The 72,089-nt window shown below is 36.1% G+C and overlaps 1 pseudogene across 1 annotated transcript; it reads left to right on the top strand.

Annotated features, from left to right (window-relative positions):
• Positions 1 to 3,855: 3,855 nt before the first annotated feature.
• Positions 3,856 to 53,499, top strand: LOC308562053 (developmentally-regulated GTP-binding protein 1 pseudogene; annotated as a pseudogene). Its single transcript has 2 exons — positions 3,856 to 3,994; positions 52,559 to 53,499. The product of its transcript is annotated as a developmentally-regulated GTP-binding protein 1 pseudogene (transcript).
• Positions 53,500 to 72,089: the final 18,590 nt, after the last annotated feature.

Below are 72,089 nucleotides of genomic sequence, written 5' to 3' on the forward strand. Positions count from 1 at the left end.
GAGCCAGGAGCAACACAGAAGGAAAGAGGTTTATTAAGGTTCATTTTTTATGCTGAACAAAAGTTCAGTTATTAGCACACATTGAGGCATCCCAGTTTATACTAAATTAGCTGCCTTTTAAAAGACACCTGTATGCAATATCATTACATGAAAATAGTGTTTGAAGGGATTCTTGATCTGTCACAGAACTTCTGATGAATGACTATGTCTTGCTGTAAATAAAATGCAATGTAAACATGTCCCCAAGTGAATTTTAGTGGATGATTGTTAAATGTAAATAATTATAAATACAGAAGCTACTATTTTGTGGTTAGTCCCATGGGATCATCACAATTTTCAGCTTTGGCTTTGGTTTCTTTTATTCCATTTTTTCAATCTCAGCACAGAAGTAGTTGTATTTGAGTGTGTACATACGTGTGTATGTTGTGTAAACAAACAATTTTCAAATGATTCCAAATGTAACTTTAGATTTTAAAACTCACTAATTGGCAACCTTTTTATACCCAAGTTGTTCCTATAACTTGAAAAGGAAGAAGAGTAAAAATATGAGAAAAAAATTATACTGAGTAAAATATTTTAAACCCTTCCCCTCCAAATGAATAGCAAACTTTTAATTTTAAATTATAGCCAGTAAAGACAAAGGTAAGTATATCATTAGAGAGTGATTTGCCAAGCCTTGGGAATTGTTTTTATTTTAATCCTTTGATAATATTCATCTGCAATCTCTAAAATATAGAGATCTTAGTTTATTATTATATCGCCATCTTCTGGCAAATAGTAAGAAAAGCAGTTGGTTTTGTATCCAAAAAGTATTGAAATCATTTGAAGAATTTAATGAAAAATTGATCCATTGTAACAAATGTCCAGAATTGCATTCTGCAGGGCTCTCTTAACTGTTCAGTGTTATATTAATTTGCTACTTAATAATTTTGACTTCTAAAGTTCTCCAAGAAGTTTAAAGTTGTCAAGTTGCTACAACATGGCATAAATTCAATTAAGCCAAATTGTAAGATAAAGTTATATATATGTCTTTTATATATAATATATAATTTAATATATAAATATATATGTAATATAAAGTACATGCATATGTAAAAAAAACTAAAGCTAAAAACAAAATGCCAGTTTTGAACTGCAATTTGAGGAAAAAATAAGACTATTAATTTATTACTTTAGGAATATAAATTTGTACCATATTTCTGAAGAATTATTTGGCAATATGCACCAAAAGTCTTTTAAATGTATATATCATCAGAAAATACTCTAGCATATAAGGAACATATAAAAAGAAAACAACATTTTTAGTTTAGTTTTTCTTGTTTGTGTTATACACACACATAGGGACTATGTTTAGAAATGAATGGAGAATCTTTGGAAAAAATCCAGATATCTTTTAAAAAGTCATTTATGTAAATTGCAGTGCCTTTATGTGATAGAATGATTCTATTAATTGATAGAATAATGTTCACAATATATTGTTCAGAGAAAAATAAACAAAGTGATATATATATTACAATCTCATGAAAATGGGGGATGGAAGTACATCAATTACTCACAGGTCATCTCCAGGTGTTGAAATTATAGATGAATTTATCTTTGTATTAATCCATATTTTCTATGTTCTAAATAATGACTTATTTAGAAAAATAGAACTAAAAATAACAAATAAATTTTCAAGCGCAAAGAAATTAATTTAATTTTCAAGCACACAGAAAATGAGATAAATCAGTAAATAGTTAAGAGCCTACTTTTTGTGGAGTCGCACGAATTATAATTATACCCGGTATAACTGAGGAATGAGAATTACAAATCTACAGCATAGCAGGGCAGATGAAAATTACTATACAGTAAATGTATCAATCAGGCCATCTTGGTTTTAAAAAACCGAAACATGGTTGAATGTGCTTAAGCAAAAAAAGAAAAAGGCAGATTATTTGCTTAAACAAATGGAAAGGGCAAAAGTAGAGCTGACCTTACATACGACTGTAAAGAACTTCAAAGCAGACAGGCCTGGGTTCTGTTTCTGTCCGTGTGACATCTTCATTGTCTAACGTCAGCTTCTCCATGTGGTGGTAGCAGGAAACATTCCTGAGCAGCTTAGGGCCATATAACTCCATCAAGAGAGGTGAAGTTAAAAATATTCTAACTGGTTAAACTTGTATTACATCCGTGCCCTATAGCCCAGGGCGTGGGTTAACATGATTGGCACTCTCCATTGTTAAAAATACATATTCTGACACTTGTTAAAATAGTAAGAAAGACTTTATTCAGGACTGTTGTAATAGGTGTCAAGACTATCACAGCAGGAGAGAGAGATCAGGCACAACTCCAAATACAGTAAAGACAGCTGGGGATTTATAGTCAAGGAGCAGAGTGAGGGGTCCCTTGAAAATTACAAAGAGGAGACATCAAGGGTGAGGGAATTCTTGCTAAACCCACTTAACAGGACTCCTGCTGAAGGCAGGACGGGGTGACTAGGCACCAAGGGTAGAGGATTCTTAATAAAATAACAGCAGGATCCTTGCTACGGCTGGACTATGCAGGCTGAAGACAGGGCCCAAGGACAAGGTCTAGTCAAAAAGTGGGCTCAAAGGAACATGACTAAAGTTTGGTCAAGGAGAGAGTCTTTGTCGTCACTAAAATCAAGTCTTTGAAAGGAGCAGGGTATGCGGACAGAGTTCTGTTCAAAACAAGTAATTAATATTTAAGCACCACAGTAACACTCAATAGACACTTGTAAGAAATCTGTCCTGGGATAGTCTGCTTCTAGCTTAAAGGTTTTTAAAGAAAAGATAAATACGAAATTGAAAATTAATCAGCACTTTATAGGCAGAGATAAGAGCAGGGAGGAAGCTATTGCTAAGGAAGTAAGTTGTGAACAAAGACAGGAGAGCAAGAAAAGAGGGGTGAGTCTGTGTGAGGCCAAGTCAAACGGTTTGGCTGAATAATATTCCATTCTCTGTATGTTTATGCATATATCAAATCATATCATATCATCATATCTTCTTTATCTATTCACTTATTGATGGACACTTGGGTTGCTTCCATATCTTATTATAAATAATGCTGCAATGCAAATAGGGTAAATTTATCCTTTCAAATTAGTGTTTTCATTGCCTGCAGACAGATGCCCAGAAGTGGAACTGCTGGGTCATATGGTACGGAAGGACAAACACCATATGATTTCACTTATACATGGAATCTGAAAACAATAAACAAACAAACAAACAAACAAAATGAAAAACTCATAGATACAAAGAACAAACTGAAGGCTGCCAGAGGGGAGGGGGATCTGGGAGGAAGGGCAAAAAAGGTAAAGGGGAATCAGAGGTACAGATTTCTAGAAATAAAATAAATAAGTCACGGGGGCTATAATGTACAGCATAAGGACGACAGCAAGCAATACTGTAACAACTTTGTACAGTGACAATGGTTACTAGACTTATGGTGACACTTCGTTAGGTATACAAATGTTGAACAACTACGTTGTACACCTGAAATGAATGTAACATTATATGTTAATTATATTTTAATTTAAAAAATAAAGTGGGGATAATAGCTCCCCCCAAAAAGAATACAGTAGTCCCCCTCTTATCTGCAGGGAATGTGTTCAAAGACCCCGAGTGGATATCTGACCACAGGCAGTGCCAAAGCCTATATATACTATGATTTTTCCTGTGCGTACATACCTGTGATAAACTTTAATTCATAAGTGAGGCACCGTAAGGGGTTAACAACAACTAATAATAAAATAGAACAATTACAACAATATACTGTAATAAATGTTATGAGAATGTGGTCTCTACCAGAATATCTTATTGCACTGAATATACAGCATAAATAAGCTGGGCGAAGATGATTCGCGTCGCAAGTGAGACAGAGCAGAACAGTGCAATATTTCACCATGCTGTCAGAGTGGTGGCATGCAATTTAAAACTTGTGAATTACTTCTGGAATTCTCCACTTAATATTTTTGGACCACAACTGACCATAGGTAACTGAAACCACAGTGAGCAAAACTGTGGATAAGGGGGGACTACTGTATGTAGAAATTTTCATATAAGAAAATGGGATACATCAATCTCAGGGAAGTAAATTTGAAAGGGGACATAACTGAATTCTGTAAAAGAATGAAAACAAGATAGAGGTAATAATAGGTTATGGAACAATAGCACCCACTAAGTGCTGGGAAATTGTATTTACTATAATCTATTCTATTTTTTATTTTCTTTATTCATTTATTTTACTCTTTAGAGTTTACATATAAGTGAAATCATATGGTATTTGTCCTTCTCTGATTGATTTATTTCACTGAGCATAATACCATTTATGTCCACCCAACCTGTAGCAAATGGTAAGATTTCATTCTTTTTTATGGCTGAGTAATATTCCATTGTGTATATGTAGCACATCTTCTTTATGCACTCATCTATTGATGGGTACTTGGGTTGCTTCCATATCTTGGCTATTGTAAATAATGCTGCAGTGAACACAGGGTGCATATATTCTTTGGAATTAGTGTTGTGGGTTTCTTTGGATATATTCCCAGAAGTAAAATCACTGGGCCATAAGGCAGTTTCCTCAAAAAATTAAAAACTGACCTGCCATTTGACCCAGTGATCCCACTTCTTGGAATACATCCTAAGAATCCTGAAACACCAATCACAAAGAACTTATGTCCCCCTATGTTCATAGCAGTGTAATTTACAATAGCCAAGCTCTAGAAACAGCCCGAGTGCCCATCAGTAGATGAGTGGATAAAAAGCTGTGGGGCATTCACACCATGGAATACTATGCAGCTGTAAAAAAGAAGGAGCTCTTACCCTTTCAGACAGCATGGTGCAGCCTGGAGAGTATTATGCTAAGGGAAATATACCAGTCAGAAAAAGACAAGTACCACATGATCTCACTCTTATGTGGAATCTAATGAACAAAATTAACTGATGAACAAAATAGATCCAGAGACAAAGAAGCTTGGAACAAACTGAGGAATCTCAGAGGGAAGGCAGGGGTGGGTGGGTGGGAAGAGATTAACTAAAGAACTTACGTGCATATATGCATAACCCATGGACACAGACCTGGGTAAGGGTGGGGGGCAGGGAAGGGGTAGAAAGGGTCAATGGGGGGAAAAGGGGGATATCTGTAATACTTTCAACAATAAAGATAAATTTTAAAAAATATTCACACAAAAATTAAAAATGTATTCTATTTTGAGAATAAAACTGATCATTATTATTATTATTCTAACATTTTAAATGAAGAAACTCAGGCTCAAAGAATTTGGGGATTGTCCCATAATGAGTGAATGAAATAATGTCAGGTAATACAAAAGAAAGCAATACTTTACCCCCAGTGCATGAAGACAAGAGGTGTTAGAGGCTGAAAATAAAATTACATATAAGTGAATAAAAATTCAAGGAAAAGTCAGCATAAGTGCTAGCTTCATCGTGAATAGTGAGTACATGTTATGAGTTACGAAGTAGAAGGCTAGCCTTTGAGATTGCAGCATGGAAAATAATTGGGAAGCCTTATAACCACCCTCTGGGCTCTCTCAGGAGCAGCATGTTGAGTGTGCTACAGCCTGGTAAACGTCGAAGCTGTTCATGTGTAACAAATATTTATCAAGCACAGTACTCAGTGAACATCCCTAATAGGACATCACTATGCATAACCAATACCTGCATTAAAAATACTGTTTTCTTTTTTATCAATTGCCTTTCTTGGTCCTAGAGACCTAGAACTAGACCGTAAGGCTACCCACAGGATCCATGCCATGGGACTCTATTACAAATGAAGCTTTGGTAGAATGAAATGCTTTTAGTATTTTTAGTAATAAATCCCCTTGGATAGGATCAGAAACACATCCACACTATCCTAAATTCTGCACTCTCCACAGTAGTGCTGTGAGGCTCCCACCTTACATCATAAATGTAAACCCTCAAAATTTTTTATTTGGATGGAAAACCTAAGAATTGTCTTTAATATGACCGTATAATGCTACACAGAATTCCAAGTAGCTGTTGTATAACTGCACTCTCCTGTCTCGGGAGATCTATGTACCAAATAATAACTGCCAACCAAGTTGAATTCAAAGGCAATTTCTAATTCATTACTTGAGAGGGAGCTTTGAAATATGCTTATTTAAAACTTTGCTACATAGCAGCAAGTTCCGTGCCACCCTTCTGCAATGTCAGTATAATATCGCCAAGTACGAGAGTGAAGCACAAATGTTGACAGTTAATTATGGATATTAAATTCAATCTCCCATTTTAGATATATGCCAAATGTCACCATGTTCAAGAGTTCATAAATGATCAGTTCGCTTCCGCTAGTCAATGTAATATGAATTATAGGGTGAGATATATTATGTTAAACCACTCCTCTTTGGTTACACATCTATAAAGTATTCTTTTGCATCCTAGAAGTTCTGGATCCCAGAAACTTCCCAAATACTTTATCCATGACTATAATATAGTTACCCCTAGGGTGTGATTTCAACAGTCAAGGGTGAAATGGAGCATAACAGATCATCACTTCTTACTAATTAATGATTTAAATTGTTATGCCTGGAAAGCTTGAGCATTTTTCAAAATGAGAATTGCAGTAGCCTATTTTTAGAAGCAGGACAGTCTAAATTACAGCTACATATCTATATATGTGTGACTTTGCAAAATAAAAAATATGAAAGAATGTGCTGGTAGTAACAGGGATATTTAGGGTCATCTTTTCATTGTTACCCGGATGTTCATTTGCAGGAACTAAAAAATAAGGCCTTATATTTAGCATTCTTTGACAACTTCAGTTGTGCGCTGAAAGGTTAGAAGTTATATCAAAAGTTAAAGTTTTACAATCAATTGTGTCTTAAACTCTAACCTTAGAGCTCAGCAGCCATAAACATTTTTACAGCTTCTCTGGTGACTTTCTGTGCATTGCATTCACGCTGTGAAATCATATCATACCTGAGGCATTTGTACAACTTTCTGTGATAAAGGCCTTCAGACGATGGCCCCAGATCTAGAACAGATTTCCTTATGGAGAATTCTATAGTAGTTTGTGGTACAGTGAGGGCCAAAATAACCAAACAAACCAGGTCCACTTTCAAGTGAGAGTTAAACAAACATTTCACAGTCCCTAAATCAAATTCCATCTGCTTCCACCAGTCATGATTACTTTTGATAGCCAGTAGCCTATAAAACATTTTAAGATGTGTATGTATCACACACTGATGACTTATATTGCCAATTCATTATTCCTAACTCTCTTATTGCCATTTTATCATTCCTGACTAATTGCATGTTCTGACAGTTTCTATGAAATGTATGATACCCAATAATAATTATTGACTATTCACCCAGCAGTAGTAGGAAGCATAGCCAGGGGAAAATGAGCTCCCAATGACACATCAGCAGATGCTATTTAGACTTTAATAATTTCGTGTTAATTTGGGCTTTGGCAGTAATTAGGGAATTTATGCCTTAAATATTTTCACTTTCATTGACATCCTTAAATAATTTCAGTGGTTAATAAAAGAAGTTTCTTACTGATTAGTTTAACATAGTTAGCTTATCAGTATAGTCAATTTAAAAGCTTTTTTTAAAGGGAAATTTTCTACCAATAAAGAATGGCTTGAGATTTATTTCATCATAGGTAGAAGTTTTGTTTTATTAGCAGTTAGTTTCCTTCTTCAAAAAAATTCAATCTTATTTCCTAGATTAATTTTCCATTTTAGTGTGGTATATATAAAGGGAGAGTCTTTATGTGGACAAACATCAGAACCAAACTGTAACCCACAAATGCCGTAGAGCTACTTGTCGAACTTCAGTGATGCATTTCAAGAGCTGCAATTCAATCACAAATAACCCTGCAGCAGCTACACCTGAAACCCCAACAAAGTCTGGTTTTAACTATGGCTGTTCAGTGATATTGCAAACACAATTCACTAAGCTTTTATATACATTCTAGCTCTTTAACTCAGTCATGCAAAGAACCCAAAGGCATCTGACCTGCTAAGTTGCCTGAAAATATGGAACTGTCTTTCTGAATAGTTTTCTTTGAAGTAACTCAAGTATGGCTTTGGTCTTATTATAGATTTCACTTGGAGACAGTGAAGAAAATAACATGCTTCACAGGCTGTCCTTGCTAATCTAGTGACACCCAGTCTGGGGCTAAGCATAGAGAGGATACTTAGGAAATACTTGTTAAATGAACAGCTCTTGCACAGTAAAACAGCGTCAGTGATAGAGAGCTAGCTCAGTAACTTCAAACTCTACAATGTCTATATAAATTCATATTTTCTTACCTTAGACCATCACAAAATTAAGAGAAAAATGTATGTCATCAAATAATCAACTTGTTCATAATCAGCTGACTTATTTAGCAAATAACTAATAAGAATCCATGGTGTGTTAAGTAGTAGAGATACAAAAGAGGTAAAACTAGCCCCTGATATCAATGGCTGTCCAGGTTTATATAAAGATTACTAATATTTTAAATGTTACCTGGAAGGTAATTTCACATAATATGTTGTAATAGCACTTCAATTTCTGCTGTCAGATATTTAGACTGAATCTGAAGGGTGACCTATGTGACTCTTAGTGCACCAGAAAGACATAAATAACAGCAATAAGATTTAAATCGGAGATGGGGAGAGAAATGTAACCAAACCACTCTATTTTCTTACAGATACAGCTCTCCCTGGTTAGGCACATTTGTACATAATGTAGACAGAAAATGTCAGACTCTGACATAAACAGCAATGAAATAGGAATTAGAGCATGAAAGATGTCTGAGCCTCAATTTCCTCACCTGTAAAGTTTAAGTAGTGTTTCTATATTATTACTCAGATACACATGTGTATTGAAAACTGTTAAAGCAGGGTAAAGTGATTTTGTACCCCCGAATATCTAGAGCTACAGAGATACAACCACAAAGTAAAGAGAGAAAAGTCTCTGAAAACCAGATAATAAAATCTGTCTCATTGATTTATTGCCACATCCCATCATAAGTAAGACTGTATTAGTTATGCAAACTATATGCAACACATTTACACTATTTACGATAAAATCATTTCATCGTATGCCATTTCTCAAGAACCGTAAACTTGGCTTTAATGTTTCTGCTTATCTGAATGAGCCAGAAATCATCCACTAATCATGGCCCAGAGTCTTCTGCAACATTTAGATAATGAAGAAATATCATTATCTTAGCATATATTATGCACGACACCTATGGAGAACCTTCCTGAAGCTGTGTAAATGTGGAAGAATCATTTGAGCAGTATGGAGAGGGAAACAAGCAGTGTTATTTCTGAACCAACTGGAATTGTTCTCTTTAAAGCATTCTCAGCTCAGAATGATGTATTTGTAAGCAGAAAGGAGTTGTGGATGAGGCATCTGTAATAGTAAAAAAATAGCAAACACACATTCTCATGTGCAGACCTTCCTTCTTCTGTCCACCCCCAGGAGGGTCATCACAATCACCAGGAATTTTTGCAAAACTCTCAAATTGCCTAGTAATTCTGATACACACTTAATCCACACACTACCTTCCACTTATTCAGATACTTTCATTTAAGGGTATCCGAATAAAATCAGTAACAAAACCATTTACTAATCATGCATGAACTCAGCTTCCACAAATACTATTTTTGAACTTTGGGATTCAGAGAAGCCCTGGGCCAAATGTGGTTCACATATATATCTTGGATGTTTGTTATCTTTGAATAATGAACTTAGAATAGTGAGGTAAAAGTCCTCACTAGATCAGGCAAAACCGTACTACTACTCACTGGTTTGTTAAATGGATGTGCTCGATCACTTTTGTCTCTGTCTCTGTCTCTCTCTCCGCAGTGGAAAACACTAAGTCTCCTCTGTAATTGAAGAAATCTGAACTAACCACCACCAGAACTGACATAATTTCCCTAAAGGAATGAGAATATGGGGCCCCAAATTTCCCAAAACAAAATATTAGTATTGAAATCACTGTAGAAATATCAAAGTTACACTGTCCCTACCTCAATTTTTCATTTACATCTAAAAAAAAAAAAGTAAGGAATTGAAAAAAGGTTGGTACAGAGTACAATGTAAGGGAGATGAATGTTAGATTTTCAATGTCCATATATGTCTACAATGTTTATAACCTGCTACAGGTATTCTATTGTAAATGTATTCATTCAACAAATATATATTGATCACTAACTTTGTGCTTGACACTGTTGTAGACACTAGAGTTATCCTTTCCATTTTTGCCTTTTAAAAAAATCAAAACCCAGAACTGTACATAAATTTGTATTCTCAATAAGTAAGATAAGTATTATAAGTACAATACATTTTTCCATAATATATTTTGCAATGTCAGTCATAACCCAGATATTCTGTAAGAAGTTGATGTCTAATGCCCTAATTCTCTACATATGTTTCTTCACAGGTCAAGGATCATCTATTATAATGTTGGTAATACCTTTGTTACAACAATGACCATCTTAGGTCCTTGAAGCAATTAATAATTGAGTCATTTTCTTCCTTAAACAAAACTCAACTTATTAGTTTATAGATAATAATGTTGCTCTTACCACTTAATTTGTTCTGAATTTTGTAGAATAGATAAGAGTGGTGGGTAAAGATGGGTTCTAGTTAATATTCTAAAGAAATAAATGTTATTGACTTCACAAAAAGGGTCATTGTTCTCTGATAATTTGAAAAACATTGTTTCTTAACCGTGCAACATTTTTCTTCCTGTATTAACAACTTGGAGGTGGAAAGAAGTCTATGAGAGTTTATTTATTTTTACTTTTTAAAAAATATATCGGTATTGATTTCAGAGAGAGGAAGGGAGAGGGAGAGAGAGAGAGAGAAACATCAATGATGAGAGAGTCATTGATCGGCTGCCTCCTGCACGCCCCTGACTGGGATCGAGCCCACAACCCAGGCATGTGTCCCGGCCAGAAATCAAACCTCGATCACCTGGATCCTAGGTCGATGCTCAACCACTGAGCCACACCCAGCCAGGCTATTTTTTATTTTTTAATTACAGTTTACACTCACTATTATTCTACATTAGTTTCAGATGTACAGCATACTGATTAGACAATCATGTACTTTACAGAGTGGCCCCCTCAATATTCCAAGTACTCACCTGGCCCCATACCTAGTTATTACAATATTATTGACTATATTCCCTATGCTATACTTTACATCTCTGTGACTCCTGTAATTACCAATCTGTGTTTCTTAATCCCTTCACCTTTTTCACCCAGTCCCTACTCTTCCCACCTCCGTCAACCCTCAAATCTGTTCTCGGTATCTATGAGTCTATTTTTAACGAAGAGGATATAATTAGGTTAAAGGAAAGTTTCTTAACCCAGATTTCCCAGTTAGACCTTTATCAATTTACACTGGTTTCTACATTTTGAAACTCTTCTCACTATTTCTTCCCTTAAATGCATTGGATTCATTTCAAATGAATTTGGAAACCAGATAATGGTAAGAGAAGCAATCTCCTTCAGAAAGGTTCAGCAACAATTAACATAGAGTTAATTGACATTTTTAAAGATTTTTGCATCACAAAGAAATGTTAGTAAATATTAAGAGACTGTGAATTCTCCCCTGGCGTGAGAATGGAAAGGATGGGTTAAATCAAGGTGGGCGGTATGGGGGTAAATGTGTGAAGCACGGGGTATGTTTCCCAGGTGTCAATTAGCCCCACCAAGATAGGATTCATAGTCTGGAAATGGGGGGGAAATAAGGTGTCAGTTCAAAGCTGCAACCACCTACTATATTCCAATTTCCCTCTCTCTCACCCTCCCCACTACGAAACTAAATCAGAATCTTCAGGAAGAGACTAGAGCACATACTTTGAGAAAACTCTATAGACTTACTTTTACCACTGTTTTAATCTCATTTTTCACTTTCATCTACATAAAAAATTGGCATCTCCTAGGCAGAATTATATTTTTAAATACGCAGATGCTGCTAATAAAGTATCTCATGTCTTTTCAACAGAAACATAAGGCCACCGATATATATTAGTTTGTTGGTACACATGTAAATGTGGCTAAGAAAAATTTACAGAAGAACAAACATTCTCACAAAGAAAATACAACACAGTAAAACACAATTAATAAATACAATTAAATGAATCAAATTATAACTCATCAATAGATGAGAGAGGCATGCCAATGGCTCTGTCTGCATGGTTACTATACAGCCAATTTTCTGGGCTATTAGACAAACTCTGCACAAAGCTTTTTGATGATTAACTGCGTATATTAGAATCCAATTAATTTAGCCAACATTTATTGAATACCTATCATATTCAATGTTCTATGACAAACAATGAGTTATAATGATGAAAAGGCATTTCTTTATTGCACAGGCTTAGGTGTTTTATATGTCACCTTACATTTCTTGAAAATCAACAAAAGCCTGATACAACATGATTTTTCTATGTTCTGCAATGCCCTTGCCTTGCATGAGCACATAAAAATGCAGTTCAGTTTACACTCTATAATATTTTAGCAGTATATAGACAGTAAAAATATATTTCATTTATAAATGTCTCATTCATTCAAAAAATATTTATCAAGGGCCTATTCTGTTCCACTAACTGAAGACAGAGCAATGAAATATCAGCATAGTTCTTGTTTTTCAGAACCACAATTTTATCTTTATTCTTTTCCCGATAACAAAGCTCCTGGAGCCTTCCATCTGGGCAGATTATTCGCTTTGTCTGCTGCTGGAGTTTGCCTTCCTCCCGAGGCTGTCTAAACTTCTCTCATCTCCATCAGACTTATTCGGCTTGATTTCTATTTCCTTCCCTATCCAATCTGAATACTAATATATGCTAATGAATCAATAAAATATCTCCCTTTCTGTGTGATAGTTGTGCATTTGTGCAATGTCCTTCTAGAGACCATGTATTTATTTTTTTAAATATATTTTTATGATTTCAGAGAGAGGAAGGGAAAGGGAGAGAGAGAGAGAAACATCAATGATGAGAGTCATTGACCGGCTGCCTCCTGCACGCCCCCTACTGGGGATCGAGCCCAAAACCCAGGCATGTGCCCTGATGGGAATAGAACCGAGATCTCCTGGAGCCCAGGTTGATGCTCAACCACCGAGCCATGCCAGCTGGGCTAAAAGCCATGTATTTAAACCAAAGTGACTCTGATGGTAGGGATTTCAAACTCTGAGATAGGCAATTTGAGAAAATAATTAGACTGAATTCATGAGTAGTTACTTACATATCTTTGCAGAGATTATGCCTGTAGCCACCTGGTATAAAAAGCTGTGGAAAGTATTTTGGTATTTAATTGCACTGTCCATCTCACAGTGAGGTCCCAGTAGGACGCTCACACCTTTTGTTTTAGAGACTTAGACACAGACCTTTGATTGATGAATACAATCACTACATTACAGGAGTTTTTCATCCTATTGTGTCCTACTAATCATGCACTAAAATAAGCAGAGAACATTCATTCTCAAGACTCTGTTTTAACAGTGTCTAGTTCAAACACACCATCAATATAGTCTGCAATCTAGCCTGCAATCAGGCTAAACCATCACTGGGAATACTTTCTACTTCTTGTGACAAATTTCACTTTTCAAAATGCAGTTTATTTCAAGGATACTCTTTAAAGAAAAATTAACATTTATGTGCTAGAAACTGTGCTACTTCTCTATATCTGCCATCTCTCGCAGTTCTCTTTACGGTTCTATGAAGTAGACGCATGTGCATCTCCATTTTACAGATGAGGAAGCTGAGATTAAAAAAGGCTAAATCTTTGGCTACTGTCACATAACTAGTAAGTGTAACAGCTCTGACTGAAGCAAGCAGAACAAATTTCAATGGTGCCAGAAAAGGACCCTGACCAAAATATATCAGCCACCACTTATCACCATGATTGAAAGTCTACCTTTAGTAAATAATTCTTTGGAGTGCTAAAATTATTTTATTTGTTTTTTTTTCCATTTTAGAAGCTTATTAAATATATATGTATCACTAAGAGAAGTGACACCTAAAGATTTTCACCTAAATATTATTGGACACCTCTACCAGGAGATATTACTTTATGAATGCTACAACTTATATATAATTTCACTAAAACTAAGATGCCACTAATTGTAAAATGCACCATTTTTTGGTATACCACTAAGAAAAATGCCAATTAACCCTGATAATGGTAATGATTTTTTATCACATCAACTTAAAGTCACATTTCAATTTCAGGGATGTTAATATGGAAAAAAATGAGTTTCTTATCATTGACAAAACAGTGTAGACCCTTTGAACATGAACTAAAATAAGATGGAATTTAGAGTATCACTAAAGACTAATTTACCTGTTTCGCCATTTTAATAAAGATTACTGAAATTGCTGGATTACTTAAACTGGTTTGGGAGATTAAAATTTAAGAAGTTGTATTACTGCAGAACTAGACTATGCATAATTATTATATTCAGGGGAATGTAGTTGCTGTAGTTGAGCTCAAAATTGGTTACTTAGTGGAGAAATTTATTTCTTGATTTTAAATATTATCCATTTATCTTTAACAACTAAGCAAACATCAGAGTAGATACTAATGAAAATATCATAAGCCTTAGAGTTGGAGTTGAATTTAAATCATCTTGATTTCTTCAGTTGTAAAATAAAAAACTTAAAAGGGATAACACATAAATGTATAGTATTTAATGTGTAGTATTTAATGGGTGCTCAATATTCATTAGTTTCCCACATATACATGCCTTGTAAAGAGGACATTTTATTCCCTTCTTTAAGGAGTTCCTACAGTGTGACACTTTGTAGCACTCACAGTAAAAAAGAGAGGACACCATCATGGTGGCTGAGGCTGGAGAGAAAATAAACACACAAATTCTGTGGGATGCCTAAGCTATATTTTACATTTCTAAAAGGTGTAAAAGCTGCCCATTCACATATACAATCTACTTCAAAAGGCTCCCACTTAATGCTTTTTTTATTTTATTTGTTCCTTTCCCTCCCATTTTTCTCCCCCTGCCACTTTTCTTACTGTCATTTTTCTTCCTGACTCTGCCCCAAACCTATTACTGAATAGCTGGGGCTTTGCTGGCCAATGCTAGGAGCCTTTCCAATTATTTTGTCCCTTCACCTCAAGCATATTGGATGAAAATCAAATATGCAGACAATAAACTCCAACGGCCTTTTAGTTCTAATCCTCACAGTGGGAAAAACTATTGTATTTCTCTCAAATTGCCACTCACCTAGTTTTTCTATCCATATTTAACACGGCTGCCTTTGATCAAATCAACGAGTTGCAAAATTCTACAGACATTTCAGTGCCTGTTTAAAATTAGTTTAAATGAGCAAAAATTCTTATTTGTTACTTACTGGTCCTTGAATTAATTTTTCAAAGAGTTACCACTTCAGGTCTTCTACTGTAATCAGGATGGTAGATACAAGTCAGTTACCATATTGTGAAAATCTTCAAGCAGCAATTTGGTAAGATCCTCCCACTCCCCATTCCCATCATATTGAAAATGCATCTGCAAATATTTAATCTCAATTTCACATTCAATTATTGTCTGACTTCTTATTTTGGTTTTTGACTACTTCTTGTAGTTTGGTAAATAAATATCCACATTTTCTATTTCCATATTTTAACTATTTTATGCACATCGCTACTTTGTATTAAGAATGTAGAAAAGATCAGTATTAGTTAGTGAAAACATAGCTATGGAAAATATTTAAAGAATCAAAATATTCATTTTTTATTTTACTTCTAGTATTTCAAAAGAGGCAAAACTTTGTCTAATAATTAGTTTTAGGAGACAAGGTTTAATAAGTGGGAAAATTTTTTAAATACTTCAAATTTCTTTTTCTGATGTGCGTGATTATTACCATAGTCCCTATAATTATTTTTGTCTGTTTAATTTCTCAGCACAATATACCTACTTTTAGAAAGAATAGCAAAGGTATTCTTTATATTATTTCTTTACAGGACTTTCCAATATTCTCTCATAATGAGGTTTTATCATATAATCACCTAGCCCCATGGTTCCTGCTCTACTTTCTTCATATTTGTATTATTGGCAGGGAGCTGCTAATATTTCCTAAAATACATAATAAACTGTTGTCAGCTAGTAGTCAAATTAGTTATATACCTGAAGCTATTATACTTGAAGCAACTTTGCCATTAATACTAAATTACACTGTCAGGTTTTATTAAACATATTTATTCAACATAAACCCTTCTGAAGCAATTCACTGTTATACAACAGAACTTTTAATTTTAAGGAAGTCCCACACTGAGAAGCCAATAATATTTTGTAAGAAAAGCATTTTTTCTTTCAAACAAGAAATAGAACATTTCCCATGGCCAAGTATACAATGCACAACTCTTAGGTAAAGAAATGCTTCCTTTACCTAAATTCTAATCTTAGCCGAGATCCCCCACACTAACTGGCAGAATGGGCGGTTGGTGGGGACTTCATCTCTACAACCCAGTTCCTGAGCATTGTACCTAAAACACTGTAATTGGGAGAGTTGATATCATAGAAGTATTTTCAAAACAAAACAAAACACTTTAGAAGCCCTGACTCTTGTCCAGTTACCTATTTTACAAACAAGGAAACAGAAGACCAATGCCTGCCTTGTCCACAGTGACTTCTGTCCTGTAGCCTTTTCCTCACTCAAGGAAAAAAATTTATTGAAATCAGATCTTTTTCTGCACAATATTTCTTTTCTCAGAGAAAAAAACCATTTCTAATCTTTCACATATGGGAACTTGCATACCTTGAAAAAGTTTGAGGATTTTTGACTCAGTTTAAGATGAAAATTAATATATTTTACTAATTAAGAAATTGACCATTTTCAGCCAATAATAAAGAAATTCTTTATATATGCTATGCATTTCATTAGATACTGAGGAGCCGGCGATGAATAAATATGGTTCTCTAATCTGAATGATCTTAGAGTCTAGTGGGGGAGGCCAAATGACAATAACAAATTCACTTACTGATATCATAATAAAGTTGCATGCAATGTGCCAGGAAGCACACAGAAGGTAGGGAAACTATTTTCCAGACAAACTTAGAGTAACTTTTTATATCTGACCACTTTTCCCTCTGACCCTGTCTGCCATTTAAATAAAGACCATTTAAATCCTGGCATTTTTAAAATTGATGTTCTTAGTACTGTGCTATCTGGCATTTCATCAGACTACTTCTTAAATCTATAATATAGAGCACATTGATTCCCAGTATTCCCTTATCTAATAAATCCATCATCACTTAAGGAAGAAGAAAAGAATAATCTTCTATAACCTTGCTTTAATAAATGTGTCTTATTGATCACTTTTTAGACATTTTGTTCTCAAGTGTTCACATATCAATAGTATTTCTTGGGTCATAAATTTAAATCCATCTATAAGTCATGTGACTCAACTTTGTGAAAACTTTCTAGACTTTTGTGCTACTGTTTGCATCCCAGAGTGGAAAAGCTTCAGTCTAAGCTACGCAAAGCAGCGATTTTCAACCAGTGTGCTGCATGAATTTTTAAAACATGCAATTCCTGACTATTTAGTCAGGGCACTGATCCCTTTTCCCTTAGATTGTCATATTCAAAAAATGAAAACAGCCGACACAATAGCCACCCATGTGAATGAGTCAGAATTATAACTATTTTTTTGTCAGATCAGCAAAAAGATATACTGTTTGGTGTGCTGCAGAATTTTAGTAATGAGTTTATGTGCACCCTGAGATGAAAAATGTTGAAAATCGCTGATGTAGGGCATTGAACCTAAAAGGAAGTTGAATAGGCTTTCCTAATGCTGTTACAAGGGTGATTGGGCAACTCTTAGGTAAGCTCTTAACTTAGTAGATACCCCCCAACACACTCACTGGCTATTTGATTTTTAAAAGTATAATAATAAAAATCATTAAGATAAAAATATATATGAAATTGGGAGAGAAACAAGAAGGCGGCGTAGGTAACAGCTGCACCAGCAGCCTCCCACAACCACATCAAAATTACAGCTAAGATACAAAACCACCATCACTCAGGGCCTCCTGAGATCTGGCTGCACAGAAGCCCCGCAACCAGGGAGCTGAAGCAGCACCGAGATCGGGAGGAGGGGCGGAGACGCGGGCGGATGGGGCTGAATCCCGGAGAAACAGCTGCGGGCCCACACCCGGTGCCGCGGTTGAAACCCGGGAGGGAATCTCAGGGTGGGGGTATCCCGGAGGAGGGAGGGGTCCCAGCCCCACAGCAGCCCCCAGCCCAGGGCTCCAGGCCAGGAAGAGACGTCCCCACAACTCCGCGCTGTGAAACCAGCGGGGACTGTCCCTGAGGGTCACGGAGGCTGCGGGAGCCCCGGCAGCTCCTCTAAAGGGCCCGGCACGGACTCACTCGGACGCTCCCTCTAAGCCCAGCGCCGGGAGCAGCCGGAAAGGACCCGGGACACTCGGGGGGGAACTAACCTGCCTGAGATCCGGGCGAGAGGCGGAGGGCGGCTTCCTCCCAGGCAGAAGGGCTGGCGGAGGCCATGGCTCCTGTGGTGAGTCCTCCCCGCACACAGCCGGCGGGCAGGCGCCATGTTTGAGTCGCCAGCACCTGACTCTCACCTTTGGCCCCGCCCCGTGATTCCCGGAGGCCCCGCCCCTCCCCACCTGCAGCTCATCCAGGCCCTTTCCAGGGGCTTTTCTCTGCAAGTGGCCTCTCGAGCCTCATGTTTACTGCGGGCCCCATACGGCTTGATAAGCGGCCCCAGGCCTGGCACTAGCGGCAGCTGCATTGGCTCATAGCTTGGCCTCTCCTGCACACCTCCAAGCCCAACACAAGTAGCAGCCAACTACGGTTTGCTGTGTAGCTCATGCTGGGTGGCCCTGGGCAAGGCACTGGCACAGGCTGACTTTGCACCTTCCAGGAGGCCCCAGAGACAGTGCACCTGGTGGTCAGACTCGACCACGCTGGATTACAACCCTACCACATCCACGAGTGACACACTCAAGGGGCGCACTTGGTGAACACCAAAGCTCCCCTGAAGTAAGTCCTGCTCCATAGGGGTGTCTCCAGCACAGCAGCTCTTTGGCCGTATTTGCAGCGGGTCCTCACAGCCGATTGGCCTGGGGATCAGTTCCTCCCAGTGACGCCAACAGCAACCACAGCTCAACTACAACAGGACAGTGCACACAGCCCACACAGGGGAGCACCCAGAAGGCCCAGCTCAGGTGACCGAGGAGGCTGAACCACTGAACCCTACAGGACACCGACTACACAAAGCCACTCTACAAGTTCCAGAAGACATAGCAGCTCTACCTACTACATAGAAACAAACACCTGGAAGCAGCCAAAATGTGGAGGCAAAGAAACATGTCACAAAGGAAAGAACAGAAGAAATCTCTAGAAGAGGAACTAAATGAAATAGATCCAAGCAAGCTAACAGAAACAGAGTTCAGAATTTTGTTTATAAGGATGTTTAAGCAGACTATTAGGGAAATAACTGAGAAAATCGATAACATAATAAAGTGCCAATTTGAAATGAAAGCTACAGGAACTGAAATGAAGAATAATTTACAGGGAATCAACAGTAGAGTAGAGGACGCTGAGAATCAAATCAGCAATTTGGAACATGAGGAAACAAAAAACACCCAACCAGAAGAGAAAAAAGAAAAAAGAGTCCCGAAATATGAAGGAGCCTCTGGGACAACTTCAAGAGGCCCAACATTTGTATTATTGGGGTGCCAGAAAGGGAAGAAAGAGACCAAGAAATTGAAAATCTATTTGAAAAAATAATTACAGAAAACTTCCCCTACCTGGGGAAAGAAATCAACTTACAAGTCCAGGAAGCACAGAGGGTCCCAAACAAGAGGAACCCAAAGAGGCATGGCCACAGCAAGACACATAATTAAAATGCCAAAGGTTAAAGACAAAGAGAGAATCTTAAAAGCAGCAGGAGAAAAGCAATTAGTTACCTACAAGGGAGCACCCATACGGCTGTCAGCTGATTTCTCAACAGGAACTTTGCAGGCCAGAAGGGAGTGGCAAGAAATATTCAAAGTGATGAAAAACATGGAACTACAACCAACATTGCTCTACCCAGCAAAGCTATCATTTAGAACGGAAGGTCAAATAAAGAGCTTCACAGATAAGAAAAGCTAAAGGAGGTCATCACCACCAGACCAGCACTACAGGAAAAGCTGAAGAGTCTTCTTTAAGAAGAAGCTAATGAACAAAAGAATCTGATGAACTAAATAGATCCAGAGACACTGACGCATGCAACAGACAAATCTCAGAGGGAAGAGGGAAGGGGGTGGAGGGTGGGAAGAGATTAACCAAAGGAGTTTTATGCATATATGCATAACCCATGGACACAATTAATAATGGGGTGAAGGCCTGGGGAGGGGGTCAGAGCAAAGTGGAGGGGGTCAATTTGGGGGGGGAAATGGGACACCTGTAATACTCTCAACAATAAAGATAAATTTAAAATGTTTAAATATATATATATTAAATCTATCAACAAACTAATGAATACATTGCATTTTCTATGTATTTCATATACATGTAAATAATTTAGTTCTCAAAAAAATTCTATGAAATACTGGTTAATATCCTCACATTAAACATGTAGAAACTGAAGTTCTGAAATTTTAAGAGATTTGCATAATAACCACACATTAAGTAGGTAGCCTAGGCAGAACTTCAATATCTTCTTTGTTGAAATCTCACAGTGACACATTTTCTAATCTAAAACATATTTTTATTTGTTCTAAACATCTCCATTTATACTAAAATATATAGCAACACACAACTATGATTATAAGCTTCAATATATTTAAATACTTATAAAATAAGTTAAAATGACAAAATATTATTATAATTAATCAAAAAAATCACATAAAAAAGTAGACAGACTCTGGGGTTAGAATCAAAACAAAGCTCTGTCACTTACTGTGTGACCTTGAGCAAATGACTTAAATTCTCTAAGCTTCTGTAAAATATCAACAGTATTACATTGCACATAGTACTGCTGTGGCAAATGAGCTCTAGGGAACAGATACAGAGCAACAGTGGCACAGAGCAGGTACTTAATAAGCAGTAGCTAATATTTATTTTAAGAAAAGTTATCTTAGGAATTGACATTATTTTAAATTTGTTAAAATTATTTGTCATAGACTAAGACAACTTCAAAGTTCAATTTGAAGACATTATGAATTTCTTTGGTCCATAAATTTCAAATAGCTAATTTACCAGTCTTTTCTCTTTAAGTAATAATTTCTTTTTTTTTGTTTATTTGTTAATCCTCACCTGAGGATGTTTTTTCCATTCATTTTTAGAGAGATTGGAAGGGAGGTAGAGAAGAGGAGAGAGGGAGAAACATCGATGCAAGAGAGACACATCAATTGGTTGCCTCCCACAAGTCCCTACTGGTCCAGGATTGAACCTGCAACCCAGGCACTCACCCTTGACCAGGAATCAAACTGCAACCTGTGGGGAGCTACAGCAATTCCCCAGCCACTCCTCCTGGAGCTAGATCCAGCAGAAACAGGAGGGTGCCATAGTGGGCATCAAGGGACCCCTTCAGTTGGAGACTGGTCCAGCAAAGACTTATCCAGTGAGTATGGCAAAGTATGGCTCATTCACGCACCCACTGGCTTGTGCTCACATGCAGGGCTTCCCTGCCTGGAGAGACTGTGATGCTAGAAAAATGCTGCAATATCCATCTGCAAGGCTACTCTGCCCGGAGAAAGTGCAGAGATAGTGGGATGTTACCTTGTGCTTATGTGGGGCTGCCCTTTCTGGAAAGAGTGCAGAGCTAGTAAAATGCTGCAGTGCCCACATACAAGACTGCCATATGCAGGGAAAGTATAGAGATAGTGGGGCACTGCTGCATGCCCATGTGGGGCTACCCCACCCAAAGAAAGTGTGGAGCTAGCTTAACTTTATGGTACCTACACTCAGGGCGGCCTTTGCAAGGTGAGTGAGGAGGGCTGTGAGCACGCAGGGCTGTCCCTCCTGGAGAAAGGTTGGAGCCAGTAGGGCACTGAGACACAGGCAAGCAGAACAGCTCTGCCATAATCTACTCTGAGGGAAGACAGAGCAACAGGGCATGCACACAGGGCTGTCCATGAAAGTGAGTAGTGAGCAGTTGAGTGTACAAGATGCTATACTGCCTGGAAAGGGTGTAGAACTATCACAGTACAGCTGTGCACACACACCAGGCTGCCCCACCCAAAGAAAGGGCAAGGCTAGTAGGACATTGAGACACAGGCATACATAGCAGCCCACCCAGATCCTGTTCTGACAACAGACAGTTAAAGCACCAGGACATACCAAGAGAGCCCTGAGCAACGTTATCTGTACCAGGCAGCCTGACCCAGATTAGGTCAAGGAAACACCCACACACCAGGCTGCCCCACCCAAAGTCCAGGTGATCCACAAGGCACCACCTATGCCCACCCCAACCACAACCAGCCTGCCAAATCTATTTGACACACGATCTACACAGAGACCACTTTTTCAAGACTAGGAGACAAGCTATTCCATCCAACTCACAGGAATAAATACAGAAAGCCGAACAAAATGGGGAAACAGAAGAATATTCCCCAAATGAAGGAACAAGAAAAAACTCCAGGGAAAAATCTTAATGAAATGGAGATAAGTAAATTGCCTGACCACAAACTCAAAGAAATAGTCATAAAGATGCTCAACAAACATGAGAATAGAATGCAGAAACTCAGAAAGCACTTCAACAAAGAGAGAGAAAATGTAATAAAGAACCAGAGATGAAGAATACAATAACCGAAGTGAAGAATACATTATAATGAATCAATAACGGATTGATTAATACAGAAGAATGAATCAGAGACCTGGGAGACAGAATCCAATCAGAACAGCAAAATGAGAAAATAATTTTTTTAACTGAGGATATATTTGAAGAAATAATGGCTGAAAACTTTCCTAATCTGGGGAATGACAGAGAAATGACAGGAAGCACAGAGTTTTAAACAACATGAAATTAAAGAGATCTACACCAAGACATATTGTAATTAAAATGGCAAAATTAAGGATAAAGAGACAATCTTAAAGGCAGCAAGAATGAAACAAGTCACATACAAAAGAAACCATAAGGCTATCAGATGATTTCTCAGAAGCAACTTTCAGGCCAGAAGGAAGTGGCAGAAAATATTAAAAGTGTTGAAAGAAAGGAATCTAAAACCTAGAATACTATATCTGGCAAACTTATTCAGAATTGAAAGAGTTTCCCAGACAAGCAAAAACTTACAGAGTTCACAACCTCTAAAACAGACTTATAAGAAATGTTAACCCAGTTGACGTGGCTCAGCAAGTGATTGAACATCAACCTATGATCTTGGAGATCACGGTTCAACTCCCAGTCAGGGCACATTCCCTGGGTTATGGGCTCGATCACCAGTAAGGGCCGTGCAGGAGGCTGCCGATCAATGACTCTCTCATCATTGATGTTTCTATCTCTCTCTCCCTCTTCCTTCCTTCCTCTCTCTAAAATCAATAAAGATATATTTTTTTAAAAAAGAAATGTTAAAGGGTTTTCTTTGTGCAGGAAAGGAAAGGCCAAAATCAGAAATTTTTTAAAAATAAAGAAAAGAAAAAAATCTCATTGGTAAAGACAAATATACAATAATTACAGTGAATCAAGCACTTAAAAGCTAATATGTGGAATACTACTGTGCCATAAAAATATAAAATGTTACCATTTCAGCAACATGGATGGACCTAGAGGGTATTATGTTGAGTGAAATAAGTCAGACAGAGAAAGACAAATACCAAACAAAGTCGAAATGGAATCATAGATAGAAAACTGGCTGATAGTTGCCGGAGGGAAGGGAGGTTGTGGGCTGGGTGAAAAGGTGAAGAGATTAAAAAGTACAAATTGGTAATCACAGAATAGTTACAAGGATCTAAATTACAACATAGAAAATATAGTCAATAATATTGTAATAACTATCTTTGGTGGCAGGTGGGTACTTGAAATATCAGGGAACCACTGTAAAGCACATGATTATCTAACCACTGTGCTGTACACCTGAAACTAATACAAATAATATTGAACATAAACCATAATTGAAAAAGTTTTTATAAAGTTAATATGGTTAAAAGATAGTAGCAAAATTAACTATAACTATAATGAATAATCAGGGGATACACAAAACAATAAGATATAAAATATAACATCAAAAACATAAAGAGCAGAGGGGTAAATAGAAATGTAGTGCTTTTATTTTGTGTGTGTTTAATTTATCTTTGTTGTTGAAAGTATTACAGATGTCCCTTTTTTTTACCCATTGATCCCCTCCACCGCCCCCCCCCCTTCATCACACTATTGTCTGTGTCCATAGGTTATACATATAAATTCTTTGGTTAATCTCTCCCTCACACCCCCACCCACCCCCACCCACCTTCCCTCTGAGATTCTTCAGTCTATTCCATGCTTCTATGTCTCTGGATCTATTTTGTTCATGTTTATTTGGTTCATTAGATTCCACAGAAGAGTGAGATCATGTGATACTTGTCTTTCTCTGACTGGCTTATTTCACTTAGCAAAATACTCTCCAGGTCCCTCCATGCTGTCTCAAAGGGAAAGAGATCTTTCTTTTTTACAGCTGCATAGTATTCCATGGTGAAATGTAGTGCTTTTAGAATACAGTTGAACTTAAATGCCTATCAGCTTAAAGTTATATATATATATAAAATGTACTTCATGGTAACTCTAAACCAAAAACATATAAAAAAATACACAAAAAAATGAACAGAAAGGAACTTAATCAAAACACTAAAGAAAACCAACCAAAAGAAAAGAAATCAAAAGAGGAATACACAGAGAAGAGTATCAACAAAAACAAATAAAAAATTTTAAAAAATTAACAAAATGACAATAAGCACAAACATATCAATAATTAATTTAAATGTATATGGACCAAATGCTCCACTCAAAAGACATACAGGATGAATAAAACAACATGAGCCATCTATGTGCTGCTTACAAGAGACTCATTTTATATCAAAAGACACACAGACTAAAAGTAAAGGAGTGGAAAAAGATATTCCATGCAAATAGAAAAGAAAAAATAGCTGGGGTAGCCATATTCATCGTATCAGACAAAGTAGACTTCAAAACAAACAATGTAGAAAGAGACAAAGAGGGATATTATGTAATTTTAAAGGGCTCAATCCAAGAAAAGGATATTCCAGTTGTAAATGTCTACTCACTCAACATAGGACTATATAAAGCAAATATTAATGGACATAAAAGCAGAAATTAACAGTAATACTATAGTAGTTTGGGGAGTTTAATACTCCACTTACCTCAGTGCATATATCATCCAGACAGAAAATTAATAAGAAAACAATGATCTTAAAGTCCCATTAGACCAGTTTGACTTAATAGACATTATAGAGCATTTCATCCAAAAACGACCAATTAGACATTTTTCTCAAGTGCACATGAAACATTTTCCAGGGTCAATTACATACAAGGCCACATAACTAGATTCCATAACTTCAAGAAGATTGAAATTATATCAAGCAAATTTTCTGATAACAATGGCATGAAACTAGAAATCAGCTACAGAAAAAAAAAACTGAAAAGAAACACAAATACATGAAGATTAAATAACATAATTCTAAACATGCAATGTCCCAATGAGTAAATCAAACAGGAAATAAAAACTACCTTGAGACAAATGAAAATAAAAACACAAACTTACAAAGTTTATAGGATACAACAAAAGCAGTTATTAGAGGAAAGTTTATAGCTATACAAAGCCTACCTCAAGAAACAGGGAAAATCTCAAATAAACAATCTAAATTTACACTGAAAGGAACTAAAAAAATGGAAACAAACAAAACTCACAGTAGGTACAAGAAAAGAAATAATAAAGATTAGAGCAGAAATAAATGAAATAGAAAATATTAAAACAATAGAAAAGATCAACAAAACTAAGAGCTGCTTTTTTGAAAGGATAAAACTAACAAGCTTTTAGCAAGCAAAAAAGAGAGCAAACCTAAATAAATAAAATCAGAAACTAAAGGAGAGATTACAACTGACACCACAGAAATACAAAGGATCATTAAAAATTACTGTGAACAACTATATCCCAAAAAATTGGACAATCTATGAGAAATGGATATATTTCTAAAAACATACAACCTTCTAAGACTAAACCAGAAAGAAATAGAGAATCTGAACAGATCACTTACTAGCAATGAAATTGAAGCAGTAATAAAAAAAAAAAATTCCCAACACAACAGCCCAGGACCAGACAGCTTCAAAGGTGAATTCTACCAAACATTTAAAGAATTAGTACCTATTCTTATGAAATTATTCCAAAAAATTGAAGAGGAATTGAATGTTCTTACTATGAGGCCAGGATTACCCTGATATCAAAATCAGACAAAGATCATACAAAAAAGAAAAAAAAAGAGAGAGAGAATGACAGGCCAATATCCCTGATGGACATAGATAGCCAAATTCTCAACAAAATACTAACAACCCAAATTCAATAGTACATTAAAAAAATTATATCATTGCCCTAGCTGGTTTGGCTCAGTGGTTAAAGCATTGGCCTTTGGACTGAAGAGTCCAGGGTTTGATTCTAGCCAAGGGCACATACCATAGTTGCAGGCTCCATCCCCCGCCCCAGTCAGGGTGTGTGAGGGAGGCAACCAGTTAATATGTCTCTCTCACATTGATGTTTCTCTCTCTCTCCCATCCACTCTCTCTGAAAAGCAGTGGAAAAATATCCTTAGGTGAGGATTAAAAAAAAAATTACACAGGATGATCTAGTGGGATTTATACTAAGGAAGCAAGAGTTGTTCAATATCTGCAAAACAGCTATGACTCATTGCATCAACAAAACCAAGGATAAAAGTCATAAGATTATCTCAATAGATGCAGCAAAGGCATTTGATAAAATTCAACATTCATTTTTAATAAAAACTCTCAACAAAGTGGATATAGAAGGAACTTACCTCAACTTGAAAGAGGCTACATATGACAAGCCTACAGCAACATCATATTCAATGGTGAAAAGCTGGAAGCTTTTCCTCTAAAATCAGGAAAAACAAAATGATGCACACTCTCACCACTATTATTCAATATAGCATTCAAAATTCTAGCCACAAAAATCAGACAAGAAAAAGAAATAAAATGCCTCTAAATTGGAAAGAAAGAAGTAAAACTGTCTCTATTTGCATATGACATGATGCTATACCTTAACAAATCTAGAAAACCTTAATAAATCTACCAAAATATTAATAGAATAAAATAATTCAGTGAATTAGCAGGATACAAAGTTAATATACAGAAATTCATCATGTTTCTATACACTAATAACAATCAGAAACAGAATTGTTTTTAAATTTTATTTATAATTTCATGAAAGAAAAATAAAATACCTGGTAATAAATTAACCAAGTAGGTGAAAGACCTGTACTTGGAAAACTATAAGACATTGAAAAAACAAACTGAAAAGGACACAAATAAATGGAAGGATATACAATGCTCATGGATTGGAAAGATTAATATTGTTAAAATGACCATACTACCCAAAGCAATCTACAGATACTATGCAATTCCTATCAAAATACCAATGACATTCTTCTCAGAAATAGAACAAATAATCCTAAAATATATATGGAAACACAAAAGACCATGAGTAGACAAAGTAATCTTGAGGGGGGGGGAATTGGAGGTATCATACTCCCTGATTTTGAACTATAATACAAAGCTATAATAATCAAAACAATACAGTACTGACAAAAAATAAAACACACACACGCACACACACACAGATACACAGATCCTTGGAACAGAATAGAGAGACCAGAAACAAACCCACGCCTATATGGTCAGTTAATCTATTACAAAGGAAGCAAGAATACACAGTGGGGTAAAGACAATCCTTTCAATAAATGGAGCTGAGAAAACTGGACAGTTACATGTTAAAAAATGAAGCAGCACCATTCTCTTACACCATATAGGAAAACAAACTCAGAATGGATTAAAGACTTAAATGCAAGGCCTGAAACCATAAAACTCCCTAGAATAAAACTTAGGGAGTTGTTTATATCAGTGTGAGTAATATCTTTTTGGACATGTCCCCTTGAGCAAGGAAAACAAAAAATAAAATAAACAAATGGGACTTCATCAAACTAAAAAACTTTTGCACAGTGAAGGAAACCATAAATGAAACAAAAGACAACCTACTAAATGAGAGACTATATTCTCAAATGATATATCCAATAAGGGGTTGATATCTAAAATGTATAAGAAACTCATTCAACTCAATTATAAAAAATTAAAATAAACGATCCAATCAAAAAATAGGCAGAGGACATGAAAAGACATTTCTTCAAAGAAGACATACAGATGGCCAACAGACATATGAAAAGATGCTCACCATCAGTAATAATCAGAGAAATGCAAGTCAAAACCACAATGAGGTACCACTTCACACAAGTCATTGTGGCTATTATCAAAAAGTCAACAAGTAACATGTGTTGGGGAGGATGCAAAAAAAGGAAGCCCTTGTGCACTGTTGGTGGGACAGTAAGTTGATGCATCCACTATGGAAAACAATATGGAGACGCCTCAAAATACTAAAAATAAATCTGCCATACTACCCAGCAATTCCATTTCTGCGTATTTACCCAAAGAAAACAAAAACACACTAATTGGAAAAGATATATGCACCCATGTGCATTGCAGCATTATTTACAATAGCCAGGACATGGAAGCAACCTAGGTGTCCATCAACAGATGAATAGATAAAGAAGTGGTATAAATATATATACATCTACATAACTATTATGCAGCCATAGAAAAAAAGAATGAAATCTTGCTATTTAGAACAACATGGATGGACCTAGAGGGTATCATGCTAAGTAAAATAAGTCATACTGTATGCTTTCACTTTTATGTGGAATCTGAAAAAATGAATCAAATGAATAAATGAAACAAAACAAAAACATACCCACAGAAACAGAGACCAAAAGGATGATTACCATAAGAGGAGAGAGGATGAGTGAAAAAGACAAAGGGGAATATAGTCATTAATATTGTGATAAACTTGCATTGTGACAGATGATTACCAGAATTAGTGGGTGATCACATTGTAAGGTATGAAAATGTTTAATCATTATATTATACACTATGTACCTGAAACTAATATAACTAATATAATATTGTATAGCAACTGCACTTAAATTGAAAAAAATTACATGAATTTCCTCAAATGTATAGTCAGTTGGGAAGCTGTCTAGCAATAGGACTACCAAAGCAGCCATTATTTGAAAGATCATGACCTAAAGAAATGGGAACCAAAAATAAGTCATGGCAACAGACCGCATACAATTTCTCTTTGAGACATTTGCAGATAGCCAACCTGAATAGGCAGAGGAGAAAAATTAAAAAAAATAAGAAAGAGCTTTTCTAAAAGGCTCAAAAGTTATGTAGAGTTTTAACAATCTCACAATTCTGAGGTTGGTAAACAAGAATTCAAGGCTTTCCATTGAGATTCCCAAGGGGCTATTCACTAGTGTACAGGCAAATTGAAATTAGAACTGGACTCAAAAATTCTGAAATGGTTTCAATCCATTTATGAATAAAGATGATTTCTTTGCCTACCAAAAGGAAATTCAATCCTCTCTGGAGGAAGAAAACATCATCTAGTGCCTCTATAACTTTTCCTACAAAATGATGGCATTCCCCAAATGACCAAAAATAAAAAATAAAAAAAAATAAGAGCCAAATGACAGAAAAAAATTCACAGATAGTTAGTTCATTTATACATTGTAGTAATCAGGCAGGGATTTTTAAATAACTATGATTAATTTGTCCAGAAAAATAGCTAAGAAGATGGAGAGTTTCATTAGGAAACTAAATTATATTCAAAATAATAAATTAAAAATTCTAGAAAATGAAATATTCAATAAATTAAATTATGAATTTAAAAGGTATGTTTAACAAATAAACACTGCAGAAAAGATTATTAAGTAAGAAACATATGAGCAGAAAAACCAACAGATTGAAGTTTTTGAAAAAAGAATTAAAAATATATATATAAAAGAGAAGGAGAATTGTATGGGTACCTGGAAAATATCTAACACGCATGAAATTGGAGGCCAAGAGAGAGTGGAAAGAAAGAATATCTGAAGAGATATCGGACAGGGAGTTTTCCAAGATTGATAAAAACCAGCCAGCAACATCTAACACATAAAAGATGTGTAAAAGCTCAGAGCCAAGAGGATAAACAAAAAACATACCGAGGCTCATAGGTTGCATACCTGTGAAAAGGAAAAGAGGAAATGACATACAGACAATAGGACTGACAGCTCACTGAGCAGACGTGATACAAGTCAGAACACAATGAGATGAGAGCTTTAAAGAACTTCAGAAAATGCCAATCTAGACTCCTCCCGCCAGTGAAAACATTCTTAAAATGATATGAAGAAATTTTCAGAAAAATAACATCTGAGAAAACTTATTTCAAGGACAACTGTACTAAAAGATATAATATATTAGCTCTTCAGGAAGTAGAAGCATAATAATGCAAAAGGACGAATAAGTTTAAAGTGCAGGCCTGCGGCTAAACCTAAACGAAGATTGACTGTCCTGAATAATAATGCCATGTGAAATTTTCAGTGTGTGTGTGTGTTTGTATTTATATACAAATACAGGGTGGGGCAAAAGTAGGTTTACAGTTGTCAGTATGTGAAACAGTTTATTCTTGTATTATTTATTTTTATTAATATTTATTAATTATTTTATATGACAAACTGTAAATCTACTTTTGCCCCACCTTGTATATATACATACATACACATATATGTGTATGTATATATATGTATATGTTTTATATACCATTAAATTATATGACAGCAGTAGCACAAAGTTCAAGAAGTTGAGAAAGAAACTTAAAATGTGGAAGGTCTATGTAATATCCAGGAGGTAGTAAAAATATTAATAGAAAGTATACTGTTGAAACCTCTGGAGATCTGAAGATACCACTTAAAGAATAATAAACATATGTATATCATTAAAAAGCTAATAGGAAGATAAATATTTTAAAATTGTATGCTTACTCCAAGAGGAAATAAGAATATAGGAAAAAATGAGCACAATCAAATAAAAAAACAAGGAGAAAAGTAAGATAATAAATTTAAATTCTACATACAACAGTATTTATATTGATTATATAAAATTTAAATGGATTAAATACTTTAAATTTTTTTAAAAGATTATCAGAGTAGTCAGAAAAATGAAGCCAAACTGTACAATGTTCACAATGGATGCACATTAAATATGAAAAGACATAAACTTCTAAAGAAAAAGAATGAAAAAATATGTCATGCTTAAGGCAACCAGGAAAAAAACAAGCTTATTAATATGAGATAAAATACACTTCAAAAGAGGGTTCTTCAAAGAAACAGAACCAATAGGATCTATATCTACACAGTGAACCCTCAATTTTTCAGACCTCAATTTAATAGACTTTAGATTTAATGGACAAAATTTCCAGTCCGTATGGCATATGTGAAAATTAACACCCTGTTAATTTTAAAATGCTTTTAACAAAGATTTGCTTATAATTAAATTAACAGGTTATTTTTTGTTATTAATTCATTGTTATTTTTAACAAATTTTAGCAAATAGGCCATATGTTGGATAATTTCCCCAACATAAATAAATATTACATATCTACAACTATAGTCTACATATTTAAATACAAGAGTCACCGCTCATAAACAATGTTCGGTGAATGGTTAGCATGGGATTACATCTCGTCATGTGTGGTAATTGGTTCTGCTGTCGCTTGTTGAGACTCTCTGCAGCAGTTTTAATGCCTGACAGTAATCACTGGGGAGTGGCTTAGCACTAAGCCACACCCAGCTATGTGCATTTGTTTACTGGCAGTGACAGGTGAATCCATGCATTCACTAGCCCTATTCAGTATAAATTTAAAATTACAGTAATACATATAGAAAACTTTTCTGTGAAATTCAACTTTTCATACATACTTAGTTTTAATTACACAAACGTGTCTACATAAGTAAAAACGGGCAAACTAACTAATTTGACAATTTTTTAACATATGCATTCAGAAAACCTACTTTATTATGTAACAGACTTTCATCTATCATGGACACCCCCTAGTTTGAATTAGTCTGTTATATGGAGGTTTTACTATATCTATATTTATCTATATCTGTAGAGAGAAGAGGGAGTGGGAGGGAAAAGAGACTTACGAGGAATTGGCTCACCCAGTTATGGAGGCTGACAAATCCAAAGATCTGTAAGGCAATTAATTAGGCAAGAGGAGTTCCCTGCTACTCTGGGTAGAGTCAACCTTTTGTTCTACGGAAACTTTCCACTAATTGGATGAGCTCCACCCCCCATACTGGGGGAGGCAATCTGCTTTAGTCAGTCTACCAATTCAAATATCAATCTCATCCAAAACACCCTCACAGACACACACACGCAATAATGTTGGCCCAAATAGCTAAGCACCCAATATCCAGTCAAGCTGACATGTAAAATTAATCATCACAATAGTGAAAAGGTTAATTCAACAGAAAGAAACAACAATTATAAATATGTATGGACTTAATAGTACAGCACCAAAATAGATGAAGCAATGAAACCATGCCCTAACACTGAAACCAGGTGGCCCTGAGGGACCTAACACTGAAACCAGACCTTAATAATTTTTCTTTCTAGATAACTGACAAGATCCCATCTCCTTATAGTGCTCCAGAAACTACCAGACCTAGCTGGGTCAAATTGGTCCCAGAAGCCTGGACAGGTGCAGCCAGCAGCCAAATGATCCTAAGGTGACTTCGAGAGCATAAGGGAACCAAGGCTCTCAGAACTCAGGTAACAGAGGTGCTGTTGTTTGCCATCCAGAACCCTTTAAATAGCAAGAGGTCCATCACTAAAGAAGATCCAGTGCCTAGATCAAATATGGACACATATAGGGCTGAGCAAACAAACTCTGCCAGATGGAAAGTATTTCATTCCCTCCTGCCTTCTATCAGGTTCCTTACTTTCAAAAGCTTAGTTTCAAGAATATCTAATCAGACCCCCTGAGTTAGAATTAATGATATGCATAGCCACTCCTCACCTTATTCTTAAAATCAAAGAATTAGTCAGAATGGAAATTAGAAAGTATTTTAAATATGAAGTAACAAAACTTGTGGGAAACGCCTAAAGCAGTGCTTGAAAGGAATCATATAGCCTTATATGCAAGAAGAAAGACCAAATATTAATGTATTATTTGTATCAAAAATGAGGAAAAGAATGACATACTAAACATCTCCAATAGAAAAAATAATAAAACTAAAAACAGAAACCAATGAAATAGAAAACAAACATGCAACAGAAAAAATAAGAACACTGAAATCATGATGTTTAAAAAAAAAAAAAAGCTAATAAAATGATGAATCTCTGGCAAGTCTGCTCAAGAAAAAAAAAAGACAATAATATTGTGAATGGAAAGAGGGCACTATATATCCCACAAACATTAAAAAACACTAAGAACAACTTGATGCCTATACATTTGAAAATTTAGAGGAACCGACTAGACAAATTCTTCTAAAAATTCAACTTTCAAAATATCAATGGGCCTTTACCTGTTAAAGTAAATGAGTCCATAGTTTTAAAGTTAAGAGAGAAAAAAATAAACAGGTCTAGACAGAACACAATATCAAACAAGAATGTCCACCATCACCACATTCACTCACAATGTCGCACTGAAAGAATATTTGTCGCCAGTGGGATAAGGCAACAAACATTAAGTGTACTTTTCTATTCAATATTTTGTTTTAGATTTTTATGTGTACAAAAAGTCTACCTGCAGGCAACATTTCTCTTCCTCCTTTTTAACATTTGTGACTTATGGCATCTTCCACTGGCCTCCAGTATTACGTGGGGGCCTCTTTCTAACCATAAGCCTAGTTAAAAGGTTTTCTCCAGGGCTCCCCAGAAAACAGCACATGTCTCCTGAAGTTCGAGGGGGCACAGTTGACTGACAAGTCTAACAGGCAGAGACCCCAGGTACGTGCGGCAAAAGTGCAAAATGAGCAAGGCAGGGGCTGGTGCTTCGGGAAGCATCACTTACATCTCCCTAGTTAACTCACGGTGAAGCCTTGCCTGTGGGCCAGTGGAGGAACTGAGAGAGAAAGCTACTGTAGATTCTCTTACAGGAAAAATAATATAGTGATCATGAATATTGCATCATGTTTACTAAGGGTGAGTAGAAAGACGAAAGAAAGGAGAGAGAGAGAGAGGGAGGGAGGGAGGGAGGGAGGGAGGGAGGGAGGGAGGGAGGGAGGGAGGGAGAGAGAAGAATTTACTTTCAGTGGCTCTATGAAATGAGTTCCCTTTATTTATTTATTATCATACCACTTTCAGATTGTTAGTGTAGGTAGATAGTTAGTATTAATAAAGGAAGGGAGCCAAAGGAATCAGACATTAAGCCGGGGGGAGGGCCCAGCACTAGCTCAGGAAAAACCCAGGGAGTAGGTTGGGTAGTTTGAAAGCAATCCTGCTTGTTCCCAAAAACCAAGAAAATACATGGAGGGTTCTCAAGGATCTCAGAACAGTTGCTGCTAGAGCTTGCCCACCCTCTGCATACCCGAGGGCATAGTACTTCCCTTCACCGCAATAAATTTTGCCATTATATTGAAACTTCTCCCAGGGGTGTGCCCTTTGAAATTCCTTTCTAGTGACACCACAAGAACCCATTGTCACTGGCAACAAGAGGAAACTGAAATAAGAGATATTAACCCGCCCAAGGTCACACAACTGGTAAGTGGCAGACCAATATTTGAACTCAGGCAGCCAAGTTCAAGAGCTTCTTTAGCAACACACTATGCAACATAAAACATAAAAAAATTAAAAAGTCTAGGTAAAGTAGGCTCCCAAAAAAACGAAATGGGAAGGAAGAAGGGTAGAAGCCATCCCTGCATCACTATTAAAGTGCACATGAAAGAAATAGCTTAAAACAACCTACCAGGCTGAGAAACAGAAAGCCAGCTCAGCAGTATCAAATGAGTACTCTTACTTGGCACTGCTTTTATCCCTTCTTTCCTCAGTTTCACCCTACAGGGGTTTGGGACTTCTGTTTCTGGGAATAAAATATTAGCTTCTTTAGCTTTCCTTTATTCACCCACAACACTTAAAAAAAAAAAAAAAAAATTATAGTTTTATAAAACAGCTTAACTCATATTTGTCAGGTTATTTTCTTATTCTGACTTTTCTATAACAAGAATTCACACTATCACTTGCAGTTCGTTATAATTTGCAAGCTTCTAGCCTCTGTGGGTGCATGTCCTCAGTTACAAAAAGGATCAGACACTTATATTTGTGAGTTTGGGGGACTTTTCTTACTTTAAATGGTTAACTTTTTCTTCCTTTATTTTATTATTTTTTTCCATCACCATTTATCCCCCATGTACCCTCTTCTACCTCCACTCACTCCTCTCCCCACCCAGTCACCACACTCTTGTCCATGTCCACGAGTTCTTTCTCTTTTTTTCTTTTTTGCTCAATCCCTTCACCCCCGAACACCCCACCACCACCACCAGAGCTGTCAGCCTGCTCTCTCTCTATAAGCCTGTCTCTATTTTGCTTGTGACTTCATTTCAGTTTGTTCATTAGATTCTACATAGGAGTGAAACCATATGGTGCTTGTCTTTCTCTGACTGGCTTATTTCACTTAGCATTATGTTCTCCAAGTCCATCCATGCTGTTGCAAAGATTTGGAAGCAGCCCCTTGTCCATCAGCAGATGAGTGGATAAAACAGCTATGGTACACTTACACCATGGAACACTATCCACCAAAAAAGGGAGAAAGTTCTACCCAACTGCTTATATTTGGAAACAGGATAAATGGAAAGGACCACAGATTAGTTGTTCTGTTTTTCTCCTAACAGTTTTAGTCCTTTCCAAACCAATTAAGTAAACAAGCTGTAGTTTCCATTCTAAAAATTAAAAGCACCCATTTACAGTTGCCCAAGTATGTTTTCCTTCTCATGCGTAAAGGAAATCCTCAGAGGATTTAATTATAACAAGGCTCTTTGACATTTGTGGCATAAATATGATACGTTAGTTAATGTTTGTGTCCTTTATCTAAACACAGAAACAAACAAAATTGTCTAGCAAGCCAGCCTGAATGCTGAACAGCAACTGACAAGCTGGAAATTCACCATATGTATACTATAATAGTGGCAATGAGCTGGCAGCTCCTGGACAAAAAAATGCTATCATTCCTTATGGATACTGGGAACGTTAATATATATAGTCTTATGCAGGTGATAAATGTTAAAGAATAAAAATGATTAATAGAAGCCTGTGCTGTGAAACTGCAAGAATCCACAAATGAGGGCCTAAAATACTGCTTTTAAAGGGGTAACGTTGAAGGCCCTCAACAGCTGCTTTTACTTTAGTCTATAGATATTTTAAACTTCAAAGTTTAACTGGAGCAGGTGATAGGCAAAGACAGAAAGGACCCTGCTAGGAAATGATTCACAATGGGATAGCTGCTAAGAATAGGAGCAGGAGCATTAAGCAACAAGGATTGTCCAAAGAAGGAATTTTCCAAATCCCGACTAGAACACTGGCCAAAGGATCATATCTTACCTACAGTTTGCTAGCTTGAAATATTGATTATTAATCTAAAGTCTCTTAAACAGAGAAAGCTTTTTATAAGCATTTCCATTATTTCCTGCTTCTGAAGACAGTTCTAAAAGGGACTGATAAATTCTATTTAAAATCCAAATTGTGCTTCTAAAATGAGGAGTTTGTAGGTTTACTCTATTGATGGATTCATAAAATGGAAACAGAGCATTGAAACTCATTCATGTGCCATTACTGTGTTTTTCTTTTTTATGGTTCTTTTTCTTGCCTCTATATATTATTGTGAACAGTTACTTCAGCTTAGAACACTCTTAGTTCAATTTGAAATTCAGTTTAGATATTCCTTCCTCTAGGAATCTTTTCATGACTCTTCCAAGCATTAGAAAGTTATGGGGGAATCCTGGGTTCTCCCAAAAATATGTAAGGACTTGTAAGAATATAAATGTTTCATATTCTCCATATGTGTTCCCACAGTATCCTATATTTCTTCTCTTATACTACAGAGCATGCACTGTATTGAGTTCACTTATTTATTTTTTTGCCTTTACTAATCTTATAAGCTATATGAAAATAGAAGATCTGCCTTTATTGTTCATTGTTTACACCCCAGAGCTTAGTGCAAAGTTTTACATACAGTGAGAACACTGCAAATATATGAAAGGAAATGGTAAACTCAAAAAGAGCATACACAAAAACCCACATAGTCATGTTCTCATGCGACAAATATTTTATTTTGGACATCGCTCTAAATCAACAAAAAGGACCAGAAATCAGGGAGAAGTGGCATATCTAAACCATATCAGAACTTGGAAAAGAAATCAAAGGGGGGAAAATCATAAAAATGAAGACAAATTTTGAAGGAACATAAAAGGAGAAAAAGAAACTGCTGAAAATACAGTAAGTGCCACAGAAAGTACAAATTTAAGTATCAAATATAAACAAATGGAGTTAAAATTAAGAATTCACGAGACTGTAATAAATATGGAAGACAGGCAAAACAAGCCAATACACTCATAATTGAAGTCTCCAAAGGAAAAATTGAAACAAATATCTATAATATTTAAATATTCAATTCCAGAAAAATATTCATTGAATATATATCCTGGAAGAGCACACTTTCAGCTAGATAAATGTGAGCCAAACTGATCAACACTGAGCTATATCCCTGTCAAGTTGTTCTGCCTTCACAATACCGAAACAATGGGTAGAAAGTAAAAAAAAGAAGAAAGAAAGACAATAGGATAAGGCAGGCTTCAAATTTCTTTGCAGCAACAGATAAAACCATAATAGAGTGGAGCAATACTAAAAAATCATCAAAGAGACAAAGTATAAGCCCAGGATTTATTATCCAGACAAATTGTTCTAAAAGCGTAACATAAGCTAATCCTAGAAATAGTTTCCAAGAACTTTTGTGAGGATCAACTTAAGAAATTGCTGAGGAAATCAAGAAAAAGTCAATCAGTCTGACTAAAATCATCTAACTGTAGAACTTAGACTAAAATAAAAATGAAGATTAAAATGGTTTGACCACATAATTTCTATTTTTATTGTTCTTTATTTCCTCCTGCATCTCAGAGTTCCCATATGGAAAAGTTTTTCTTTTGCCTGAATAAAATCCTTTAGCCAAATGGGAGAAGATATTTGCAAATGACAGCTCCAACAAGAGGTTAATATCCAAAATATATAAAGTACTCATACAACTCAACACCAAACAAAAAATCAGTCCAATTTAAAAATGGGCAGAGGATCTGAACAGACATTTCTCCCAAGAAGACTCATGAATGGTGAACAGATATATGAAAAGATGCCCAACCACACTATGAGGGAAATGTAAGTCAAAACTACAGTGAGATACCACCGCACACCTGTCGGAATGACTATTATCAATGAGATAAGTGATAACAAGTGTTGGAGAGGGTGTGGAGAAAAAACACCCTCATTCACTGCTGGTGGGACTGAAAACTGGTACAGCCACTGTGGAAAACAGTATGGTGGTTTCTCAAAAAATTAAAAACAGAGCCACCATATGACCCAGAAAAATTTGAAAACATTTTTTTGCAAATATATATGCAGCCCTATGTTCATTGCAGCATTATTCACAGTGGCCAAGACATGGAAACAACAAAAGTGTCCTTCGATAGGTGATTGGATAAAGAAGGTGTGGGACATGTACAGGATGGAACACAACTCAGCCATAAGAAAGGATGAAACACTGCCATCAAGTGGATGGACCTTGAGAATAATATGCTGGGTAAAATAAGTAAGACTGAAAAAGTAAAGGACCTTATGAATTCACTCATATGTGGGATATAAAACTGAAAGCAACAAATGAACAAAAAGGAAAAACAAACAAAAACTCATAAACACAGACAACAGGATGATGGTTGCAAGAGGGAAGGGGGGATGGGGTTAGAAAAGGGTAAAGAAGATTAAAAATAGGGTGACAGAAGGTTTGACGTTGGGCGGTGGGCACACATGAAATATATGGATGATGTGTCATGGCATTGTACACTTGAAACTTATGTAATCTTATTAACCAATGTCACCCCAATAAATTTAAAAAAAAAATCTTTAGCATTTTCTTTGGTGCCACGTTATAGATGACAAATGTTCACAGTTATTGTTCATCCAAAAATTTATTAACTTCACCTTCATTCTCAATGAATTTTTTCACTCAATTTAGAACATGCAAAAAAATGAAACTAGACGACCAACTTATACCATACACGAAAGCAAATTCAAAGTGGATAAAAGACTTAAATGTAAGAGATGAAACCATAAAAATCCTAGAGGAAAACACAGCCAACAAAATCTCAGACATCTCTCAGAGCAATATGTTTGCTGATACATCTCCTAGGGCAAGAGAAACGAAGGAGAAAATAAAAAAATGGGACTGCATCAAAATAAAAAGCTTCTGCACAGCAAAAGAAACCATCAACAAAATGAAAAGGGAGCCCACTGCATGGGAGAATATATTTGCTAATGATACATGTGATAAGGGGTTAATACCCAAAATATATAAGGAACTCATACAACTTCACAAAAGGAAGACAAACAATCCAGTTAAAAAATGGGCAAAAGACCTAAAGATATTTCTTCAAAGTGGACGTACAGATGGCCAAGAAACATGAAAAAATGCTCAAAGTCACTAATCTTTAGAGAGATGCAAATTGAAACCACAGTGAGGTATCACGTCCCACCTGTCAGAATGGCTGCCATCCACAAGTCAACAAATGACAAGTGCTGGCGAGGGTGTGGAGAAAGGGGAACCTAGTACACTGCTGGTGGGAATGCAGACTGGCGCAGCCACTATGGAAAGCAGTATCGAGTTTCCTCAAAAGATTGAAAATTGACCTGCCATTTGACCCAGTGATCCCACTTCTAGGAATATATCCTAAGGAACCTGAAACACCAATCACAAAGAACTTATGCAGCCCTACGTTCATACCAGCACAATTTACAACAGCTAAGATCTGGAAACAGCCCAAGTGCCCATCAGTAGATGAGTGGATAAAAAGCTGTGGGACATTCACACCATGGAATACTACGCAGCTGTAAAGAGGCACGACCTTTTATCCTTTGGAACAGCACGGAGGGAACTAGAAAGTGTTATGCTAAGGGAAATAAGCCAGTCAGAGAAAGACAAGTACCACATGATCTCACTTATATGTGGAATATAATAAACAAAATAAAGTGATAAACAAGGTGGATCCAGAGACACAGAAGCATAGAACAGACTGAGGGATCTCAGAGGGAAGGTGGGGAGGGGAGAGTGGGTGGGGAGAGATTAATCAAAGAACTTATATGTTTATAAGCATAACCCATGGACACAGACATTGGTATGGGGAAAGCCTGGGGGTGGGATGGATGTGGGGTGGAGGGGATCAGTGGGGATAAAAAGGAGACATCTGTAATATTCTCAACAATAAAGATAAAAAAACTTAAAAAAAAAAAAGGTAAACACATAGTTAGGATATGACCCAGGAATTCCACTCCTAAGTAAACATATGAAAACATATGTTTACACAATAAATGTTCATAGTAGTGCTATTCACAATATCCCAAAAGTGTAAACAACCCAAATATCTATCAATTGATGAATAAACAAAATGCGGTATATTCATATAATGTTATAATATTTGGCAATAAAAATAAATTAATTACTGATACATGCTACAATATGGACACTATAAACATGGGATTGTGTTTATCCACTCCTAGAAACTGAAACGTTTCAGAGCTGACATCAGCCTCTGTCAAGGCCTTTCTATGTCCATTTCACCCTTCCTGTCAGGTTGTAGCCCTTTAGGACCCCTCTTCAAGGCTATAAGCACCCACCAAAACCCAGTCTCCTTTAGGGCCCTTGAGCTCCAGTTTATGCTCTCCCTGAAATCAAGAAAACAATTTGGAGTGATTTTTTTTTTTTTTACACACTTCACAAGTAATGATTATAAGCAAAAGTGTAATTGTAATACAATTAAGACACTTCAGAAGTACTGGAAGAAACTATGCAGAACTCACATATAAACTTGGAGTGGGAAAGGATGTTCTAACCATAACTCAAAATTCAGTCCTCAGAGAAAAACTGAAAACTATCACTACCAAAAAAAAAAAAATCTACATGTCAAGAAGTACCATAAATGAACTCACAAGGCAACTCCTCCCCCCAAATTGTAATTCTATCAGAGACAAAGGACTACTCTTATTAGAATATATAAGTTTTTAAAACTAAAAAAAGTTATGAAAAGAAAATGCAAGTAGCTTTTAAACATATAAACAAATGCTCAAACTCACTTCTAATGGAAAAAATAATTAAACTTACTTTGAGATGCTGTTTTATTGTATCATGTTTACAAAAGCTGAAAACTTGAAAAAATAATCCATTAGTAAGACTATAGGGAAACAGGCATCCTCATATATAGGGTGTCCCTCCAAAAATGTGCTTTGAATGATTATAAAGTCAATGCTTTTTAACATACAGTTCATTTTCAAAATTTTAAAGAATCTACAGAAATGAGTAATTTTTTTTTGGTCTGTTTTCAAACTGATGAGTGTTCTGGTCCAGCCACTGCTGATAACGCGAAGCAATGGAATCGCAAACATCAAGAATCATTTCGTTCGGTAGTTGTGCTCCCTCAATTCATCAACTGTTGCTGGTTTTGTACCATAAACTTTATCTTTTATGTCTCCCCATAAAAAAGTCTAGTGGATAAATTTTCTTTGTTCAAAGCTTAGTCTGGCTTCACCCCTTATTTCAAATCAATTAAACATGAAAATTAAGTGAGTTATCAGCTGTTAAAGTGTGTATACATTTTGGGGGAGACACCCTGTGTCCCAAAAAATGTACACACACTTTGAATAATTATAAAAGCAGTGTCTGTACTTCAACTGCGTTTTCATTCATTTTAGGATGAATTTCCTTTGTTCGAAGCTTAGTCTGGCTGAAAAGAAAGAAACATCAATTGAGCTATCAGCTGTTAATGTGTGTATACATGTTTTGGGGACACCCTGTAATGCTGAGTGAAATATATATTGGTGCAATTCTTATGAACAGAAATTTGGCAATAACTATCAAAAATGCAGAAACCTTTGACACAACAATCCAACATATGACATATTTTTTAGATATGCTTGCACAGGTTGAAAAATTATATAGATGTACACACTCACTCAAAGTATATTGTCTAATAGCAAAGTCTCACCTTTGTAATATCAAAATATGCATCAATATGAGACAAATCAAATACTTATGAGAACTGAAATCATTGTTTTTATTTTCACAGAAACACCACAAGCCTAACATTTTAATATATATTATTATTTAATATACATTTTAAATTATTATTAATAGTACAGACTAAAATTAAAAGCACAGTAGCAAAATGAACACAAACTCTATAAAGTGATAAATGAAATAAAGTAAATAATAACATGTGTAGGCATTCAAATTGAGTTTGTAGATTTCTGTGTGGACAGGAAGAATAAGGGTTTTGTCGAGAAAATGAGAGTAAGAAAGACTCTATTAGAATATATCATTCAACAATGTGCTCTAGGAAAACATATGAGTGATATATTTTATAAGCCTTTCAATAGCAGAAAATAACTTTCAGTTACCTTCAGAATTGAATGACAAATTGGCTGGAAATAAAATTCTAAGATCAAATTCTTTTTCCTTCAAACTTCCACTGAAAGGGCCTCCATCACACCTTACATTAGATCAGGTTATACACACAGACAAACATATCGTGCGTTTCTACTTTTATTACAATATCAGGTATGTGATTATCTCACTAATTTCTTACCCACTGTCCTGTAAACTCCATGATAACAGAGACTGTATTTTATTTGTCTCTTATTTGCCTAAGCTTATGTCTGATATAAAGGCACAGGAAATATATTTTAAATAAATACATGAGCAGACGAGTAAACACAAAGAAATATATAAGAACCCTATTTGGCCTGGCCGGCATGGCTCAATGGTTGAGCGTCGACCTATGAACCAGGAGGTAAGGGTTTCGATCCCTGGTCAGGGCACATGCTAGTTGTGGATCGATCCCCAGTAGGGGTCACGCAGGAGGCAGCCGATCAATGACTCCCTCATCATTGATATTTCTATCTCTCTCTCCCTCTCCCTTCCTCTCTCTGAAATCAATAAAAAACATATTTTAAAAAAATAAATAAAAATAAAATCCTTATTTGCATTGCTTTATTTTCCTCTGGCATACAGCATTAGAGTAAAGGTATCTAAGGAGAGGTAAATTTTGCTCTGTAGTAAAAAAGCTTTATATTCTAAGGTCATGCTTAAAAGACTGTTTAATACTCATTTGAACGTGGTAAGAATTTGTCTGTGTGTAGCTTCTTAAAGTCTACACCATAGAACTTTTTTCTTGAGTTGAAATCATTTGGATTCAAAATTTAAATACACCTATTAAAATATAATTATGTCAATCAGTGATGCAAGATCTTGGGCAAAAATATGAACACAGTAATAGTTAACACCAAGTATTTTCCTTGTGCTAGATGCTCTTTCAGGGGATTCATGCGTAATAACCAATTAATCCCAAATGGACTCTACGAAGTTGCGTTAATTATATAGATGAGGCATCTGATATAAACAAAGGTTAAGAAAATTGTCCAAAAAAGAGAATGATTGGGCGAGGCGAGATTCTTCTTGATGCTAAGATAAACATCATCTACATGTATGTAAAATATATGTGCATAGTCATAGAACAGATATACAGAAGGAACTCAGCAGCGGTTACTCCTGGGGGAGCCTAGAGGAACAAGAACCTACAGTGAGAGGAAGATTGATGTTTTACCATGAACACCTCTGTACTGTCGGAAGGTTTACTGTGTATACATGTTACACTTTCCGTTGGAAAAAAAGATAAAGAGGAAAAATACTGCCTGTCCTAAATGTGAGATATTTGTGCTCCCCTTGGCAAGGGATGCCAAACGAAGAGAGAAAAATCAAGGCCCACATTGTCAGTATCAGTCTTGCCATGGTCGGCCAGTCCTGGGCAAGTGTTTAACAGAAAGCATTTAGGGTAATTTATAAACATAAAAAATATGCATTTTGTAGGTGCTACCAATATGCCTTTGCTGAAAAACATATTTAAAATATACTGTGCTTCCTTTTATTTGAATTGTTTTCTATATCAATTCATTTAAAAAGGCCTTTGTGAAATATGTTCCCACTGTAATACATATTTATATATTAATCATTTATTTATTAATAGAATAATTGCATCGTGCTCTACCTACATGTACTGATATTCAGAAGTATTTCTTTGAAAACAGCACTGGCTTTTTGATCCCCATAATTCCAGTCTTGTAATCATTCAACATCAAATTAGGAGCAAATCTCATCATTTTTAAAGCGATGCTGAGGTGGTACTGTGAGCTATCAGTCTAAGATATTGTTTCCGTTGTCACAAAAAGCACCTGTAAGAACTAGCTGATATGTCCGTTTCAAAATGAGCTTTAAAAAAAAATCTATAATATGAAAGACAAGAAATAAATTACAAAAGACAAGACTTATAGTAGGATGAGCCACTACTGTTATTTTGCCTTCAGCTCAATCACATGCAACAAAAAATAATCATAATTCAAAGGACACAAGACAGGAGGGAACGGGGTTGGCAGTGCTTTTTTCACTTTGAGATAATTACAAGCAAGCAAGGACCTTGACCCTTAATAAAAGAACTTCATCTTTATAAAAAATATTTTAAATAAATATATATTTGATGTAAGAGCAGCACATCATTTGGAGAGATAAAGGCAAATAATAATAGCTGACATTTAATAACACATTCCAATCAACCTTGCACTCTTACATTCATCATCACATTTAATATCCCATTTTCTAAATATTCAAGATAACAAACAGGTGCCACAATGATAAGTAATTTTTTCAAAATAAACCACCATAGAAACAGAAGGGAAAAAACTCAAATCCAGGATCTCAGTTCTAAGCGTGGAGTTAAGCATACAGCATTTATTCACCAAATATTTATTTAGCTCCCCTCTGCAAGTGCTCTCCTAAGACCTTAGTATGCAGTTCTCTCAAGGAGCTTACTTGTTAGTGGGAGAGACTGATGGTAGGTGTCAAGTGAACTAATTTATTTTTTAATTACATTTTGTGATAAATTATATAATGGAAATGAATAGTGTGTGGTGAGTGAGGCTGAGGGGAAGCTCCTTTGAGTAGTGGAGTCAAGGAAGGCTTCCTGGAGGCTGTGGCACAGAGCTAAGCACTAAAGGATGTGAAGAACAGGAGGGAGGACACTGCAAGCAGAAGGAAAACAAAGTCCCTGAGGTTAAAAACAAACAAACAAAAACACCTTCGCATGTTTGTGGAACAAAAAGGAAGCCAGTGTCTTGGACTATGGAACAAGAAGGAGAATGGCATGAGTGAAATCTGTAGAGGTGGAAATGGGGCCAGATTACATAAAATCATAAAAGGAGTTTGAATTTTACTCTAAACGGCATAGGAATTCATTTAAGGGATTTACCCAGAAAATAGCTATCTAATTTACAATTTTAAATGTAAAATTTGCTTAGCAAATAATTAGATGGTAGCACTATTTACTTAAATTGACTGTAGAACCTACACTTAAACAAGGATAGTTTTGAAAATGAAAGGAGGCATTACTAAAAATTACACTATGACAACAGGTCTAAACTAGGACTGTTCTAGGTGTGTGGGTTGGCTTTTGCTCCATAGGATACTACCCACTAGATTTAAGCAACATTTATTTAGCTCATGATTCTCTATGTCTGTTAGGAGCCTATTTAACTTATTTCCTCTGGGTTCACAAGCAGTTGGTGGCTGAATTATCTAGATGGCCTCTGATTCTCTCTAGACTTATATGTCTGGCTGTCATCAAGCAGGGGTATGGGAGCAAATGTACCAGGATGGCTCACCCACATGGTGGCAACAGAGTTCTACAAGCAATAAAAGTTAAAGCTATAAGACCTTTTGAGACCTAGGCTCATAATTCATATTACAGTGGTACCTCGGTTTTTGAACATGTCCCTTGAAGAGCATTTCAGTTTACGAACGCCTTGAACCTGGAAGCAAATGCTTCAGTTTTCGAACACTCTTCGGAAGTCGAACATGCCACACGGCTTCCGCTGAGGGCAAGATCCGGAGGCCTAGCTGCCGGCTGTGGATCCCTTGGTTTTTGAACTTTTCAGAACTTGATCGGTCTTCCAGAACGGATGACATTCAAAAACCGAGGCACCACTGTACTTGTAATTCATCATTTTGACTACACTCAATGTTTCAAAAGAAGATCACACAGCCAGCTCCAGATTTAAGGGGTGAGGAGCCAGGCTCCACCTTTTGGTGATAGTTACTACAAAGTATTACACCCATTTTTCACTCTACAACACCAGGCACACTGGAATGTGTGATCACCCTACATTTACTGAAGTGAGGAAAACTAAAGAAAGCACAGCTTCTTTCCAAGTACCAGAAAACCAAGGCAATGCCACTCCCTCTGACTTCATACACAGGTCTTAGAATTTTGAAAATATCTTCTTTAAAAGCCATACCAGGACTTCAAAACACTAAAGCTGACAATCTGCGAGGTTGTCTAAGATGGATCCTCTTCTTAGAATAATCCTATAAACCCTTCCTAAACCATTCATATTCTCAGAATGAAGTAGGCATCTTTAAAGCAGATGTTTAAATCAGGTATATTCACTGAATATACTGGTCAAACATAGAAGATATTTGCAATTCCTGGTCTTATGCTTCCCGATTTCTCAAGTTGCCTCTGGGGCAAAATACTCTCATAGCCCTAGGATTCTTACCCTTGAGGGGACATGTTGATGGCAGCTGAAAAATTAATGATCACAACTGGACCATTAATAATTTTTCTGTAGCTTTGCCAAATTTTCTAAGGAAATTCAAATTGAATCAGGATAAAACCCTGAACAACAGGAAGTATGTCTCACAGCTTGACATGCTCTCAGCTTTGTTTCTCTCCGGGTACTCCCATTCCCTCCTGCCTCGAGGGCAAGGTCTCCACTAGGCCTTGTGTAACCACATCCCCACCTCCTCATGCACCTAATCAGCTCTCAGTGGACCAAGATTTTACACAAGTCTCCATTCTAAAGAGTTTCCCAGAGTATATTGATGAGCTGCCAGGTTTGAGAACCACTAAAGTTATTGACAAGTGTATAGTTGAATCTAGATGCTTTGCTTAATCTTGCTCCAAATCACACTTATGTTGCCTTGAAACGAAAGAAATCATAATCTATAAATTATTCCCCAAGAAGAGACAAATCATCCTTTTAATTTCTCTGAGATACTTTTACTAGAAAAAGAAAAGTCTGTGTCACCAAATTAAAAAATCCTTCTCCTATTAGTACACTTTTCAAATTTCAGACACCTGGTTCCTGTAAATTAGAACAGTTTCTTAGGGATATGGCTGGCAGATCCCACTTTTATGTAGTCAGTCTTCAAGGCCGCACGTTATTCTCTTAAAAAGAATGCTGGAGTATATAAAAATAAACAATAGCAACCACAAGCATACAGAAAAGAAAATTCCTGCTCAATCACACATAAACTAATAGAGAGCAAAATCCATACAATGAACAAGGTTTGCTATTTTTTTCTTATGTGTACACCACCATCAAAGCAGTAATAGCAATAATGGCTATAATCATTGAGTCCTGCACTGTAGCCTCCACCGGGCCTTTCCCTAAGCATGTTACTTGCATTAGACTATTTAATCTTCACAAAATCATGAGGTAGGAGTGCCATCCCTATTTTAAAGATGAAGAACCCAGAACCTAAGAATGTTAAGTAACTTGGCTTAGTCACACAGCTGATAAGTGATAGAGATGGGTTAGGACTCAGGTCATCATATCCCAAAAGCTGTGAGTTCCACCATTGCATTGCTACAACCTGCCATGGAGTGAGTTTCCTAGGTGTGGAGCAAAGGCAAAGAGGATAACAAGATCTGAAAACATGGTTGTGATTTCTCAACATGTGTGTAGTAATGACTACAAATTTTACTTCCAAACTTAGGATTCTCCCAAATCCAATCAGTGAGCAACCCATAATTTAGGTAAATACATGACTACTCCCAGGGAAACATGATCACGTTTGATCACATGTTCATATTTCAGTCCTTTATACTTAGAGATACTTACTAAGCTAAAATGTGAGTGTTTTAAGGGGCAGGATTTGTCTGATTTTGTTTCTATCGCATTCATGTCTGTCAATGAGATCAAACTTTCTTTGGTGCTTGATCAGTAAAAAATAGAATTCAGGGGCTGCCCACCAAATGAACAGAAGTCACTAGTGGGAATTAATTGATCCAACTGAATGGCTCCCATTCAAGGGGACAAACATGAATCAATGCAAGTACTCCTTTCCCATATACCATTTCTTCCTGCAAGAAAAAGGACATTTCACCAATTTGCTAAGTGGTTCAGGAATTTTCACAACTAGTGAAGCAAGTTACTCATATATGGATTATTCCTGGGAATAATTTTGTTTGAAAGTGATTTATGTCTCAACTAGTGGTAAATAGTCAGTGCAGATCATCTGAACATAATTTGCACTGTGAATTTTTGAGGGGAAAAAAGCTTTCCAAATGATTAGTAAAGACTTTAAAAAATATCATGCATTCATACATCTTTATCTTTTTTGCTTCTGTTATTATTTATCTTCTGAGTGGAAATTTGTCTTTTCACATTTCCATAGCAAATACTTTAAATTGTTTTAGATATAGTCCAAAAAGACATTGTTTCCAGTAAATGGAATACTTAAATAATCTATTCTTTATCTTTATCTTCTCCTGAATGTTATACACAGAGTTTCTCTGATATTATGTAAGATTTTTATTGAATTATGTTAAGAACTGTTTAAGGTCATTTTAGGTAGAGTTTAACAAACCAAATGTAATCATTTTTATACAGAAAATCCTCATGATTCAATGCCACATGCTGGGTCTAGTTATTTGAATGTATCTAGATGAAAGTCAAGAGAATAAAACCATATATTTCCTGGGACTATGCTCTTAATTTCATAACCCCTCTCACCTCCTGTTTTCAAGACCAAAGGACCATTTGGCCCAAATATCAAGACCTGTGCCTACATTTTAGCAAAGGTAGGATGAAGTTTTATCGAGCATACAGACCTCCTGAAACCTATTAGTCCTATCTAAATCTGAGAGTGAGAGGGCAGATCCATAGGTAAGGATTCTCATGACAGGAAAATTGCAAGGATCATAACAAAACTTGGGAAGGACATTGTTTTTCTTTCAAATGCTCCATTGAAATCAGTTCCTCATAATTGCTGGTAGGAAAAAAAGGAACTATATCTTTTTTCTTTAAACAGCTTTATAAAATCTTCTATCTATAGCTAACCGGTTTTCTAATATGTCAGGAAGCGCACTTAAAGGAAGTACATAAGAGGCAGATCTACACTCTGCTCATCTACACAAAGAAGCCTAAAAGTTTGCTTTGTGGGGCTAAGTGACTAAGATGAGCTATCCACATTAATAAAATTACATAAGAAATGTCCAAAGCATATTTTGTGCTATGTGGAGACAGACACTGTCAATCAAAGATAGAGAGTTTTAATAAGGAGATTTAATTAAGGCACATATCATCTTCAGAAATATGAGTCCTTAATTCTGACAAAATCTCTGCCAAACGTAGTTCAGCTGTGCCAATTATCAAAGATTGGAAATTCAGAAAGTCAGGTTGTAAAAAAAAAAAAAAAAGCGTGCTAAAGAGTGACTTCTAAACGGGAATACACTGCCCAGGCAATGTATTGCTGGGGACCTGATCCTATGACTGCACAGCAGAGCCAAGGCCTATTACTCCATCCTTTAGCTGTCCTTTCAATTTTTGCATAATTCAGTGTAACTGGAAGTATTATCTTCATTTGAGCCATATCTGTCTCTGAAGTTTTATTGTTTAATTCTTGCACTCTAAAATTATCCAGATGTAGTCTAACACTACTTCTCTACAGTTGTATCTGGTATGTTTTTTCCTTTCCTGACACAGCTGGATTCCCTGTTGTTTCTACTGTTACCATATGACCCTGTTTTAGACCCCACCACTATCTGGGTCAGTCTCTTCTGGAAGAAATCTTAGCTTCCTAATCCAAGGGACCACAAAGTGTGATCCATTCAGTGTGTCACATGACAGGACTATTGCCTCTATTCCTCTGGACTCCAAAATTTTGTAATTGCTACCTAAGTTTGCATTAACATTTTGGCAGTTACAGCACTGTTGGCTGATTTTGAATTTGTAATCAATTTAAAAACCTGTCTTTTTCTTATGAACAGCTAGCTATTGAGCCAGGTTTCTCTGTATTTTGCACTTACCTGTTGATTAATTTAAGTCTAAATTTGTTCCATCCTTATTGAACAAATGATCAACATCTACTTGTAGAAAAATTAGAAAATACAGCAAGATAAGTGAGAAAAAGTATAAATCATCCCTTTATTCGCAGCTTTTGAAGACATCTGCCATTTACATTTTGGAAAATACTTTATCAACCTCTTTTTCTATTCATACACATGCTGACTGTGGGATATTCATGTTCATTTCTGTGCACACACACACAAAATGTAATTATATATGCTCTTATGATCTCCCCTTTTCCAAGTTGCACTTTGTAAATGTCTTTAAAATTTTAACATATATATTTATTCATCTATATTTTCATTTGTAATGGTTTTACAATATTCCAGTTTTAGATAAAACATTGTTCCAGGTACTATAGCTACGTAACAAATGACTTCAAAACATAGTGACTTAAAGCAATATTTATTTTGCTAACAAATCTGCAATTTCAAAGAGCTCAACGACTTGTCTCTTCTCTACTTAGAATCGCTGTAGTGGCTCAAAGGCTGGAAGGTGGATCATCTGAAATCTCATTTACTTACATGCCCAATACATGCAGGCTTTGGGCAGCGACCTTAGGGGGGCTTTCTGCTAGAACACCTACGCATGACCTTGCCATGTGGTCTGGACTTCCTCACAATAAGCTGGGTTTCAAGGCAGAAAAATTCCCAAAAGAGAAAGAGCCAGGTGGCTAGTCACACTGCCTTTAAAGGTCACCCAATTTCACTTTTATCATATTCTATTCAGTGAGACAGCCACAAAGTCCTGCCTAGGTTCAGCGGGGAAGGAAAACAGACTCAAACTCTAAATGGGGGAGTGACAATGTTAAGAAAGAGCATGTGGGACTGGAAGTACCGTCATGCCTATTTTTGGAAAGTAGTGCCACCACAGCCACAATTCATTTAACCTACTTAACATTTTTAAATTTCCACCATTATAATACATGCTGCAAAAACAATTCTCGAATAAATATACATTTGTGAGTATTTATGCAATTACTTCCCTAGGATACATTCTGAAAATAGTGATTAATGGGTCTAATTTTATGCACTATTTTAAGACTTTTGATAGACATCGGCAAACTGCCATTCAAAGAACAGGATGGCTATTTAATATCCGACCATCAGTGTGCGAATGGAAAGGCCCATTTCCTGGTTCCAGTTTAAACACTAAGTGTTATCAGGCTTCTTAATATTAGGCAGTGGTACATTATTGTTATTTAAATTTAAATATCTTTGATTAGTAGTACATTTGAACATTTTATGTCTACTGGTTATTTGTATTTCTTCTGAGAAATTGCTTTTTTCTTGGCCTTTGATCACCTTTTCTTTTGATCTTTCCTTTTGAAGTCTTAAAGAATTATGTATTAATGACATTAAAACTTGTCAACTATATTGCAATGTTTTCCCTGATTTATTTGCTTTTTATATTCTATGTGAAGTTCTTATATTTGCCTGTATTCAGAAGAAAATTCATTTCTTAATAATGGTGTGAGGTCTTTTTTAAGACTCATACATTACATAAAAATTCATCTATATTTTTTTCTAATACATTTTTTAATTTTTATATAAAATCTTTAATAAATCTGAATTTTGGTATATGGGAAGAAGTAAAAATATTTTTTTTTGAAATAATTATCTATTTTCCTGAGAACTATTTCTTTAATAATCTATTGTCTCCTGTTATTGTAGATGTCACCTTTATCATACACCAAATACATAAACATACTTTTTAATTTTTTTATATGCTTCCCCTTATCTGTCTATTCCAACTTATTTGTCTATCAAGCTATTCTTCTACCTATTAATGTATTCTTACCACACTATTCTAGATACCACTGCTTTATGGGCAATGATGTGTAAACTTTCTTGTTTCTTAAAGCCATTTGAGAATCTGATAGAAGTTTTAAATTCTTTACTAGAAAAAAATGCATATATGTGCATACACAAAACTGTTTTCATTCAGTCCATACAATTACCCATCCCTGAGGCCTATATAAGAGTTTGATTTGGGTTCGTGGATTTTCACTAGTGGGGAAGTCAGCACTACTCAGTAGCCCGGCGGGGGCATATTCCGGTGCAGGGCAGCCTATGATTTCACTACTCTCCCCACTGTGTCTGGTGTCATCAGGTACATAGGTGCCAAGGTCCAGCTCCTGAATCTCCCAGGTCTTAGCGAGGATGCCAAGGATGGGAAAGGCAGAGGCTGTCAAGTCATTGCAGTGGCCTGAAGGTATAACTTGACCCTGCCTGTTCTGAATGTCCTGAAAGTCTTAGGACATTAGGTTATTGAAAATGAGCGGGAAGGCTTTGGCACTCGCTGGAGCAGCACATCCCCTAGCACAGGCCAAAAGAAGAACAATAAGGGAGATGTTCATCTGCCGGCCACTTGCCCTCAGACAGAGTGAGCTGGGTGCTGGAGCTCTGACCAGAGTTCAGAACTCAGAATGTTGATGTGACTCTGCAGAGCGACGCCACATCGGATGACCTCACTGACGTGATGGAAGGAAACTGTATATCCTCAGTATCCATGGATAAGGCTATCATCTATAAGGTGCCTCACTATTTAGCCATCTCTGCCCATCATTGCTGGAATTCTGACGACCTGTTGGGAAAGATGTGGGACTATTTGAAACTAATGAGGATTTATACCAAACCCAAGGCCAGCTGACAGATTACACATCCCCAGTGATGCTGTCTTACCCTAGGGTCACTGTAAAGGATTTCTGCATGAAGATTCACAAAGATCTTGTCAAAGAATTTAAATACGCTCTGGTCTGGGGCCTCTCTGTGAAGCACAATCCTCAAAAAGTGGGTAAAAACCATATACTTAGAGAAGTAAGATGTCATTCAGAGTGTGTAGAAGTGACAACCACACCAACTTTCTGCAAGGCCAACCACACCAGCTTTTCCCATGACCAGACACCTTGCCCCAAGCCCTCTGGCTTTGGCAGCCACTGGATCAGGATTTAAGGGATTGAGGTGGAGGTACCCAAACTGGAAATTCACTTGCCTTATCTTGTAATCACCTTGTATATTGAACTATACAAAAAAACCTGCTAAAAAAAAAAATGACCATATTCAGTAAAGATTTCACAAATATCTATTCATAATTAATGTGGTCATAGGATCACAAACATTTTTAAAATCTTGTTCAGGGCATGCATATGCAAATCTGAAAATATGTAAACAAGGACACCTTTAACTAAGGTGAGACTAATGAATGTTTAATGAATTCTTGAGTGACTTAAACTTTCAGTGACAGTGTTCTTTCTGATTTTAATGCTTACTTATAGGGACACATCAGTAATTAATTATTAAACTTTTATCTTTCATCATTTAATTAATGGGAACTAAAGACAACTTGAATATATTCTATTACTGAAGAAAATAACAAAATACAATAACTACCAAAGAAAAAAATTTATGAAAGCTCATATAAGGCAAACTTTGTTGATTTTTAAATCAACTATATTTACAAAAATCTATTAAGATAAATATAAGCTTTATATCAACACAAATATTTCATGGTTGATTTATGAATATGATGGATAGGAACAGCTACAAAACAGAAGAAAAGGAAAATCTTTAAAATATTCAATTCTAGCATGTGTCCATGACCTTTTGTGCTTTGTGCCACATAGTGAATTATTCATTCACAGAACGTTGATAACAATTTGACATACAGTCTATACACAGTGGATCAAATCATTGAGCTGGGAGATAGAAGACTGCAATTCTCCTTTGACTCTGCCATTACCTATGTGACCCTGGCCAGTTCATTCATGCACTCAACAAAATTTTAGGAAACTTCTGCCATGTGTTATGCACTCTACCAATCAGTGGAATACAGCAGTTTACAAATTGTCCCTGATTTCATAAAGTTTACAGTCCAGTCATTTAACTTCTATTCAAGTCATTTACTTTCTAGTCAAGACACAATTTTTTAGTCTCAAGTGTTCTTATTTATGAAATGAAATGACTGGATATTTATAATATCTTATCAAAGACTCCTGAGTCTTCATCAATAAAACATGTGCTTTCAGTCATGTTCTCCATAATGATTGTAGGTTGTCCTAAGTTATGCTTACCATGTTGCTAGACCCCCATGTGACCTCTAGCATTTTTTCCTTGAGTCAATTGGCATTTTTGCTGTATAATATATCAAATACTATCATAATACTTGCTGAAAAATGCAGGTGTCCATCCCATGAGCATGACTTCTTTAAGTTCCATTTCATAACTCAGAGAATTCCAACCAGTGTGAATGGGTTGTGGGGACATAAGGAGAGAGCAATTTTCTCCAGCTTCAGAGTGGTATAATAGGGTGTGTAGGCCAGAGTACCTGGCTTGTGGTCTCCTAAATCAAGAAGCCTTCTATTGCCTTTAAGGACTGCATATATACATGTACCATTTTCTAGGTATGCCATAATGTGAAAGAAATTGGTATTTCTTTAACAAAGTATTGCTCCAACTAACCAAGTTATAAAATCAAAACTGTAAATATTACAATGTAGGTAAAGAAATAAGGTAAATAGCAGAAGAGAATTTAAAAAAAAAAGGTCACAGTCAAGTTCTAAAATATCTTTTAGAGCACCAAAACTAATTTAATATTATCTAGACTCAATAAAACAAATAAATTCATAATTTCAGCTTATGAGGCAGTGTCCCCTTCCCCTTTATTTAATGTGTTTAAGTAGCATTCACTAAAGATGCGATAAATGGCTTTGACATGTGTAAAGTTAAATAATACATATGGCCAAATCCAATTTCCACTGATTTTGTCCATGAAACCACAAGGGATAGTTATAATTATTTTTAAAGCTTCCTCTTCTCTCTTAAATATGAGGAAATAAGTTAGATCAAAGCCCTGATTTATATAAGAAGTCTTGTCAATCCTATCAGCCCTCAAGTCACTCAGACCTGCCCACCTCCCCATTCTCACAGCCAAAGTATAGCTTTCAACTCTGTCATCCAGTCTACCTCCTTATTGTTTCCAGAATGCTCCTCTGTGCTGTGAAAGACATTTTATAGGATGCCCTTTGTCTATGTAAATGATTTCCGCAGAAGGAGGAATGCACAAACTACTATAATCTCAAACTGATTCAAGAGGGTTTTGTGTGTTTTTGTAGTAGATTTTCTTTCAAAGTACATAACACTAGATAACCAAATAAAGTCAAATTTCCTTGATATGATACACAATGTTCTTCTTGATCTGGATTCAGCATTCTCTTTAGTCTCATCTCCTACTGTTTCTACTTTAAACAATTCTAAACTATTTACAGTCTCCCACACCCCAAATACTAGTACATCCAATACTGGTGTATTTGAGTATGTCTTTGTTAGTCTATAATATCCTCTATTTCCACTTGTCATATCCTTCCATTCCACTTCTCTGATCTACACAGATAAAGTTAATTACTCCATGGTTTAAAAATGCTGCTCTTACAACAGAGTTAAAAGTGTGCTTATGATTATAAGGCCCCTGGCAACCTGAGTCCAAAGCTCCCATCTCAGTAGGAGCAGTCACCTAGCAGAAACTTGGCAACTGACAAACCACAAAGTGACCACAAGCCCCTGCCAAACAGTCAATGACCAGTGAGAACACCTGTACCTGACACCAGGAATGACAGAAAAAACACAGAGAGAGAGGGAAGATGGCAGCACTGTGAGAAGTAGCAGAGCGCCCCCACTCCCAGCCACGGACTCGATTTACTCCTAAAATACTATGTAGCCAGTTTGGAAAAAACAGAGAAACATGCCTGAGTGGACATATTGCAAATAGGGAGCACTGAAGAAACACCACAGAGTCTGCACCCATACACCAGCTTACACAACAAGGTTGGGGCTGAGACACACAGTTAGCCAACCTGAGAGGAGAGTCCTCCCAAGGACTGATCAACAACAATCTAGACCCAACCACAACAGGAGATCCCAAAGAACCCACAAAAGGGACCCACCTAGAGCAAAGAGCTCAGAAGTATAAGGCTCCACTAGACTCACAATACAAAATCCCTCCCCATAAGACAGGGAGACAACAAATATATTTAATATATAGATACAAACACTAAGAGCCACCAAAATGAGGAGAAAAAGAAACAACCCCCAAATTAAAGAAAAGGAAAAATCGCCAGAAAAAGACTTTGATGAGATAGAGTTAAGCGAGTTATCAGAAAAAGAGTTCATAGTAATGATTATAAAGATGCACAAGGAAATTAATGAGAAAAACAAGCCACTAGATGGTAAGATCAAAGATCTTAGTGAAAACATGAAAAAAAAGTTATGTAACATAAACAAAAAACAGACAGAAATAACGAATGCTGTATCTGATATCAAGAATACACTGGAAAGAATTAAAAGCAGGCTCAATGAAGCAGAGGATAGAATAAGTGACTTAGAAGACAAGGCAGAAAAAAATCAATCAGAGCAGCAAAAAGAAAAAACACTTAAAAAGCATGAGGACAGTCTAAGGGAGCTTTGGGACAAAATGAAATGAAACAGCATTCACATTATAGGAATGCCAGAGGGGGAGGAAAGAGAGCAAGGAATAAAGAACATGGTGGAGGAAATAATGACAGAAAACTTCCCTATACTGGTGAGGGAGAAAGTCACACAAGTTCAGGAAGCACAGAGGGCTCCAAACAAGAGAGACCCAAAGAGACCCACTCCAAGGCACATCATAATTAAAATGGAAAATGGCAGGGACAAAGAGAATATTAAGGGCTACAAGGGAGAGACAAGCAGTGATCTACAAGGGAACCCCCATAAGATCTCTCTACAAGGGAGAGACAAGCAGTGATCTACAAGGGAACCCCCATCAGATCTCTCAATAGAAAATCTTCAGGCCAGAAGGGAGTGGCATGAAGTTCTCAAAGTAATGAAAAGCAAGAACATGCAACCAAGATTGCTTTATCCAGCAAAGCTATCATTTAAAATTGAAGGTGAAATAAAGAGCTTCCCAGACAAAAAAAAGAAAAAAAAAAAGAAAAGAAAGGCTAAAGGAGTTCAGTACCACCAAACCAGCATTGCAAGAAATGCTAAAAGCACTGCTTTAAGAAAAAGAAGGAATAGTGAGAGAAAGGTTCATCAGCATAAAGGGGAAAAATGACATTAAATAAGTATATATAAATAGTAACCTTAAATGTAAATAGAATAAATGGTCCAATCAAGAGACACAGAGTAGCTGAATGGATAAGAAAACAGGACCAAAATATATGCTGTCTACAAGAGACCCACCTGAGAGCAAAAGATTCACACAGGCTAAAAGTGAAGGGATGGAATAAAATATTCCATGCAAATGGAAAGGGGGGAAAAAGCTGGAGTAGCAATACTTATTTCTGACAAAACAGACTTCAAAATAAAGACCATAACAAGAGACAAAGATGGTCACTACATAATATTAAAGGGATCAATTCAACAGGAGGAAATAACACTTATAAACCTTTATGCACCAACTATAGGAGCACCTAAATATATAAAATATTTCTTGGGGGACTTTAAGGGGGAGATTGACAGCAACACAATCATAGTAGGGGACTTTAATACCCCACTGTCAGCATTGGACACATCATCAAAACAAAAAATCAACAGGGAAACACAGACCTTAAATGACTCACTAGACCTAATGGACTTAATTGACATTTACAGAACATTTCATCCCAAAGCAGCAGCATACACATTCTTCTCAAGTGCACATGGAACATTGTCAAAAATAGACCACATGTTAGGGCACAGGGCAAGTCTCTACAAATTCAAGAAGATTGAAATCATATCAAGCATCTTCTTGGATCACAATGCCATGAAACTAGAAATCAACCACTATAAAAAAAATTTAAAAATATTCAAACACATGGAAGCTAAATAACATCCTATTAAACAATGAATAGGTTACCAACGAGATCAAGGAAGAAATCAAACAATTCATGGAAAAAACAAAAATGACCAGACAACAACCCAAAATCTATGGGACACAACGAAAGCAGTCCTGAGAGGAAAATCCATAGCATTACAGGCCTATCTCAAGAAACAAAAAGTTCTAATGAACCATCTAACACAACAACTAAAATAACTAGAATGAGAACAGCAAGAAAAGCCCCAAGGAAGTAGAAGGAAGAAAATAATAAAGATCAGAGCATAAATTAATGACATAGAGACTAAAAAAAAATACAAAAAAATCAATGAAACCAAAAGCTGGCTCTTTGAAAAGATAAATAAGATTGATGCACCTTTACCCAGACTCACTAAGAAACAAAGAGAGAGGACCCAAATAAGTAAAATCAGAAATGAAAGAGGTGATATAACAACTGACCCAACAGAAATACAAAGGATTGTAAGAAAATACTATGAGCAACTATGTGCCAAAAAACTGAACAATATGGGTGAAATGGACAAATTCCTAGAAGCATACAACCTTCCAAAGCTGAATCAAGAAGAGGCAGAAAACCTGAATAGGCCAATAACGACTAATGAAATTGAAGCAGTAATCAAAAAACTCCCAACAAACGAAAGTCCTGGACCAGATGGATTTACAGATGAGTTTTACCAAGCATTCGAAGAAGAATTAACACCTATTCTACTCACACTCTTCCAGAAAATCCAAGAGGAGGGAAAACTCCCAAAATCTTTTTATGAGACCAGCATCATCCTAACCCCAAACCAGATAAAGACACCACAAAGAAAGAAAATTACAGGTCACTATCCCTGATGAACATAGATGCTAAAAATCCTCAACAAAATACTAGCACACCAGATCCAGCAATACATTAAAAAGATCATACACCACAACCAAGTGGGATTTACTCCGTGGATGCAAGGCTGGTATAACATCCGCAAATCAATAAATGTGATACATCACATAAACAAAATGAAGGACAAAAATCATATGATCATATCAATAGATGCAGAAAAAGCATTTGACAAAATGCAGCACCCATTTCTGATAAAAACTCTCAGCAAAGTAGGAATAGGGGGATCATACTTGAACATAATAAAAGTCATATATGACAAACCTACAGCCAATATCATACTCAATGGGCAAAAACTAAAATCTTTTCCCTTAAAAACAGGAACAAGAAAGGGATGTCCACTTTCACCACTCTTCTTCAACATAGTACTGGAAGTCTTTGCCACAGCCATCAGAGAGGAAGAAAATATAAAAGGTATCCAAATTGGAAAGGAAGAAGTAAAACTGTCATTTGCAGATGTCATGATATTGTACATAGAAAATCCTAAAGACTCCATCAAAGTACTACTAGATTTGATAAACGAATTTGGCAAGGTAGCTGGATACAAAATCAACATCCAGAAATCAATGGCATTCTTATATACCAACAATGAACTTTCAGAGAGAGAAACTAAAAAAGCAATACCATTTACCACTGCAACTAAAAAAGTAAGATACCTAGAAATAAACTTAACCAAGGATGTAAAAGACCTGTACTCAAAAAACTACAGGACACTGGAAAAAGAAATAGAGGAAGATTTAAACAAGTGGAAGAAGATACCATGCTCATGGATTGGAAGAATTAATATCATTAAAATGTCCATACTACCCAAAGCAATTTATAAATTCAGTGCAATTCCTATTAAAATACCAACAGCATATTTCACAGATCTAGAACAAATATTCCAAAAATTTATACGGAACCAAAAAGGACCCTAACGAGCCACAGCAATCTTGAGAAAGAAGAACAGAGTTGGAGCAATCACTTTACCAGATATCAAACTATCCTACAAAGCCATTGCAATCAAAACGGCCTGGTATTGGTACAACAACAGGCATATATATCAATGGAACAGAACAGAGACTCCAGAAATAGACCCACGCCATTATGGTCAGTTAATATTTGACAAAGGAGGCAAGATCCTACAATGGAGTAAAGACAGTCTCTTCAATAAGTGGTGCTGGGAAAATTGGACAGATACATGCAAAAAAAATGAGACCAGACCACCAATTTCACCATACACAAAAATAAACTCAAAATGGATAAGATATTTAAATGTAAGTCACAAAACTATAAAAATTCTGGAAGAAAACATAGGCAGTAAAGTCACAGACATCCCACATGGTGGGATTTTCAGTGATACATCTCTTAGGGCAAGAGAAACAAAAGAAAAAGTAAACATGGGACTACATCAAACTAAAAAGCTTCTGCACAGCAAAATAAATCAGCCTCAAAATACAAAGGAACCCCATGAGCTGGGAAAACATATTTGCCAAGGATGTATCTGATAAGGGGCTAATTTCCAAAGTGTACAAAGAACTCATACTGGTCAGCAAAAGGAAGACAAACAATCCAATTAAGAAATGGGCAAAGAACCTGAATAGACTCTTCTCCAAAGAGGACATACAAACACTTCTCCAAAGAGGCCAAGAGGCATATGAGAAAATGCTCAGTGTCATTAATCATCAGAGAGATGCAAATTAAAACCACAATGAGGTATCACTTCACACCTGTAAGAATGGCTGCCATCAACAAATCAACAAATGACAGGTGCTGGCGAGGGTGTAGAGAAAGGGGAGCCCTAGTACACTGCTGGTGGAAATGCAGACTGGTGCAGCCCCTATGGAAAACAGTATGGAGGTTCCTCAAAAAATTAAAAATGGAGCTACCTTTTGACCCAGTGATCCCACTTCTAGAAATATGTCCTAAGAATCCTGAAACACCAATCAGAAAGAATATGTGCCCCCCTATGTTCATAGCAGTGCAATTCACAATAGCTAAGATCTGGAAACAGCCCAAGTGCCCATCAGTAGATGACTGGATAAAAAAGCTGTGGGACATTCACACCATGGAATACTACCTAGCTGTAAAAAAGAAGGATCTCATACCCTTTGGGATAGTATGGAAGGACCTGGAGAATATTATGCTAAGTGAAATAAGCCAGGCAGAGAAAGACAAATATCACATGATCTCACTTATATGTGGAATCTAAAGAACTTAATAAACAGATGAACAGAATAGATTCAATGACATGGAAGCGTGGATCAGACTGACGAGTCTCAGAGGGACGAGAAGGGAGGGTGGGTGGAGGGGGAAAGATTATCCAAAGAATTTATATGCATATATGCACAACCCACGAACACAAACAATGATGTGGAGAGGGACTGCGGAGGGGGGTGGGAAGGAGTGGAATGGGTCATTGGGGAGAAAAAGGGACATCTGTAATATTTTGAACAAAAATAAACACCAAAAAAAAAGGAACACAGAAAGAACAAACAAGGTTGAACTCTTTACCTAACTCCCAACTCCCCACTCCCTCTCCCATCCAACTAAGTCCTATAAAAAACAATCTCTCCTGCCTCAGGGTGGTAACTGCCCATTGAGCCTCTCTCCACCTGCACCCAGGTGGTTTTCAATAAATTTGTTTTTAACTCTCAACAAGCCTTGTACGTCTCTCCCTTGGCAAATCCCCTTAACAATGATGTCCATCTTATCTACCAAATAGGATCTTTTTGAGAGTAGACATTGTGGATTGTAACTTATTCAACCAGCATAAGGCCCAGCATATATTAGATATATAGTAAATATCTATTATATTAAAGGACAATTTTTCCTACAAAGTTTTTCATAATATTCTTTGAAGCTTTAGAAGTCAAATTATAATTGAGGATCTCTGTAAGATAATGTGATTTCAACCATGACAAAATATTTTCAACTGTTTACAAAATTAACAACATATTACTTCCATGTAGTGAAAGAAGGCTTTGAAGTTACAATGCCTATATTCAAAATTCCTTTTTCATTTTAACAATGACTATGAAGCAGACAGATATTTTTCCATTGATTTTTAGAAAGAGCTTAAGAGAGGGAAGGAGGGAGGGGGAGGGAACATCTATGTAAGACAGATGCATCGATTGGTTGCCTCCTACAGGGCACTCACCAGGGCTAGGGATTTAAACTGCAACCCAGGTATGTGCCCTTGCCTGGGAATCAAAACCAGAACCCTTCAATCCGCGGGCTGATGCTCTAACCACTGAGTAACCAGGCAGGGCTGCAACCTGTTTTTGTGGCCCTTGAGCTAAGAATTTATTTTTTTTTAATTTTTAGAGTTGTTCAAAAATAGAAGAAAGAAGAATATGTGATAGAGACCCGCAAAACCTATTAGATGTCTGGATTGATAGCAGATCATATGGACCTGCAATGTGATCTGGAGTTCTGGGACATTCAGAGTTAAACTGAATGTAGATGATATGTAGAACCAAGCACTGGATGTGAGTATCTGTGGAGAAAGGGTAAGGCAAAAAGACAAAAGGCAAAAAGGCTGAAGTGTGAAACCCGGGGCATGCAAATGTTCAGATATCACCAGAAAAGGGAGATGAGAAGGAGCAGTCACTGGAGAAGTATAACAGCAGAGAAGTCAAGAGAATACAGTGACCCAGGAAGGCAATATCGGTTTGTTGTGCCTAATGCTGCTGAAAAATGGAGTAAGTTAAGGACAGAAGAGTTACCATGAGGGGGCAACATGCAAGATCTACTTCACGGATAAGATGGGGAAGACAGCCCACGTGGAGGTTGTTGAAGTGACAATGAAGTGAGACATACAGCAGAAACAGCTTTCTTTAATGAGTCTTGCTTGCAAATGATACAAAAAATATATATGTGGTGTAATTGAAATAGGATGGGAGGTCAAGAAAAGGGACAATTTTGCTTTTTCTTTTGCCTCAAGATTGCAAGTGCTAAAAGCATGTTATTATGCTGATGTGAATTGATACTTTAAGGATGAGTGGATGTTAGCCAGATATGGAGGAGTAAAAAGACTCTCTTGGGGTGGGGGGTGGGGGGGTAGGAGGCAGAATGTGTAAAAAAAAAGCCTGAGGAGAAAAAAAAGAAAAGCTTAGTACTTTTAAAGAAGTGATATCTGGGCAGTTTGCCCAAAAACTGGTGAGGGAAGCAGGAGACAGAAGTTATATATAGTAGGGGCAGTGTTGTGCTCTTAGGCCTGATTTCTGAATTGGCTCCCAGGGAGAAATTTAAAAATTTGCACACAATTTATAAAGAATAATAACATATAAAATGCAGTCTGCTATAAATGCTATATAGCCAATTGGTTCTCACAGACAGTTTTGTTGATTTTTGCTAAACTCTGATGTCCGTAGTTAATCTATGGTTTCAGTGAACAAACAAGCATAGCTTCAACATTAATGTTGGTTGATATTTTTATATCTATGAGCAAGTAAGATGAAAGTGAAACGATGAAGATATATCTTTGATATCATACTTGTTGTTCAATGACACGCAGGGCATCTTTGTTGAATCACATAACAGTTTTCCAAACCTGAAAGAATATTTACTTAATTTGTTATGATACTTAAAATATAACAGCTACATACATGACACTTATCAATCTGTATTATTAATACTTTCTCTAACACTTTCTTAAGTTGATACAGTCAACAAAACAGTAAGTCCAGTTCTGAATAATCCTGATTTCTAGCATTTGCCAATTTCTATATGTAATACTCCCACTACTACCAATTTTGAGCTAACAAAGTGACATCACTAAATGCTGAGCTGCGAAGAGTAACACAGCTCTTCATTATATGGCACTTCCATGATGCAGACACAATAGGTGTAAGATAAGAGTAAACCTCAAAATACTAGTAAAATGTAGTCAAATAATTAGGAAGTGATGAGTTTTGAGTACTTATTACCTTTGTTTCAAATGGAATGTATTTAATTTTAAGTTTATACAATACTGTTTGTAAGGTTATATAATACTGTCTGTAAGTATTGAAATAATGTCCAAGTTTAAGAACCTGCTCACAAAGTTTAGCTCTTGCAAGCTGGTGCAAACCAAGTCCCTCATGCCATTGTGTAGGGCCATATGCTGCAGTGCCTCACGGGCCATGTTGCAAATGCTGGATATCAAACTAAGTGCAAGGGGAAGCCATGATGTGCTTTAAACATTTTAAAGTGTAGTAGTAGTGTTATCAGAGAAATGCTTGGATGGTCTTTCTTCATTGCTAGTGTGTGTTGGGCTCTTGCAGGCCCCCACGGGAAGTTGAGGTGTGGTAGAAAGCTTTATTTGTGTGGAATTACAGCCTTAGGTTTCCAAAGTCCCATTTCCCTTAATCCAGTCCTGGAAGATGTGCAGCTGGGGATTCAATAGAGCAAGAAGCAAAGCCAGCGACCAAGGTTTCTGTTCCATGGTGGAGCTGGGTTGGGTTTAGTATGAGGCTAGTTGCAGTCCATTGGGCCATTGTGTGGGGGGTCCACATGGCTATGGGCCAAGTAGGCAAATGCAGGAACATGAAAGCCCCTGTAAGCCAGGAGCCAAGAGCAAGCAAGCAAGAGAGCAAATTCCTTTGTTTACGACCTGAAGTATCTCAAACCATGTCTACTCTGCCCAATGACCTGCTCCCAGGTGTGACTGACATACAAATACCTCTTATTTCACCCCGACTTTACTGGGAATGCATCTATTCTTCCCCAGTCCACTCATTCCCCTTCCCCTGGGGGAGGGGGCCAAGGTGGGAGGTGGGAGTAGCAGATCTGTGGCTTCCTAGGGAGTGTTAAACTGCAGCTTCCTAGCAAAGCTGCGCAAATGACATGCCTATACTATTTGGCCTTCCATTTGCTCCTTCCCACTTCATTAATAACTGGGTTTATTACAGATGTATCAGTAGGAGCAATTAGACCCACAGAAATATAGCTAGTTTTTTCAATAAAATCTTATTGGTTGCTTAATACATTCAAAAAAACAGGAGAATTTAAAACCAAGGTTTGATGGCAGTTGAGAAGAGTTACATTGTAATATGCCACAAATGTTTGCACGTAAATGATTTTTTAAAATCCATTCCAGCTTAGTCCTTCTGTGATTCTCCATGACTACACTAACTTCTGCGAACATGAAAATATAGGGCTCACCGCTGACACTCCATGAAAGAGATCCTGGATATCTGATGCTTGAAGCCCAGTGGGCTCTGGTAGAAAGCATGCTGATCTCAATTCTGGTGAGCTGTTTTGCAAGGCCCGAAATCTTCTAATAAATCTGCTATAATTAAAAAATCAGTATTGTTAAAAATAAAATAGTACCCCACAGTTTCCAGTACGAAACTAAAAATATGTGAACGGCACATATAATAAAAGGTGAAAATGAAATTTGTTTTCATGCTATAAAGCTAATGAAAAAGTAGTTTAAGAAAGAAATGAGATCATCATAGCTGCTTGTATGTACCATTCCTAGCAAGAAAATTTTTAATAGAGAGAAGAGATGAAATCACTCCACAACGAATAGGTAGCCTGAACAAACATGAAATTTTACTAAATGCTTAGGAAATCTAAAATTAAACTGCAGAATTAAAAGATATGATTTTTACACTTGTGACACTAGCAAACTGGTTGTTTTCAATGTCGCTCTAAAAAGTGGTTTGATGGGAGCCAAAGTGTCTTTTGGCTTGTGAGCCTAAGTGATAAATTGCTCAGCCAGCATGTTTTCCCTTTCCAAGACAATAGAAGCTTTTCATTACACTGTCAGTGGCAGTTGGTTAACAAGTCTAGATAATCAAACTAAAAACTACTCTTATTAACAGTTTAAAGCTTTATTGAATGTCTTGAAAATAACTTGAAGAGTATACTTTGTAGTTAAATAATATTATAAACCACAACATGTACTAGTGGCTCCAAGATGTAAAAATCTTTTTTTTTTAATTAAAGAAACATGATAATTAAAGGTGAACTCTCAAGATAATTGATTGAAAATTTATCTCTTTCAAATTATCATAAAAGTGACAATTTTACTGCAGTTGTGAATAAATAATATTCTTGAGAATGTAGAGTTAAGTGGACTTACCTATTGTTCATAATTTAGATATATACTTAAGAATCCTAGTAGTGCATCTGTTTCTCATTATTGATCCATGTATAGAAAGGGTAGCGTACTTAAGTTATTCTTGTTAAAATATTATAATTTGTAAAAAAACATTATTAAGCATTATCATTCATTGACAAGCATAGATATCTAATGTAACATACACAGAGGAATAAAAGACTCAACTAGAAGCATAAAAACTAAAAATAGAATGAATTGATTTGCATAAAGTAATTTAATATTGAGACACCATCTTGCCAAAACTCCCTTTCTATCTTATCCTGTATCGTTGGTCAAACAGAATTATCAACTAATGAGATGTTACATAGTCTTGAATATGTGTTGCCCGCATTATTTCACCCACATGTGATGTAATATGTAATATGGTTTCAACTACAGAGACTTCTTAACCACCCCCCACTTTCTCCTCTATAGTATCTTTTCATTTGATAGTAGGATTAATTCTCATCAATTTTCTTTAGAAGTCAGTTCTGTTTTTCAAGTGTCTGATTCAGAAAGAAGGACTTTATGCACAGGCTCTTAAGGATTACATGGCTGTGAAATATCCATCTTGCTTGGAGATAACAGCCAGAGAGGAAGGTAATAATAAGAATGGTAGCAAATAGTTGTAGTCACAATTTGATTTGAAAGAAGGTCCTTGTCATAATTTCATGAGTGAGTTGGCAGGGTAATTTTCTAGTTTGTGCCTCTCTAAGTTAAAGAATAAAAGATCTGTAAAGCACAGGGAATATTAACAGTATTAATTTAAATTTTATAAAAATAAGGATTTGTACTGCTTACACGATCTAATATATCAAAAATATAATAAATTATTAAAATCTTAGTTGCATCCTCCAAATCAGTAAGTTATGCATAATAATAGTAAACACCAAAGTTTTGTTGTACCAAATAAAAATTTAAATCCTTGTAATGTGGGTTGTGTTGAGCACATAGTAAATGGTCGAGAATGGTGACTATGATGAGAAGGAGAATTTTGAAGTCACCTAAAATTTATTACCAGACATGAGTCTTTAAAAGTATCTTCTGGAGCCTGGCTTGTGTGGCTCAGTGGTTGAGCATTGACCCATGCACCAAGAGGTTGCTGGTTCGATTCTCAGTCAGGGCATGACCAGGTTGTGGCTCTATCCCTAGTAGGGGGCATGCAGGAGGCAGCCAATTGACATTTCTCTCTCTCTCTCTCTCACTTCTCCCTCTCTCCTCCTCCCTAAAAAAAAAAAAAAATTATATATATATGTAAGTTTAATCCCCCTTTGACTCAGCAATTTCCACTTTGAGAAGCTATTTCTAAAGAAATAATTAGATATGTGTGCCAAGATTTATATGTAAAGATTTTCATAAAGGTTCATTGGAATTAAGATAATGTTAGCAACCTACAAGTTAAACAAAAGTGGAATGGTTAAATAAATCATGATTCATCAATTAAATAAAACACATGCAGCCATTATAATGACATTGCAGAGTAATATTGGATGACAAGGTACATTTTTCATAGTATATTGTTAAATATACTAGGAAAGGTATTTATGACATACTATTAAATGTCTAGGAAAGATATTTACTGAGTACATTGATCTTATTTGGAATTTGAGGTTTTAAAGGACCCTAGAATCATAAATCAGAGTGATAACCAGTGCTGGAATGAATGCTGGAGTGAACAACTCTGGGAATCTATAAAGTCAACTTTAACTATTTTAAGAATAACCCACTACAAGCAGTTTAGGACACTAGTTCACTAAATCAAGAGGCACTTCTTTGACAAGTTCATTTTGGGATGATCTCAATGATCACTAATGCCTTAAAATCTATAATTAGAGAATGTGGCCTTCCCTCCACATCCTGAACAACTGAGGGGAAAGCCTAATGTAGAGAACTGGGCAAGTGGGTGTGAAATTCAAGCAGCAGTTGGCTCTGGTGGTCTTCAGCAGGTGTTCATTTACATATTTTGGCCATCACCTCCCTCGCCTTTTGCCCAGCATGCCAATATGCTCTGGCCTGAATGAATATTTACACCAAAAGCTGTCTGATCTAGTGAAAAATGTACTGAATATAAAGCATTGGGTTGATTTATGATCCTGGCCCTAATGCACATACACAGTACATGCAGAGTCCTAAAGATGCCCTTTAAATTTTATGGATGCCCCTTATCTCAACCAGATTTCCTGGTCACACAGAGTTTAAAGTTAAACTAATAGAAAACTGTGCTTGAGAGGACTTGAATCTCACCATAAGTACTGCTGTTGTAAGGGTCCAAATTCTGGAAAGAAACAAAAAGGTGTAGTCAGAGTGTGACCTTCATCCATCTTCAGTTTACCTATATGCAAAGTGTGGGTTGAGGAAAAGGGAAAGAGAAGATAGGAGTTAAGCTAAATAGTGTTTAAGATCTTATTAAAATATAATTGCTCTAATTATGATCTATGAAATGAGTAATCTAATAGCTTTTTTAAGAAAAGTAAATTTATTCTGAAATTTAAAATGATTACCATATGTTAATGGGAATATATAATAGAACATAATTGAAATATAGGACATGTAAAAAAGAACATCACTGAAACAAAAGGCTATATAATTGGTTATAATATTGAAAAATACCTTACCTACACATTTTATCTATGAATAGAAAATAATTTATATATCCTTTAGATATGTTATTTCTTTGCATACTAGCTAATTATAAAGGTTCTTTCTTACATATAATATTTTCCTATATCATTATTTCCTTAAATTTTTGTGATGGTTATCCTTTCAGATAGCAGAAACATTGCCTAATTTAGGCTTTAGAGTATTAGTGAAACTTTTGAAATAATAGATTCAATAAATATTAAAAGTAAAGAGAAACTATTCAGACTAGTTTAAAATATGTTCTGTAGAAAGTGACTAGTGTTTTTTTCATGTCCCTTGCTATTTATTTAATACATTCCAAGTATGGTCTCTTCATAATATGTGTGTCATAAAATAAAATTAATTGTGGAATAATCCTCCTTGGTAGAGTAATAAAATCATCTGGACAGTTGATGATGTAGTAAAATGTTTTAATATCACATTAAATAAACTAAAGTTTTAAAAGTTAAATGGAAAGTTTTACTCAAAGTTCATTCATTTGTTGAACAAGCTTTAATTTAGTGTCTGACATGTATGCAGCACTGCCATAGGCATTAAAGTCTTTAAATAACAGGTGAATATTTGAGAGAAAATTCATTGTAATCTCAGTTTCTTTGTATTGTGCTTTTGTCTTTATGATGTGCTGATCTTTCTACTTATAATGGCATCCTTTTATCCTGTGAGAACTTTCAGATATTTGAAAATTTACAAAAATATAAACATAGAGAAATTTTATATCCAAGGCCAGCTTAAATGAATAGCATTAGAGATCACAAAGAATCCCACCAACCTAATTATTTTATTCTAGGATGCATAAAAATGAACAGGTTTCAAATACAATACAGATGAATCATCTTGAGAATGAATTATGTCATCTCTTAAAAGGATAATATCTTTTGTGTAGAATTTTTATAGATTTTAGAAAGAAGATGACAATGAATCCTACTCAGAGGTGATGAACTTTTTGTCATAGATTTTTTTATTTGCTGATAGATATACATTTCCATCTCTGAAAGAGAGCAATGATGAAATTCTGAAATCTGAACAAGTTATCAAGTTTTCTTCAAGTAAGAATAATATAATACAATAAAAATGCAGAAAAAGAAATGCTCAAAATCTTGTGAGCATTTCTTTTGTGATAGTTGTTTCAAATCCAAAGAAAGTCAAGAGCTTTCCTATTACTGAGCATTAACTATATTCTGAAGATCTCAGTGTTTAAACTTTTCTGAAGCCGACTCTCCAGATACAATTGAATTGGTTTTTAAGTTTTCTAACACTGACAGTGAGAAAGATAAGCCAAATCAGTAAGAAGTGGTATCATTTTTTCAATAGTGATGTAAAAGTCAATCATATTACTTCAGGTGATATAGACTCAATCTATTTATTCATAAATGTAATGAGAAAGAAATAATTAGATTATTACAGAAAAGGAGTGCTTGCCATTAGCTCTGTTAAAAATTAGGATGAAATTAATGCATAAATAATTACATCAAAGCTTGCAAAGAACTAAATGGTCACTTTTGACCACCTTTTATTTACTCTTGTGACATTTCATGTTTTCTTGTTTATTTTTTTCCTGGTCTTTAAATTAATTCTGACAGGTAGCCAGTTTTAAAACTTGCTTCTTTCTGTAACAGAAAAGCTTGCAACAAAATTATTTAAAATGATAATAGTTAATAATAAAAGTTTGTATGGTATCATGTAATTAAGAAATAATTTTACATTATTTTATTTTCAGATATCCCTTTGAAATTTTTACTGATCTATCATAAGCTACTTTGTTTCTTAAAGATAGGCTAATATGCATGTAGACCTTAAGTGAAATTGTTTCTATGGTAGTAAGAACTGAGTTGTACTAAAATTCCTTTTGAATCTGCCATTTTTTCATGCATATTCAAAGACTGAAATTGAACTGCTAAATAAGTCTTTATCAATAAAATTCAGAATATATATATATATACACATAATGATTACTTTGTTGTAATCATTCTCAAGAATGAGAGAATTGGAAAGTTAGAGAGAATATTAGAGCAAGTAGCAGGAACAATTTTCTCTAGAAATAGCTTAGATTTTATTTCTGTCCCAAAGAATTGTCACCTCCAATAAATTAAATTTTAAGAAGTGTAATATGGAACATTTCGCTCTGACAGACCTTAAAAACTAAGGTGAAATGTGATAAGTATTTTACCAAGAGCGAACGAGAGCTCTGTTTAATTTGTGCAATGAATCATGATGCAAGAACTTAAAGCTGCAAGAAAGAACAGATAGGGGGTTTTCTCAAGAAATATCTTCCCCCAAACTTTTAGAAACAATGCTCTCCCCTATAGATTATAACTGTACATCAGTATCATCTTAGCGACAGATGGCAAATACTTCAAGGGAAATTTAGGGGCCGGACTAGAGAACATAGACAGAAGTGAAGTGAAATCCTCTAAAGTTATCTTACAGATCCATGGGGAACAAACAAGAAATAGAGGCCCAAATTTTAAACTTGCTCTTTGTTGCTCCATCCATCGGACCATGTCACCTTTCAGGATGTGCTGAGCTGAGCAATTCTCACCCTCAACACTGGAAACCAATGGGGACCCACTGATTCGGTGCTAGGCCTGAATGGGGGTGAACCCACAGGTAGTTTGATGAAGGTGGTCAGATGCTGACTCTTTTAAAAGGAAATGTTTGACAAGCTGTTACAACTGTTTTGGAGAAATAGTGGATAAAGTTGCCCTGAGGAGTGCATGTCGATTCCGTTACCTTATTTTTACATCATATTTTGATGCTGGAGGAATGATCTCTGTGGATCTCATGCTAAAAGGCAGGTTATAGGCAAGTGGCGCAGATGGATCTTGAAGCAGTCGGGTAACGTTAACACAACAGAAATGAGGCTCATGCCAAAATTTTACTGCAAGGTAGGCTTGTTTTAACGAAGATTTCAAACAAATATAGATGGTACGCAAATATAAGCCTATGGCTTGATCAAAGAATTCAATACAAACACTCTAGTTTCAGAGGCTCATGTAGTAAAGGCAAAACATTAGAATCTGAAGAGAAAAGCTACCTGGAAATAGGGAAATGGGAGCAGTTCTCTGGAAGCAGGCTAACACTACCATCCTGGTGGTGAGATCAAGAAACAG

Source organism: Miniopterus schreibersii (assembly GCF_964146895.1).
Source record: "Miniopterus schreibersii genome assembly, chromosome: 9".
Taxonomy (NCBI): Eukaryota; Metazoa; Chordata; class Mammalia; order Chiroptera; family Miniopteridae; genus Miniopterus; species Miniopterus schreibersii.